General features: G+C 42.6%; 2 protein-coding genes across 3 annotated transcripts; one reads left to right on the forward strand and one right to left on the reverse strand.

Annotated features, from left to right (window-relative positions):
- The first annotated feature begins 23298 nt into the window (after positions 1–23298).
- On the forward strand, positions 23299–29695 carry ccnh (cyclin H). The gene is made up of 10 exons (XM_071527218.1): positions 23299–23453; positions 23579–23703; positions 24123–24245; positions 24343–24416; positions 24982–25195; positions 25671–25834; positions 26447–26517; positions 26663–26768; positions 29208–29271; positions 29438–29695. The coding sequence occupies exons 2-10, from the start codon at positions 23587–23589 to the stop codon at positions 29462–29464; spliced, it is 960 nt and encodes a 319-aa protein (XP_071383319.1). The 5' UTR covers positions 23299–23453; positions 23579–23586; the 3' UTR covers positions 29465–29695.
- Positions 28718–59968, reverse strand: rasa1a (RAS p21 protein activator (GTPase activating protein) 1a). Of its 2 annotated transcripts, XM_071527216.1 has the most exons (26): positions 58783–59968; positions 42770–42922; positions 40729–40864; positions 40126–40196; positions 38983–39100; positions 38435–38466; positions 37621–37673; positions 37266–37416; positions 37050–37128; positions 36434–36557; positions 36099–36255; positions 35842–35929; positions 35663–35743; positions 34736–34893; positions 34462–34538; positions 34115–34287; positions 33676–33835; positions 33291–33433; positions 32509–32624; positions 32305–32391; positions 32011–32078; positions 31819–31907; positions 31513–31590; positions 31248–31382; positions 30826–30905; positions 28718–28766 (listed from the first exon to the last, which is right to left on the reverse strand). In XM_071527216.1, exons 1-26 carry the CDS (start codon positions 59307–59309, stop codon positions 28718–28720), a joined length of 3183 nt encoding a protein of 1060 aa, XP_071383317.1. In that variant the 5' UTR covers positions 59310–59968. The 2 variants fall into 2 exon arrangements, with proteins under 2 accessions (XP_071383317.1, XP_071383318.1); XM_071527217.1 differs by lacking the exon at positions 28718–28766 and having other exon boundaries at positions 29866–30905.
- Between the last annotated feature and the right edge of the window lie 12121 nt (positions 59969–72089).

Here is a 72089-nt window from a genome sequence, read left to right on the forward strand (position 1 = left end):
AATAATTTTGGATGTGGGTGTGAATACCTCCAACTGGTACGAGATGTCACCCTGTTCTTCCATTTCTTCCAATATGACGTGAACGTGGCATCAGATAAACAGGAAGAGGACTGCCTCACTTTGAATGAACCGCATGAAGCTACAACATTGAACACTGCTCCCAACAGCTACCGTCTTTAATAAAGTGCTTAAAGCAGCCTTTGACGGACGCAAAAAGAGTGAAGCAGAATGACAAAGCCCAGGGGGAAGACCAGATGAACCTCGGCTGGACTTCACTACTATACCAATTACAGTCAGGGTAGTGGAGATCTTGGAAGTAAGGCATGAACAATGTTGAATGTAAACAATGTAATAGTACTAGCCAGTGGCGTGCTAATGGAGTTCAGGTGTCTATGTAAATTAACCATCAATACTCATGCATGTGTATGCGTGAGTGTGTGTGTGTGTGTGCGTGCGTGCGTGCGTGCGTGCGTGCGTGCGTGCGTGCGTGCGTGCGTGCGTGCGTGCGTGCGTGCGTGCGTACGCGTCTATAAATGTGCTTCAATGCGTCTTTGTGTTCCTGGCTTTGGAAAAGGAACTAAATTGGAGCAATCTGGTTATTGAGGTCTATGCTGTAGTAGGCAAGGAACATAAAAAAAATATTTTGATGGTAACATCCTTGCCTAAATCTCCTGGTGTTCCATTACCCAGTGATAGAAATCCTAGTGGGGAACTACAGCCAACTTGAATGCCCCCCTCCAGCATACAACAAAGCATCTTGGACTAGAGAAATACTGCTGGAAACCTTTGAGGTTGGATTGAATGAATGAAAAAAGAGAAAATGTCACCAATTCCATCTTCGAAGATTTCAGATAGAGAGTCTGACAATGAAAGTACATCAAAGGGAAATGCAGACCCCACAGTCTTCAAAAGGCACAGTGAGCAGCACATTCAGGGTTATTAAATAGATGAATATTGACAGGGTTTTTCCTATTTGAGGTGAACGGCAGCTCAGCTATCTCCACAGATCCAACGGGGCCAGAGAGATGGCAAGCACAGCCTGACGCCTTCTGCCTCCCAGCCATTCACAGCAGCCTTAATTGACAGGCAAAACTCAAGAACGGCTCTTTTTCCCCCCTCTCACCTCCTCTCTTCTAACTTTGCCCACTGGACCGAGCTGTTGCTGAGCCAATCAGGGGAGGTTTTGTTTGCTGAACTCCGATACGTCCTTCAGCACTTTGGCCCCATTCATCTCACCAAACAATCCCCCTAAGAATTTAACTGGTGGGCAAACACACAGCACATGGGTAATGGTGGGGGCACCTTGGCTGTCTGTGTGAATATTTACCCTGTCATCAAAGGAGGGGCATGCATATAAATCTATGCCTGCGCTCACAAGTTCAGGTTCAGGCTTTGGGAGCGGAGGAGGCAAGGAGAGAAAAACAGCAAGATGCAGGCTGGGAGGGCAATGGCACAGAGTGAATACTGTAGTGAGCGCAGGGCGGTCGATGCCCCAGCTATAGAAATGAGGGGATGGCGCTAAATTTCATCTAACAGCTAATTACATGTACGTGAATGGCCCTCAAAGCTAACAACCTATGGAATTTGATGGAGCCTAGGACCTATGGAATGTGATAGAAAATTAGCTTGCTTTGTAACTCTGCTGAATAGCAGAGGTTGTTCAAAATGTCAGATCCATGAATAAATACATTTGAAAATAAAATGGCACCCTCCCACGCATCAGGGCTATTCGAGGAAAGGAAGATATGTGTGGAAATGCTATGGTGCATCCAAAGCACCCAGGTTTTGTGCCCTCTTCCTGCAATGAAATTGAAACAAAGTTTGGTTTCGAGTTTTGTAAAAAGTTGTGACCTTTTCGCGATATTCTATTCTGTTGTTTAACACCTGATAAACCATTTCTATTCCATTGTTCAAAACCTGATAAACTCAATTCGTAAGGGCCAGGGCACAATTCTGCTGAAGAGAGAGCCAAGAAAATAGCTGCAATCAACCACTAGATTGCAATGTTTTGTCTGCGATTTGGAAGAGTGGAAAGATTCTATCAGGCCAGTTCTTGTGGCTGATATGCTACTGGTAATACGTTCAGCCCAGGTAAACTTACTATGGAGTGAATAGGCATTTTATTGAAACTTTTATATAGAGCACTCAGGGACTAGCATGGTCTATTGGAGACAAACAAACCATGTTTCTCCATTTTTTTTCCAACTGAGAAAATTCCCCATCTCCTGCTGCTTTTTTTTCTCTCTCTAACCCTCGAGTTGATTGTAGTAGCTTTATAATCACTTTGCTTCAAGGAGAAAAACAATCTGTAATTACAAAGGTAGTATGAACACAATTAGATGTAGTTACTGAATAAGAATTGATGATAAACAGGAATATAACAATAACTTTTTAGAGAAAAGAGAACAAAGCAAAATGCATGGTGCATTTATTTGTATATATGATATTCCTGTGGGACAACCTCAAAGAATTTAAAGATGTGAGGGGATACAGTGAATCTTTAATGCATAAAAACAAAATGGCTGCCATTCGTCACCACAGATGCACGCTGCACCAAGAGGAGAGAAATGGCATAGATCCTTTCTTTGCACACACACGGGAGACCGTTTCTCCCTCAAGATCTCTGCTGCTTCTATCCCTTGCTCTCCACAGGAATGGGGCGGAGGGGTGTGTGGGGGTGGGGTGGGGGGGGGGGGTTCTACCATCATCTCTCCAAGCTAGCGAGTGTGCTCTCCTCTCAGATCAACAAAGCCCCAGTCACACATTACTGTACACGTCGATTCTGCTGCGAACCTCAGACTCCTGAAAGCCTGTCAGAGACCCCGAAGATACGAGCAGGCTAACATTAAAAAAGGATGACCTTATTATAAGTAGGAAAAGCGGGTTATTTTTTTTCTGGCATGTAGACAGAGAAAAAGGTGATAATGGCAGGATGATATGTTTTATTTATTCATTTTGCTGATGTCTATTTATTATTCAATAGCTCACTGTGTTAGCTTCAAATGATGTCCTACGACTACAAGAGGCAAAATGTAAATGCACATCTACTTAGTGAGGAAAGGAGTAAGGAAGAAGGAATTTGCGCTGTTAATATTGCAAGATCGTGCTCTGATAAAAATAAACATACTGTATATTTACATAAATGCAACTAAAACAAATATTCTAGAACTGTAAATGAATTATAATCTGAGTATTTGTACAGCCAAAGTCTGTAAAATGCTTTGTCTTAGGTTTCATGCTTGATGACTTGATGGAATGCAAACAAGGAAAACAAATGACCATCTGTGCAATTTACAGTATAATGTTTTATCATCTGAATGATAGAAACAGGAGTGATCTGGGACTCTATGCAACTAGTGTGATTAAGTCAGTCATTCAACTCATGTCTCAATAAAGAATTTACCTTCTATATTATTAATATTCTATATCACAATGTAAATATTTTATCCTGTGAAATGTAAAATCAATAGACAGATACAGGTAGTAATAATCAAAATTCATAATTCAAGACATTCTAATTCTTACTGTTACTGTTTTTTATTATTATTTTATTTGCATACTTTTAATATTCATTTAAAATGTATCTGATAACAGCATAATTTTACCAGTAATTGCACCAATCCAATCCTGATCCCAGCTTGTTAACAGTAGAGCCACCATCATTGCTGAATTTTATTTGATTGATTTGATTTTATTTTTATCTTCAAGTTTTTTTTACAACCTTGCACTGGTTGCTACTCTTTCCCTGCTCAAATAAGGCCAACTTTCACCTGCCACTGCATCATGCAGCTGTCTTACCCATCTTCACAATTAGTTATTGATAAAATCACACAGACACAAATTTATCGCATGTAAAATAATCCTCCTGGTACTCACACAAACTCACAACCTGCTTAGGCCTGTATGTGCACTCAGTCACACACACACACACACACACACACACACACACACATAGACAAAGCCTTTTGTGCCGTCTTCCACACCAGCACTCCTCCGGGGGCCAATACTGGGCTCCAGAGCCCTTTAGAGGGGCAGCAAGCCGGAAAATGACCCCATGCTGTCCCCGCTCGGCTCGGCCCCGCCTGGTTACGCCCGTTTCCCAGGGACCCGCTGAGGGGCCAATGCCCCTAGGCCTCCCTCTCACGCCACACTACCTCCCAGGGCCAAACGTTAACGGGGGCTCCTCGCCGTGGACAATGGGGGCCGGGAAACGTGGGAAAGAAATGTCACAAGGCTCTCTGACAACCAAGGTCCGACCCCCTGACCCCCAGGGCCGGTCCCACTGGGCCTCTTTATGTAAACACAGGTTGTCCAAACAAAAGGAAACCCTGTGTTAATCAGATTCATAACCCATGTGAGGAGATGTATAGAAGTTGAGGTGTGGAAGCTATAGGTACAGGCTGGTGACCACTTATTCACTAGGCTGAGACAGAGAAAGGCATTACCGACCCACAAAACAATTTAAGAGAAAATTAAGAAAAAAAAAACATGAATTATGGGATTTCTGATATTTCATATTAATATACGTACGTTTCCTCTTAACTGAAAACTATATATTGATTGAGTTTAGATCATTTGAGCCAATTATTTTAATGCTTTTAAGGATAATAGTGGCAATACTCTGCCAATAGTCTTTAATGGAGTCATTAACAAAGGCTGAGGACAAAGGCTGTACAAGCGTCTGCTGTTTGAAATCCCCATCTCCTTGTAAACAGTCCTGGTCATTTAACCTCTGACCTCCTGGCAGTGTCCCTCCTGAATCAGTCCACTGCCCTCTCCATATGGGAGATGCAGGTCAAATGAGGATATGGTCAGCCACGCCAGTCTCAGAGGGGTTAGGGGGGGCAATGGGTGGACACAGGGAGGGTGGTTACTGAGGAGTTAGGGTGGATGGCAGGGGGGCAATTTGTTGATGGAAGGGAGGGGGGGTAATTGAGGGAGGTTTGAGAAGTGAGTGTGTGTGTGTAAGTGGGGGGTATGTAGAACCTATAGCGTGTTTAACCAGCGCATGAAGAAACGGATGGACACTAAGCAACACTTAACCCCAGACTCCTTGACCTTGACTCTTTTTGCTGGGATAAATGTGTGATTGGTGAAAGTCATTTGTTACAGTGGCCAGACTAATTTAACGTTGTTCCACGGGGTATATTAAATTATTGAAAAGTGTAAAATGTTCGACATCCTCACATTTGTAGGATACTAGAATTCAGACTTGCCCTTAAAAAATGGTGAAATATGTCTGATTTAGTCTCTGTGCTCTTTGATAAAATCAGTTATGTAAGCTATGCATTAAAAGTGGTGTTATAATAGCCAGAAAAAAAAGGTATATTCACCAAATTAGAAATGCATCTTATGCAATGATTACCTTTAAGTGAGTACCATTACCACTAGTGCCGCTACTGTAGCTCCCAATAAGCTGGGCCTTGTGTCAGCTCTCTGGGTTCACGGGTCAGATAATTATAGTGATGGGCAGTGTGGCAGCTGGCCATCCTATTTACAAACAATGGGCTTAATCTGTTTGCTCAAGGCCCTTGACAAGGTCCCACTGGTGACCTCATCTGTACAAGGGCACATGTGCGGGTCAGACCGCTGTGGTGGCTGGAGGTCAAAGGTCGTGAACCATCCGCCATGACCTCATTCCCAGGAGACTCATTCTGATGGACTCCCATGCTAGTTAGTGGACATCATTAAGGACTTAGGCTGGACAAGTGAAAGAGCCGTGACCCTAGACATAACTGATGAGCTGCTACATTTATTTTGGTCATACATACAGTAACTTTTGTAGACTTTGGTCAGAATAATGCAAGTTTATATGCTGACAAACAAGCATTAGCAATTTTAATAGAAAAGAATTAAGAGGTGATAGCTTTAAATCTCTTATATCTCTTGCCCGCATTCAACATCCCTATGCAACAACAATATCACGAGTTGCCCATGGCCATCGTCAATGTCAGTAGCAACTACAACATGGCTTACAAAAGACAGACCTTGATATAATGTGGTGCTGTAGGCAAATACCTTGAGTCTTAATGCAGATGATGAATAAGACCTTATAATGACTATCCGTTGCCATTCCCAGTACAACGGCTATTTGCGTACAACATTATCATGATAGCAAGCATTTTAGTGAGAGGAGGAGGGAAAAAAATATGCATGGAAAGTCATTAACAATGCAGAAACAATAATTAACTCTCTAGATGGGGTCTTTAGAGGGATAGTCTTTGAGGATTGCATTTGCCAGTGTTGATCTCAAGGTTAACTATTCTGCATGGAAATAGGGGGCCAGAGGTACAACGTTTCCTGACCACAAGCTACATCCAGGATTAGCATGTTAATATGCGTTTTGTGTCGATATGAGCATTTGCATGGTGGTTTTCATATGAATTAACAGGGACTTGGTTGAATCAAGTTCCATTCTCCATCCATGTAGACAAAAACATCATCACCACAACCTCTTGCATAATGGCTTACTCACTGTCCTCCTCCACCTTCTCCCATTCTTAAACCTCTTTCTTCTCATCCTCCTCCTCCTCATCATCATCATCATCATCATCATCATCATCATCATCACTACCATGACCACATACAAACCTCAAACTTACATGCCCTGTCCCATTTATATGAGAATATAGATGAGATGCTGCATTGTCCCGTGTCTCCTTGTAACCCCCATGATCATAAATCTGCCTCCATGGCCTGTGATCGTTTATGAGCACTTTACATGAAGATCACTCTCACAAACAACGCCCTTCAGCCAGTAATGAAAGCCAAGCATCAAAGTTGAAGATCAATGTCAGGTTATGAGATTCGTGACAAGGCCTGCTTGTATGTATGTGACCCTATATGTGAAGTTGATCTCCCAGTGATCTGGCTAGAGAACAATGTGAGGTACAGTGTAATCCGTTATGATGGGTGACATTTTGCTCTATCACCCACTAAAAGAATAGCACATTAGCACCTTGTTTAACTGAACTTTAGACATTTAAACTCACCTGCCCATCAAATAGGCATAATAAAGGAAAATTTGAGGAGTTTCATGCCAAAATTAGATATCCACAATTTGAAAAATTAGACACTCTTACAAAGTGATTGGTACCGGGAAAACTAAATTCTCTATGGAATATAACTTTAGCTATGAGCTATTGTGAGTCCCTTGCTTACAAAAGAGTGACATCTGAGATAATACAGTCATCTGCATTTTTATTTTATTATTTATTGAGCAATACACATCAAGTACCATTTTTCTTCCAAATGATTATATTGTGTTTTAATCCCTTGCTTTATTCTATTGGTTGTGCAAGAATTGTTGACTATGCATGGAAGAAGCAGGGCTGTTCATTTTGATCAGTTATTTATAGTACCTGACATAGCAGATGTAATGTTCATTTTTCATAGCAATCTTCAGAATCTACAGATCTAGAGCAAACGTGTGGGTCCAGAACCTAATATTGATAAATCTCTTTGAAGCCACAGGCCAATTGAAATAAACTGAAGCCCCAGATTGGGACATGCTTTCAGCCCGTAGCCGAGGTCAAGGGTTAAATGACTGAGGTCAGGGAGTCTTGAACCTCTGTCTAGGGACCTCTCAGATCAATGAAAGGGTGTTGAACATGTGTACTCATAATAGGGGATTGATTGGTCAGATGGGGTGATTGGTCTCTGGTCAGTGTTACTGAGAACAGTTATATTAACCTACTCGTATATGAAATTTAAAATAAATTAATTATGTAAACAAACATATAATAATAAAAAGCATACTGACTGCACTTTTTTGTCAAAATTTCCAAGATGTGCATAGATTTACATGAATGGTAATTTTTCGTTGAGGAATCAAAGTATATTAGTGCAAAACACTAGAAATAAATGATGCAAAATGTAATAAAGCAGTTCCTGTTCTCCCCACTTCTTCTGCATCCTTCAAACCTGGACGGCCTGGTGTTGAGCTGATGCTGTGGCCAGATTTGGCCCTGGCTGTGCCCAGGCAGGTACCAGCGCAGATCAGTTGCCCACTCTGTGGCATGGGCCACAGATTAAAACACGTCTTCCCGTTGCCCACTTTTATCTACGGCCAACTCTCCAGCCAAGCATGCCCTATTCCTTCTCACCCCGGTCTCCTTATCCTCTTCCTCCTGCCTCTACTTTCTCTCTCATAGAGGGGGCCGAGAGCGGCGTGCAGGGACAAACATGAGACCTTGAAAAAAAAAGAAAACAGGAGGGGAAGGACATCGAGGGGTGGGGATGGTGAGGAAGAAAGGAGGCAAGGAGAAAAAGAGAAACGCACATTGTACTTTTCAAATGGATGGGAAATGATTCGCTGGGATTTGCTGACAATTATACGGTGGGGTTTAATCAATTCGGACCATTCACAGCGTGGAGAGGGCTGATCCCCCAGTACAAAGGGCCAGACCGTGGGAGGGCGGTACCTGAGAAAGCGCCGGCCTGGTGTAAGTAGCATGGGGCAACACTCCCCTCCCCACACATTGCACCGGAGCATATGGCCCCTCTCTGAACTTATTAGCTGGCGGATTAAGGCCAATCGCAGAGACCCAAGGGCCACTGGCCGTCTCCATCTCACCCTCCCTCACCCCTCCTCACCCTCAGGAATGGGGCTGACTGACAAGGGGCATTGTGTTGGGCACCTAGATTGCCACACCCCTCACTTACCCTGTCACGCGGTGCAGTTTGATGAGGTTATTTGGTGGGGAGAGGAGCTTCTGACCATTAACCTTAAAGTCACGGAGCACACTGTACTCACAGGAATTATAGCCTTGGGTTATATCACTTCAAAAATGTCTAAATCATAATATTTCATAATATAATTTTCCCCTTTTCCCCTGACCACTATGGTAATATTACCTGAGAATTAGCTAGCTGCTCCGCTATGGAGTGGATTAAAAGCACCTGAATGTGAACACACAGATTAGCCCTGTAGATATGAAGTCTAATTAGCATCTCATTGCAACTCGACATGCGAGCTCAACATGAGTGCAGACACACTGAGAGAAAAGGCTCCATTGGCCAGGGGTTGATTATAGGTCCATTATGCATCACAGTACTTAGTGACGGGCTGAGAGTAGGAATTAAGAGCTTGATGGCTACTGCGAGGGGACCTGGGCTGAAGTACGGGGGTGTTAGCACTCAACAGGGTCTTGGGTCTATGGGAGGCCGAGACTGGGGGAGGTCATACTGTAGTCTCTGGCCTTCCTGAGTATTCATGGAGAGAGATTTGACAAGAGAGGAGCCCCCTATTTAAGCCCTCATTTGATCTGGAAAGTGGCAGGTGATCCTCTGGCTCTTTTTGTGTTGGACCGCAGGGGTTCGACGACCCCGTGTGACCCGTCTTACCTGGCGCCCTTCAGGACACCTCATTTACAGGGGAAAAGAGGAGCTAATTCAGTCCTGGGTCTCCACCCGTCACGGAGCTCCACCTGGCCTCATAGGGAGCAGGGTCGGCAGGTCAGCGCCACACTGCGACAGTGGGGATGCTCGAGGCCTACTTTGCTAATCCCCTCACATACTGGGAGGTGTTGGAGGACCCGGAGGTCAGAGAAGGAGCCGAGAAGGCCATCTTCCTGGTTCTTTTAGACAGGATTAGAGGCACAGCAGGGGTGGGTCTTCGGGAGCGAGGCCTCACGCCTGGAGGCCACAAAGACACCATAGAGGCATTTCTGAGAGGAGCAGAAGAAGGCCCAGACGAGCTCAGCTTTGGTTCCATTCTCTCTTGAGACCACCTGTGACCTATGACCTCGCGGACACAGCACCCATCAACAACCTATGCCCACAAGAACGACAGTTGCAAGGAGATTTCTGTACTGAGTTGACTATGTGCTATTGCCTGTTGTAGAATATCTTTCCTCTGTTTTATGGTTCCCTCCAAGTGAGTGCTTGTTTGTTTGTTTGCTTTCAAGAAGGAGGGCTCGTTAGGCGAGAGCTGAGCAGTTGATCTTTAATGAGAGGGGAATTCCTCTCCCCCTTCGCACTGCAGGATGGCTCTCTATACCTTATCTTGAAACCCCCCTTGCCAGCTTTCATGTGCGTCTCGTCATTCTGGGGTGAGTGACTGCTCCTCAGAGAGACTGTGTCTTTGAGAGCCACTGATTAATGCTCTTTGAGGATTGGGGTGGGGTGGGGGGGAGCAACAACACCTCACCTTCTTTACATACAAAGCAAAAGCCCCTGTTTTTTCCTACACAAACAGTGGTGCCACAGAGAAAATGTTGAGAGGAGAAATACACAGGCTGGCACTTCATATTCATAGATATAAATGGCCATCCTAATAGTCGAGTGTTTTTCTCCCCAGATCTCCAGATCCACCCACCTAGGCCCAATCAACGCTTCTGCACTTTGCATCTCACCATTTCTGACACTCTCTCACCTCTGAAAACACCCCAGAAGCCCAGTTTCCCCTCATCAAAAGCTTTTCTCGCAGCAAAATTAGCCACAGTATGGGCGAGGAGAAACTATTTCAAGAGTGAATACAGCCAGAGCTAAACAAATAGGGGAATAGAGATGAATATAGACATTGAGTGGGACCAAGAAAACAAACCACCAAACAAAAAAACATTTAAACATAAATGCATTTAAAACAAACTCTTGCTTTCAGTGAATGCCAATAAAAATATTGAGTCAGTGAGATTCTGGCAGAACACACAGCAGCTTTGGATGTGCTTCACAATGGTCACCAGACTAAATGCTTGTCATCCTCAAGAGCATTTAGCAGAGGCTATTAGATAATTATAATGATAAACCCTGGAATAACATGAATGTAAGGGCAACTGTTAATATTTCAGATTATCCCAATGTTGAACCTTTGGGTTCGTTTGGCTGCATTTGCGTCCATTATCGACTGAATAAGCAGATCTGGCTGGCAGAGATCCATTTCTCTCCACACACTGTAGCACTCTGATGCCTCTATCTCTGTCTGAGCCCACTCAAATCATGTTAGGCAGTCAAATCAGGTTAGCTCCTCTTTAGCGTCAACCGCACTTTTAATTCTGAGCATCACTTCATCGACACCAGACGTGTTGGCATGCCAGCGCAGAGTTGTCAGTGCCTCTGCACTGATCCACATCCACCGGGGTCAGACAGATCAGGATATTGAGCCGGTGTGTTTGTGTGTGTGTGTATGGGGGGTGGGGTGGGGGTGGGGGGGGTGGGGGGGTGGACTATGAGACGTGGATATTTTAGGGCTGAATGAGAAGAGTTACTGACAATCTGGCAGTCCTTCACACTGACATGTGTGTTTGATGGTCCACACAGCCTGTTGTCGGCCTCCATGACCCACTGCTGTCACAGGGGGTCGAGTGTGTGACAACGTGCTGCTGTTTGTGCTGCTGAAGACCACGTTTTGTCGAGGGTGGGCCGGTGGGGGAGAGGGCTAGGGTGGGGGTTGGAGCGAGGGGTGGGTGGGGGACAGGGGTTTTGTCAAGGCTGCCAGTCTCTCCAGCTTTTGTTGGGCATGGAAATACGGCACCAGTGTGTTATCTGAACTGCACCCTAATTTTCCACCTTGGTACTCAGAAAACACATCCTCTTCCCACTGCAATATGACTAGAAATAAATCAACATAATGTGATAATTTGTGTTCATAGATGTCTCCATATTTTTTATTATATTGTCAGAGACACAGATTTTTTTTTCTTAAAGAGAAAAAAAAACATTATGTCAAAGCTTATGATATTTGAAATAGAGACTATATCGCCATTTCCCTGTCACATTTCTTTGGACAGTTAAGAGGAGCCTCATCATAAATGACAGTTCTCATCCATATGTCACTCATCATGTGTACTTTATGATTCTTATGGTCATTCATTTCTGACCTACTACAAATTCACCCGAAAGGCGGACATGTAGGCAGAAAGTAACACTATGTCATATCTATAATGAATCGGCAGGGTGAATGCGGAACAGCAGTAGTGCACAGAAACAGTATTTCATAGCTTTCCACTCTGAGGGCTACAGGGCAGACATTGTTAAAGTCCGACTACAAACCAGGCGGGATTTATCAACAGCACCTCTGCTCTTATCCCACTTGCCGCCTGCCAGGTACAGTTAATGTCCATTTCTATTGGAGAAAAGGTGCCAAAGAGTGAGAGATGTACAAGGAGCATCAAATGAAAGAGAGATAGGCCTTCTGTCAGAAGTCGATTTTTCTCTTTTCAGTTGCCCAAGGCACCTCAAGTAGGACTAAATAAGACTCTCTGACCATATTAACACAAATAAAAAAAACACAAAACGTGGGGCTTAGACTGATGACAACTTAAAACTTCTGTAACTACATTCCAAAGCATATTGTACTGCTCTTTCACACAACTGAAGATATGAGATAGCTGCATTATTATGTGATCCCCACAAAACCTCTAATGATTTCGCCGTCTTACACGTTTTACTAATATCTCACTAATGTCTTTCTCCCATATACCTTTTCTCTGATTCTGCAGCGGCAATTTGAGGCACGCTATACACATGGAACAATTATGCTCTTGAAAATAAACTGAGACTGCAGGTCTGACTCATATACATGCAGGGAGGTGGAGTCAGGTGGTCTGATTGTCTGAGGCTAATAACAGAAGAGTGGGAGGAAAAGGAGCACAGAGGAGAAGTTACCGAGTCAAAGAGGCTATAAGGCTTACTGTGGGTGTAGGCGGATGTCTGGGCCTAAGTGTGTGTGTGTGTGTGCGTGTGTGTGTGTGCGTGTGTGTGTGTGTGCGTGTGTGTGTGTGTGTGTGTGTGTGTGTGAGGGCGCGGTGTAAGTGTAGGCGTATAGAGTGGTATGCTAACCCTATTCTGATAAATGTGTGGGATGTGAGAATCATTCTTGAGCCCCTGAGCCATTCTGCCCAGGACCTTCCTGTAGCCTGAGGGCCGACTTCCTCTGGCTCTACCTGTCTGTGTCTCTCTGTCTCTCTCCTGCTATGCAAACACTTCAATATTGTCTGAATAAAAAGGCAACTATTTCCAACAATGTATGTTTTTTGTTGTTTTTGTTTTTTTCTTATTTCTGGGAATTCCGCAGCTTAACATGCAATATTGCTGAACAAAATTGTTTCGGAAAATGGGACTGACTTTAAATATGACTCAATAAATAAATGAATAAAGATATTTTTTCAGACCATGCAACATTGCGTGGCCTCTATAATTTGCCTTGTTTAATTACAGGCAAAATGTAATTCTTTAAATCAAATGTCACACCTAGCCGATAATACGTGCTATGCAGCGATGAAAACACAGCCAACAATCATGTAAGTATTACAAACCCATTTTTGAGATGACTTTTCATATCCATTATTTCCATTACTTTGCTGACAAGCCTGTCGCTATAGGTGGGCCACATTAAGCCAAATGCACAATGCCCTCCTCTGTTGAGACGGTGAATTAGCTGCTTCGTTACAGTGCAGACAGAGACCGTATCAGAAACAATCACACTGCAGCAACACTGTAATAACTCTACCGTGCATCAACACAAATAGACATTACAAAAATGCATGAAATATAGATGACACAAACACTTTGTAAATGTAATTTTTGCATTTGAACTGATGAGTGGTGCAATATACAGAGCTAGAATCAAATAAAGATAGTGCGAAGGGAAGATAGCGATGCAGAATCAGAGTGTGATGGAGCTGAGCAGCAGACAGAATAAGGTGGTTTTGATCAGGAGTTTCTCTGGGATAATTGTCAGGATCTGCTGTTTGGAAGATGACTGACAAAAGAAAAAATATGACAGTGGAATTTGTTGAGGAAACATGAAAATGTGTCAAACATCCGTCAAACAAAGAAATGCAATATTTATGGATTCTTGAAGAATCTTTCTCTCTAGACACGCACGCACGCACGTGCGCACACACACACACACACACATTCGTATTGTGAAAGTCTTCCCACTGTCTTCTCTACCCACAAATCATTTCCCATGTCGTCATGCATCCCGCTAATGTTCTCTCATAAAAGGATTAACATGCAAAAAAGGCTGTTTACATAACAATGACAAGAGTGTTTAAAAATCCCCACTTCAAAACATGATTATGATAACCATGGGAAAGTTTCAGCAGACCTCAAGCGTATGTGGAAGAAGATCCTTATTCTGTTACTAATCGAGGCAAAAAAAAAAAAAAAAAAAAAATCCACATTCTCACACTAATGGTAGTGAAGATAAAAAAGACTGAAAGGAGAGTACAGTACAATGCGCTGGCCATTTGAATCAAAGCTCAGGACTTAGAGAAATGGAGTCAAAGGAATTTTACACACACTTATGGGTCTCCTAAAATTCAACAGTACACTTTAGTCTCGTATTTCAATACACTTGGTAATTCTTGGTAATTCTTTTGCAGTTCCTTTTTTTTTCTTTATTGTTAGTAGCCTAATTGCCAAGCTCAAAGTGTATAAAAATTAAGCAAAAAAATAGGAAGAAAATACAATTCACTAGCTAGCTATATATTTAATATGTAACTATACATCAATTTAATACATTTAATATGTAACTAATAATTTTATATTTAACGTAACATCTTTATATTTAAAAGCTCATTAATTTAGGCAGAGGCCATCGACAACCCAGCGCCATGATGCCTGCTGGTCCTGAGCTCTTTGGGAAATACATCACAGTTTAAACACATAACACACAAACACGCATACACACACACACAAACACACACTGTCATTAACACTGCTAGCAGAAATGCAAATGAAAGAAACAAAAAAAGGCAGGAAAGAAGGAAAGAAAGAAAGAAAGAAAGAAAGAAAGAAAGAAAGAAAAGAAAGGCACTTTTTTTTACTTGATTAATTAGAGCTATCCATCTGAAGACCTCCTGGTATGGGTAGACAGCCCCCCCCCCCTCTCTCTCTCTCTCTACCTCTCTCCCTCTCTCTCTCTCTCTCTCTCTCACACACATACACACACACACACACAAACACACTCACACACCTACACTCACACTAAGAAAACAAAACCCCACTAATCATTTGAAGCCTGTGCTTTGTAGGAGGGGCCCAGTTATTATCAGGCCTCAGCAGTGCAGGTTTTTGTTGGTTTTAGTTTTGCACCCTCAATCAATCGCTAACAGGAAGAGCTTTAATCAGGGTCTTAATGTGGCTGTACAAGAGGTGGGCCGGCCCATTGTCCGGGCCTGAAAGGCCGATCGGAGGGGAGTCCTCTCGCGTTTCTTTACATTCACCTGCTGGGCCCTATTGGGTCTCTTTCAGAAAGAAAAGGACAAGGGAAATGAATAAAGAACACAGGCAAAGTGTGGGTCCGTTCAACCAGCCTATGGGTTAATCAAGGGGCTACTTGTCATCTCCACAGAGCCTCACAGTACTGGCTGTTTGTAGGACTATTAAAGCTTCCCCTTCTCTTTCCCATGGCAATTCAGACCCACTGAGGGCCTGGGACAGGACGAACAACAGCGGGCCATAACACAACCATGAGCTAATGATATGCTGCTCTAAATTGGATGTATGAAGCAAGGTGGGGGGGTGAGTTGGGAAAGAAAGAACCAGAGAGAAAGAGGAGAGAGAGAGAGAGAGAGAGAGAGAGAGAGAGAGAGAGAGAGAGAGAGAAACACCATTTAGAGAGTTAGAATACACTGAAAAAGACCAAAATGAAAATAAATATCAAATCCAAAACATATTCAAAAATGTCATACTGTAAGAAAATGTTAATGTGTATTCCGAAGTTAATAATGTTTTTTTTTTGTTTTTTTTTAATACAAGCACTAGTTACATACAAACATAAAGTGGAAAAGTGGGAAACTCCGCAGTGCTGCACATTCAGCAATCCAGACTCCTCACAAACTAGTGCAACATACACACACACACACACACACACACACACACACTGCACATCTATCAGGGTTTTTTTGTTTATTGTTCTTTTTGATTTTTCTCTGTATTTGGTCACTTTGGCAATATTGCTCACACATCAGTCATGCAAATAAGCCATCCAGACAAGAGAAACATGCAAACACTTCCTTATGAGCATTAATGTAGGCTATGTTAAGACTTGCAAAGGTGAAGTCACAGACAGTACAGGCCTCTTTGATTTGACCTAACTATTAGTACAGCATGAAATCCAAAGTATTTCTCACAGAGCTTTGAGAACAATTTGATCATGAAATTGTTGTTTGCAAATGTGCAGTGGGAATACATTTTCTCAATTTACAAGCCTATTAAATGATGCTCTTGCCCCATCTAGTGAAAAGAAACGGTAATGCACATCAACCACAAAAGTGACTTGCTCTGCCAATGTGTGTGTGAGTGTGTGTGTGTGAGTGTGTGTGTGCATTCTTAAATGAACCTCAAAACAAGGTTTGATCTTGAGGCTTCTCTTGAAAGAGATTATAGCAAGAAAACTGACAAACCGTTAATATATTCAAATGTGATATATAAGCAGTACATTTGTAGATTAGGTAAAAGGAACATATTTAAAAATGGTAACGTATTTAAAAAATATTAATTAAGTGATGTGCTTCCCCTTAATAGTCCTCATACAAAGACCACAAGAGGGCAATATTTAATCAGAGCATTGTCGATGAATCTATTGGATGGTACAGGAAATAATTTGCAAAGCTACAACAAAGATGCAGCTTTCTTCCTTCATTTTTCCTCTTTAAAGACCCAAATGCATCATGTGCTTCGACGAGCATAGATGAGAACTGGAAATGTTGCCAAATAATGATTTAAAAAGAATTTGTTCCTTAAAATAACAGTTAGCTTTTTTGATAGAAATGCTGTGAAAGGGCAAATTGTTTTCAGTCCTATTGTTTTTATTATTGTTATTATTATTGCATTTTTTCTTTGAACTTACATTTACCAACTTAATGTATTTCAGAATTACTCAAATACAATAACTTTGTAAATGCATTTCATAAAACACTAAAATGAGCTGAATGATTCTGATTCTCAAACACTGAGTGTTATAATATATAATTAGAATTTAGAATATGATAATAATAGTCATCATCATTAATAATGAAATCATTTTAGCTCTTTCCATTCATTTGATCAAATGTTCCATGTATTGTTCCAGGTTCAAATCAACATTTTGTATCAACATTTTTTTTTTTCTTTAAAAAGTTCAAGCTCACGTTTTATGACATTTCCAGGATAAAATGCATGCAATTTGTGGGGCACAAAGAGTGCTTTGAAATTATGCGTGTACTTTAAACGTCAGATTTGTCAGGGGGAATGTAGACTGGTGACTAATGGCTAATCCACCTGACAGGACTTTTTGTTGAAGTCCACAGGAAGCCTTCAGTGCTCTCCAGCAGGGATTGATGCACTTAGAAGAATGCTCTCTAACAAAGGGGATGGCAGCAATTAGGAAAACAAAAGGAGGGAGGGTGCCAGTGATTATCGCAGGAGCACTCCAACAACCAACACCCAGCTTTCACATTGTCAATCAGGGAAACCATGAAGAGTGGCAGAAATATCCCCTTTACTGGTTAATATTTGAGAAATATCTTTCAATAAACCTGTGTGATTACACTTACGGAAAATATGAGTAAAAACATAATTCATTTAAATATATATTTGTGTATGATTATTGCATTGCAATTGATGTTATTTTCATGTGAGAAACTGAAAGGCACGTATTTTGGCATTTTCCCTTTGCCTGCCGTTATATTTCATTACAGCCCTATTTCCTGGAATAAATGAGGCGTGCAAACTGTGAAACTATCTGAGGAGAAAATTGAAAATGAACATTGAGTATTTAATTTGTAATTACTGAATTTAGGCTCACTTAAGTATGTTTAATTAACTAAATTCAAAAATGGGAAAAAGATATTCATATGCCTGCTTCATTTTTTTTCACTTAAATTTTTACAAACATTTAACGCTTAATATTTTACTGATTTGCAATGTTTGAGTCTGCAGCATGGCAGCAAATTCAGCAATTCACCTCAGACAGTAAGTCTAATTTTTGTTGTCCTTCAGGTGCAGCCTGCCAGCCTCCTTTGCATTTGCACAGATATGCAAAGAGCCTGATTATTAAATCTTAGAGGCTTTCTGTTTGAAAGAAATGTTTCGGGTTGCTGAGCAACATGACTTGATCAAACAGGGTTTCCCTCCCCCATTTGGAAGCTCATAGTTCTTAGTCTATATCCAGGCATCTATTTTGTAATTAGATTAAGATGCATATCCTCCGCCCCCAACATACTCACATTGACGCACGCTTCACACACACATAATATATAGTCCCTTGGCTTTACTGATCTACACACACAGAAGATGTAGCAACGAGGGCCAAAACAGTGATTTTTTTTTGTGATGGTTGTCCAATTTCTAATGTTATTAATCAGCTACGAATAAACAACATACAACTCTCACATGATTATTTTAGGTATCATCAAGCAATACTCAAACATTTATTTTTTACCAAAACATCACTTATACACAAGATTTTTTGTGCAATCCAATGTGACACCAAGGAATACTTAGAAGTATTATAACTTCAACTGCACATATCACTGTTAGCCATTCAATTCTGATATAAATGTTTTTTCCGGAAACAATTTAACAAAAGGATTCTATATTAATTGATCACCAATTGATGTACAGCATATGCATTGACACAGAGACATACAGAAGAAATATTAACACACACACACACACACACCAGGTCTTAGGTAAGAAATAGCGAGCAGTGCCAAGACAGGCCATACATTACTCAGCCAGCAGCGTACATGCACCCATCTCACCAAAACGGCCCGGCTATTTGGAAAGGTGAGGACATTGCACATTGATATAAAGGGTCATTTGGAGGACTTTGTTGGGGCTGTGCACTGTGAAGGATTGGATTCTCACTAGAACAGCTACACTTTCATATCTCTCTATCTATCCTTCTCTCCATTTCACTCCAAACTGAGGTGCTCTGAATGATAGAATAGAGCACAGTGTGTGCTTTCACTACCAAGTCTAAGTCCACACAGAAGTACATGCAGACAGCCATTTCAACCCTGGCAACCATTTACCATTGAGCGTGAGTTACTTTGTTTTCTAAATAAAACATTTCCATCTAAACTTCCTGAGGGAATATAAAACACGGGAACATCTCTACATTGTTTGCATTTGTCTTCAAGGTAAAACTTAAAATGGGTCATCAAATTTCATCCAATTCTCACTGGTCTTACAGTGAGTTGTATGCATATAGCAAACCAAGGACAGCTGGATTTGTCATAAAGAGCATGCCATTTTTACTCACCCTAGAGCTAGGACTTTGATTGAATCCTGAATTGAGTTGAAATGTCACAAATCCTGCCAATATGTTAGAAATGAAAATTGGCCTTGGGGTTTTAAGGTTCCCATTAAGGATGTGCTTAACACATTCTGTGAAGTGTGGTTGGAGTGCGTCGAAAATACAACATAATTCTGTGTGCACTCAAGCAAACATCCCTAACACTCTTTAATGTTGGGCAGGTCTCTCTTGTCAAAACCCGCCCGGTGAAGCGCAAGACAACCCAAGACCCAGCCTAGATGAGTCTGAGGCAGGAGCGAGGCCGAGGGGCGGCTGGGTCCAAATCAAACTTGGCAAGTTTTTAGAGAAATGTGATTATCGTTTGAGACCGGTGCCAGAAAACTGGGGAAATATTGTATTTTCCTGCAGAATAGAAGAACACATTCTCCAAATATTGAGAGAGTACATCTTAGATTATTTGCCTTGAACCTTGAGCAGAATTACACCTTTCGAAAAAAAAATATGAGATCGAGATCAAACTTGAGTCCCATAGCCCTGATGTTTGGATACTGTATAGAGGATAATGTGTATGTGATTCTGGCTTGCATTACCAACTTTATTTGTATCACACCATATCTGGCTAGTTTTATGTCAAATTAGAGACCATGATACCTTTTGCCATATTTTCTCTTATAAAACAGTAAACATTGAAAGTAAATTTTAAAAAATGCTCCCCACTTCTATGTCAACATTTGTTTTCAAACTGGTAATGCCTGGATCTTCGGGAGGTGACTGCACTGATTTGTCGCTGCCATCTTCCTTCCTCTCTGCCCCCTCATCTCTCAGGTAGCTGTGTGCTCAGGAAAGAGGAGAAGGACTCTCCTCGCTGCTTAGTATTCACAGCACGTAAAGTGGGTCTGTGTTCCTCATTTAGTCCTATACTGTACAGCTGGGGAGCTGTCCGGCGCGCGGCGGCAGTATGCAAATGAAGGTGGATTTGAATGGAGATGGAGCTAGACACAAAGCTCAATTAGAGAGAGAGAGAGCTGGTGGGGGAGCGCTGAGGGTCTGGAGGGGAGGGGGGAGGTGGGGGGGGAGGGGAGAGAGCCTCGGCTGTTTAATGCCAACCTGAGGAAACCGATGTACGGACACATTCAAACACAAAGGCGATACACAGTCATGAATACACTTAAATAGCCAGACACGTTTCCAAATTCTGCAGACAGGCGGCCTGATCTCTGCGGGGCTCAGACAGCTCAGTTGTGTGATGGGTTTCGGTCACACCAATCACACGTCGGATATCCCACATCATCCGTATCACCCACATCATCAAAACAAAAGGTGTTTTGGAATCGGTGAAGCACAGCTACCCTTCCTCTCCTGCTTAATCTCAAAGAGAGACTAACCAAATACTAGAAGGGATGGCGGCCATTTTGTTCTCGGGCGTTAGTTGATGGCCAGCAGCAGTACATATCACCTGACCCAGCTGCCTGCAGAAGTGTCCTTGGAGGAGTCTCTGACATCAGCGCTGCCACCACCCGGTCGCCGTGGCAACCACGGTGCAATAGGGGGTGGGGCTTTCGTACGGGATGGAGGGCAGAATAATTAATATTCACATATAGGGAATTTGAATCAGGGGTTTAATTGCATTTGTTGGTGTGTGAAGCCGAAATGGATTGACTGCCGCAACAAGGCATACGACAAAAAAAAGGTGAATATCAAAGAGAGGAAAAGAGATTAAGCAAGCTCATTGGTCAGCAAAATAATTTGCATCGTTTTCAAGGTTGTTTCCAAATTATTTCTTTCATACAAGAGGGAAACTTTTTAGATGAGATGGTGGGGAGGTGGGCCATGGGGTGGGGATTATCCTCCTCCTCCTCTTCCTCCTCCTCCTCCTCCTCATGAATAGTTTACAAAGCTGTGTACAGCCGAGGTGATGCTTCACGCAGCATCAATCTATCGGTAGACAGTCAAATTTCAGCTGACTTTGTGTCCATGAATTGACCGACTGCGCCTACAAAGGTTTTCCTATGCGGCTGAAATGCACCGACTTCATCATGCTGAAGAGAACGGACAAGAGCGCAGACTTGATTTGGGCTGGAAGAGACTAACTTGATCAGGGAGGCACAAAGATCGTTCAGCTGATCTGGTAATGCCACAAAATTGCTCAAGTTTGATTTCCCATAAAACACTGCCTGTCAGAATACATAGACACAGCCTTTCGTCACAAAGACACATACACATTACCTAACACTTCTGCTATGAAAATGATCTCCCTCTCTCTCTCTCTCTCTCAAACCACCCCAAAACTCTCTCTCTAACACAGGCACACACACACACACACACACACCATTTTACTCGCTGTCACATCAGAAACAGTCTCAGTATCACCAACTAATGAATCACAGCTGACACCATGGCATCTTCAGAATCAGATGGTCAATATGAATCAAATCCAAGTATTTTTTTCCCCATTCTGTCCCACTGGACACGTTTTGACCACATTTAAAATTATGGAGTAAAACGAGAGTAGCCATAGCCGTTTAAAACAAGGCTGCACGGGCTAATTCTCATTATTTCTAGAATAACATTGAGTAAGGGCTAGTATGTATCCAAAAATGAAAGAGAGAAAATTCAGCACCAAATGCCAATTTTGCATCAAATGTTAAACTAATACACCGACTCAAATGATGTTTCAAAATCAGGAATGCTGATTTTTTTTTTTTTTTAAGATAATCTAAGACAACATAAAGTGCAGCCCCTGTAAAATAATGTATAGGCAGATTAGTCTCTACATCTTACTGCGGAATTATGAGAAATACAAGTAAAGGCTTTTGGTTAGATTGACAAGACACACATACATACAGACAGACACACACACACACACACGAACTGACGCACGCACACACGCAAGCATTATACGCGCTATCAATGCACTCGAGTGCGCGCACACACGAGCGCACATACAGTAAACGTTGCAATGGTCTCATCAATAATGCATCGGCACTTCACGTGTATGCAATTTACAGGGCAAGACCGAGCGATGGATACTGTAGATATAAGCCTCTTGCCCATACAACCTATAGCGTTACAAGCCTATCACAGAAAGAGCTCAAACGTAAAAGTTAAAATATTTTCCGCCCGTAAAGAGATCAAGATAAAAAAAAAAAAAAAAAAAAAGTCCCCAGCACATACCTGTTATATCATTACTTCTTTGATTCTGGTTTATGCAGGCTTGAAGGGCTTCATGATAACACCGCACTAAGGAAATAAAACTGTAGCTGTGGTGATATGCAAATTAACGGCTCCCGCTGAATGCAAGGGCATTTATTATTCATAAATTACTCATGTTTATGCAAATTAGGGTATACGGAAAGGCTGGTGGGGGTTGGGTGGCTCTGTCTAAACATACAGTGTGATTCCATTGCTGTTATGTGTTCCTCCGTCTCAACAGCAAAATGACAGACTTTAGCGGACTCTAAGCATTTGACCAGCATGGTCCCGGTCCAACATGGATCCATCTGAACTGTCAGCACGGGCAATTAACTGAGGGCGGGGCGTTTAAGGAACTGGAAGAAATTGTGCAAATCAGCTAACGTGGGCTAGCTAGTTTGCAGCGGGTAAATGGGAAAATACACCCCTAAAACTGTTTTGAATATCATGTACAGTAGCCTTGCGGGCCTAAGTGTGGATACATTGTGATTTGTGATGGCTAACCTTTAGGCCTGTGTATTTTAAAGTGTAGTCAAAGCTCAGTTCCACTCAAGAGCTTCAAATATAGGTTAGCAAGATACTTCTCCTTCCTCCCTCAAGAGGAGAGTTCTGCATGTTCTGTTAATGGGTTAAAAGAAACCCTAAGGAGCTGGGGTTTGCTTCAAAATGGGGCTAAACGTTAATGAATTGAGATTTGAGACATGCTCTAATATTGTGTTTTTTTTGTATTTTCATTAGGCCCAGAGCAACAAAACAAACCTCAAATCTCTCTCTCTCTCTCTCTCTCTCTCTCTCTCTCTCTCACACACACACACACACACAATCGCATTCCTCTTGCGCGCTCTATCAGAGATTACGGTAGAGCAAGCTCGTCATCAACGGCGGACGATGTTGACGTAAGAGTTGCGACGCGCATCATTTGATACTGTTGATGCTGTCGACTTCGTATTTTTAATTTAAGACAGAATTAAGTTTAAAGTCAGAAAGGCTTCTTTTTACATCTCTACTACATTACGATCCTCATTCTTCTAGTTTCGGACTGGCTAGCGTGTGTGCGTTCATAAATAAAGTAAGTTAATTTATGCTAATTTACCGCACACCAGTCATAGTTTGAGAGCAAGCTAACTTTACTCTGTCAGCTGGAGCCAGTTGTTTGACCCGTTGGGCTGTTTTGAATCTTTGTTTTTTTGGCAGAGGCAGTCATGTTCCACAACAGCTCACACAGAAAGTACTGGATTTTTGACACTGAAGACAACGTGGATCTGTTAAGGTGCGAGGCCAACCAGAAGGCCCGCGGCAAAATGACAGCAAGTGGGAAGGTAAGTGCTGTAGAAGATATTGGTGTCGTGGTGAGAAAAATCCAGTTTATTGCAACACTAAATAACCCTAATATCACTTTTCCATTCCTGGTAACGTGCAAGGACAAAAACTGACACCTCTCTCTCTCACTCTCACTCTCACTCTCTCACTCTCACTCTCACTCACTCTCTCTCTCTCTCTCTCTCTCTCTCTCTCTCTCTCTCTCTCTCTCTCTCTCTCTCTCTCTCTCTCTCTCTCTCTCTCTCATTCAAATCAGCTTTATTGGCACGAAAGAAAAGAGACCTATATAGTACAGTATAGTGCTTCAATTGCAGTAACTTTGCAAACATTAACAAATAGTTTTCAGTACATAACCAATAATATATGAATATCAACTCTCTCTCTCTCTCTTTGTTTGTTTGTTTGTTTGTTTACCAAGCCTGGGGTTAGTGAGTCCTTGTTCCTGCAGCGTCATGAGGAAGACGTCTTGTTCAGACACTATGAGAAGAGGCTGCTGGACTTCTGCAATGCGTTCAAGCCTGTGATGCCCAAGTCTGTAGTGGTACGTACTACCTGCTCATCTACTCAGAGTTATAATATGTATAACCTTTAGTGGTGTCATGACATCTAAGCCATGCCTGTTTACCTATTTACCCCAGGGCACAGCCATCATGTACTTCAGAAGATTCTACCTGAATAACTCGCTCATGGAGTACCACCCCAGGATTATAATGTGAGTAGTTATGATCATGGTAAAAAACGAGCAGTGAGGACTGCATGTATTGGAATCAGGGAAAACTCAAAAAAATAAAATGTAATCTGTTACACCCAGTAGAAATACAATAATCATACTTTTGAGAAAATTAATACTTCTCGGATTACTCTATGATAAATATGTTTGAAGGGACAAGGGCCTTTTGATCAGGAGATTACAAAAACAAACATAATTTTCCATAGCTTGAAAGAATAGTTAACTCTGGTTGTTGATGATGAGGTAGACTAAATCAAATTAGTCTCTAAACTTGAATTCATTCTTTGCTTCTTATTCTGTAGATGTTGGAGGCAACATAATTCAGAGTAACTAAAAGCAATTGCATTAGGTCACTAATTGAACCTATCACACTAATTAAAAGGTTTATCTCAGTGATTTCAGTTTTTATCAGCTAATCGGTGGTTTGTAATGGACTACATACGACATGCACTGTGTTGTGTACATGCAGTGTAACAGTTCCATGTATTTGATCAAATCTCCTTCTCAGCCAGTCTATCCAAACCAGTCTTTCCACCCTCTGTTTCAGGCTGACCTGTGCATACTTGTCCTGTAAGGTGGATGAGTTCAACGTCTCCAGCACCCAGTTTGTGGGTAACCTCCTGCAGGAGACCCCGGCAGGGCAGGAGAGGGTCCTGGAGCAGATCCTGGAGTACGAGCTCCTGCTCATCCAGCAGCTCAACTTCCACCTGGTGGTCCACAACCCCTACAGACCCATGGAGGGCCTGCTCATTGACCTGAAGGTGGGTGGACTCCCGGAGAGCTTTGAACGTCAGACTTGTATTCGTAAAGCTTCGCAGAGCAGAAGGAATGATCTAGATCACTTGAGTGCTGCTTTATATCTCGTTTAGGGAAGGGACAATATTGAAATTCAGGATATGGCAATACAAAATTGTGATAATACATATCGAGGGGCAGAAAAATTAATCGCGATGTTAGGTACATTTTATTCTGCTGTAGTAATCACAAATGAGATGGTTTGTCCATCACGATTTCACAAACTCTCAATCGAAATTATATTATTTGCACTTTGTAAAGACATTTTTAAAGTGTTGTTTACATTTTAGCAAGCCAATGCCGTTGGTAGAAAGATTTGTGGCTCAGAAATAAACATAATTCTGTCATACTTTGTCGGCATTGAACTTTAATTCATCACATCGTATCGTGAGATAAGCATATCGTCCCATCCCCACTCCTCCTGATATATTCTGCCCTCAGACGAGGTATCCTCTGCTGGAGAACCCCGAGTCACTGAGGAAGAGTGCTGATGACTTTCTGACACGGGCAACCATGACGGATGCAGGGCTGCTGTTCCCCCCTTCTCAGATCGCCCTAACAGCTATTCTGAACAGCGCGTCACGGGCCGGACTCAGCATGGAGAGGTGGGTCAGCAACAAGGACCAGAGCTCAGTGTCAGCTCAGTTTGAATAAAAAAAAAATGGGTTTCAAAAGTATTTTTGAAAAATAAATATTATTTTCTTCCTTAAATTATCTACTTAGAATGTAAAGCTTACTTCACTTTGGTCGAATATTTTCCATTTTTGGCCCTCATGAGTTCAGAAGCTGTCAACATCGAGCATTAGTTGCCACCAGCATTTAGGCTTTTTTCCCTTGGATCTCAATATCATTGCAAAGAGGCATAATTCAAACAAGCTGCTAATTAAGAGGTAGGACCCTCAACACAGAATAAGATATCACTTACATGTTTTAAATATATTTTTTCAGCTAATGTTTTGAAAAGAAAATTGTGTGTGCCAATGATTGGTCATGAGTGACCTGGTTTACTGTTCATGAATTCAAGTAGAGATGTGTGGACTAAAAGGGAAAATGTTATACCAAAGTAAAAAATCACTTCATATAGACATTGCAATTTGACTGAATTGAACACAATCCTGGGGTGATATTCTTACACCAGAAAAAAATGCAATTGTTTTTTTTCCCCCTAGAGTGTTATAATGGAACAAATGCTACCTGTGTTTATTTCATGTGCCTAGTTACCTGGCAGAATGCTTGGGACTGAAGGATGAAAAGGAGACCCTCTCAAAGATGTATGAATCAATGAGACGTGAGTAAATTGCACCTACAGTTTGCTATCACAAGATGGTGATATTGAGCTGTCTTTTCAGCTTTAGTGTACAGTGGTTTACCAAATGTAACAGTCTTATCTGAGCAAAATGTGCCTAAAAACACTGGATCCTCTACTCATCCAGGGATGAAAAACCTCATAAAGAAGTATGAACTTCCCAAATCGGAGGAGGTGAATGTTTACAAACAGAAGTTGGAGAGGATCCATGCTGAATTTACCACAAGCTCAAAGTAAGGAGATGGTGCTGGGGCCTGCTCGTGTTTAAATTGGACACAATTACTAATAGTAAGTAATATGTAAATGTATTGTCACACAATATACTGTGATATTAAAGTCACAATATGTGACTTTATTGTGCAGCGGAAAAAACGTTATCAGATATAATCATAAATGAATGAACAGCCTACCTTTATTAATAGGCAACTTTTTAGTTTCAACTTGATATTTGATAATGTGACAATATTAATTGTACTGTATTTAAATTAATATTGTCCAGTGAGTGCATCGTTACAGCCGGTCTGTGTAGGCCTTTGTAATTGTAGCTGCGGTTTGTATCCCCCACCCCCAATTAAGCAACTCCAAACTTGTCTTGTCATACGTACTAACAGCTTTATTTCAGCCAGGTTGTTGTATCTAAGATGCAAAAGGTTCAAGGTTCAGTATCAGGTAGAAAAATAAAAAAGGAACACATCATCGGCTATATGAAATACAGAAAGGAAGTACAACAGCACACCACATTCCTACCTACATCATCCATGCCACGTAGCACAGCTGATATTGGTACCGCTGATGAGGAGACTTAGGCTTATATATCATTCTTAATTCTCTCCATCTGATGCCAGTTATCGGTTAACACTTGGTGAGGTTGGTGAGGTCCGTGGTATCTTAAGTGCATCTACAGTAAACTGTTTGGTAAAACGCTTGAGCTATGACAGGCACAGATTCACAAAGATTATGCCAAGGCCAACCCATATGACTCGGAACTTGATAAATCTGTGCATGGCATGACTTCTCAGGATGAATCTATATGAACACGGTCAGTGCAGAGGTGTACTACAACACCAATGACAGTAGGATAGCGAGAGAGACTGCAAAATACATGAAAGCTTTTGTTCACATCCCCAGGCTTAAAGGGAGCATTTGTGACGTTTCTTAGAGCAGCATATATGTAGGCCCACACACTATAGCAGTTTCCATTTAGGGTTAACACATGCACAGGACAGGTTACAGATATCCTCTACAAACTCCGTTAGATTATCATACAAAGTCCGCTATCATTCAGCTCTGTTCAGCTATCATATACAAACACCTTTACTTCCATACAAGCCTAAGTGTATAATATCAACAAGCAAAGCAGCATATAAAAAAACATATATAACAAGTGTTTCCAGTGCTATGTGGTAGTTAATACACAAAGACAGTGAAAGTTGTAAGTGGTGATGGTTTGAAGGAAGAGCTTGTGTCGTAAAATCAAGTGGAGTAGGCTAGAGGTTGGTGTGTAGAAAGGGAGTTAAGGCTTGCGTTGTCTTAGAGAGAGGTGCTACGTTAAAATTCCCTGATGATGGCAGATAACGCTACTTCAATGCTTTGGATCGCCTCTCCTCTCACTGACGCAGGAAGTCTTGTCCAAAGTTCCACTGTTGACAAGGGAGAGGAGGGGCTTCAACAATCTCAAGCCAATGTTCCTCCAGATCAGGGTGCCCCATTCGCCTGGCTCCATGTCAATCACTGACAGTAACCAATCAAACATCTGAGCCAGTGGCAGCCACACCAGAATAAAGGAAGTCAAGGTCAAGTTCAGAGATTTGTGTGGCTGCCTCTAGCTAAGTAATCGACTGCGTCTCAGGTCCATCTTCATTGAAGTCATCTCTTCTTATCTGACCATGTCCCTTGTTGAAGTTTGATCATAATTCAAGTCAACACATTGTCAGTGTCTGAAGCATTTTGGGAAAGGGCTTTGGAAGGACGGTTTTCAGATCTGCAGCAGTAGTATCCCAAAGAGAACAAAGTCTCCCCAGCCATATTGCGTTTGAACTGCCAGATATCTAGGCTACATGCTCAGAAAAACAAATTCACTTAAGTCTTCGGTCCTGGGCTTCATACCAGGATGAGGCCTGGCTTTGGCTGGCTGGCTGTGTGGTCGACTGCTCTTTGAATCTCGGTTGGCGCACAGTATAATTCACATTACCTGGATGGCAGCAGCCAGTGACATGATGGTGCACTCGGTCCTGAAAGATAAAGCGGACATGTTTGTAAAAGGCACGTGCTGATGAGTTTTAATGTGCATAGAAATACTATTCATGTGTATTGGTGTGAACAACTAGCCTACATGAAGTTACAACACATTGAACATGACGATGCTAATGAAACTACAACTACTTATGGTGTTGATCATGAAGGTGTAGAGGAAACTAAATGTCACATACTGTACCTAGATGACTGTTGACAATGGACTTGAAGGGAGGGGTTGGTTATGCAAGGAGAGAATATGTGGAACAGAGTTCACCAACAATTACAGCTTGCAAAGACAACTTCTGATTCACAGATCTCAAAGCTGTTACAAAACCAATTTGAATCTAAACATACCGTTCTGTCCTTGACACCTACAAGTTACATATGCTGATGATTCACTTAATTGCTCATAGTAAAAATATTGATCTCTATTACAGCAAAAGAAAAAGAGGATATGAGGATGACGGCCATGTGGCAAAGGAACCTCGTATAACAGAAGAGGTGAGACAATATTCTGCAATAAAAGCTGACATTCTGGCAATACTGAGTAAGATAAATTAGATTTTGTCTTAAATTAGGCTATGTCAATCTTGTATGAATGTGTTTCTCCTGTCAGCAAATAGCAGTTGTTGGTGCTAGTCAATTAACTAAACTTGTTTCATTCCAGGAGTGGACTGACGAAGACTTGCTATGAGCATTTACACCTATATGGTTTTGAATCCAAACAAAGTTGTAACTTATTACACAGTATAACAATAAATATACACCTGTCAGGGTTAATGACACACAGAGGAGGTTTCATAGAAAATACTGAGTGTGTCAAAGACTTTGCCATTTACAGGTGTTCAGGTCAGATATTTACTTTTCCACATAATATTGAGATCAAACATCCTTTGCTATCTTGGTTTCCCTTTCTGTAAAAAGAATAAAGATATTTTTTCTACATATTTTATTGTGTCTTTCTGCAGCTTAAGAAGAGAATAGTTCTCAGTATGTTCTAATACAGGATCTGTATGTAAAGTAGATATATCGAAGGATCAAACAAAGCCACCATGGTATTGTGTGCACAAATTTCTCCATTTTTGTCTAGGGACAATGAACGACGCCATTATCTACTTTAAAAAAAAACGGTTTAATAAGTGCATGCATGTCTGATACAATCTGTACTATTCCAAAATTTTACTGCTGTAAACACTTTCATTAACTTGGTTTCTCTGATTACGTGTCTTGTCTGGCATTGAGAAGTTTCAAGAAAGACTGAACCAAACAATCAAAAAATAGCTGATACAATTGGAGAAAAAAATTCAGCTCATCTCAATTATATACTCATGATTCCAGCAAGAGAATTTATTCTTGATATAAAATAACCATACTTTCTGAAAGATTTTTTTCCAATCTAGAAAACAAAGGAAGAAAAAGAACAAATAGACAGAAATGCTAGTTTCAGCACTTTGCGGATATTGTCACAACCATAAAATAAATCAGTCACTAATTACAGTATAAAAAGCATTATCGCTCATAATCCAGTTATAAGAAAAGGGGACAGGGAGAACTAGCTTCTTCATGTCAGTTAACTTTCCTCATATTGAGCAGGGAGAGGGGATACACTTTGGCAACCTGTGCTGTCAAAACACATTGTGGGTACAAAGAAGCTTCTTTTTGAAATCTTAATATTTGGCCCTCGTGATGAAGGGAATGAAATGTACCCAAGTCATAGAATCATGAACACAGTTTATGAGTGGGGAAAAAGAAAATTTTTCCTGTGCATACAGCTGTCAGTCACTGGTGCAAGTTTTTTGTGTGTATAAGTACTGCGTCGGTGGTTGTATTCGTCTGCTGTTGTTGCATAGCTCTCTTGTGGCGAACGGGACAAGATGGCAGGTGGGTGGGGATGGGCGGGACTATCGGAGGAGGAGATGATGGAGGGTGGTGGAGGAGGGGTTGCCATGGTGATGAGGGTAGAGCATGCTAGGTCCCCTCTGTGTGCTGCACTCCGGAGGAGGAGACTTGACGGAAGGATGGAAGGAGAGGAGGAGGGGAGGTGTGCAGTACTACCTGTTGCTGTTGGACATGGCATAGTGAACCTGCTTCTGCTGGAGGAGCTCTGTGATGGCCAGCAGCTTTTTCAACACATGCTATGGAGAGAGAGAGAGAGAAGCATCACGACATTAGATGAAACAGTCGAAATTCAATTATATAAATTCCACTGAGGAACAGGCCAACTGAAGAAGGTAGAGCTGAGATGAAAGCCAGACGAATATAAAAATATATTCATTTTATAGGGTGATACTGAATAAGGAGGCAGAGAGACGAGCCACATCAGAGGCAGTACCGAGGAAAAAGACAAAATGCCACAAACAAACAGGAGTCACTGAAACCCCATTAAGAGAGAAATACAAGTGAGATAAATCTCTTGGAGCAGAGTAGGACATAAATCCTCCAGAGTTTGCCTGGCTGCGATATCATCAGTCTCTGACCTGCTGTGCTCCCCTCTCGTTGCTCAGGGTGCGGAGCTCATCTGAGTGTGTGGCACAGAGCTCGTGCAGCGCAGCCAGGTCCCGGGACAGGTCCGTCCTAAAGTGCTCTGTGGCTTCAGGGAGGTCGGGGACGTTCTGGAAACACGCACGTAAAACAGTTGAGGATCCTTTTGAACTTGTGCACAATGTCAGCATCCATGGTGTACATGACAGGATTTAGAAATAGACTAGAATTTGATGTCAATATGCAAAGAATGTGACTCACCCCCAACTCGTCCAGAAACATGATCATCCTATGTTTGTTGTTTTTGATGAAAGGGTTCACACCCTCCATGTAGGGCTCCTGTGTGAGGATAGAAAAATGTATCAACGTCTGATAAACAAGTCTAACTCACAGCTGACATGACAAATACACACAATGCGTTTCCAATCAAGACAGCCTGTCCTGAACACAGAATTATGATAAAAAATTAGAATAAAAAAAAGATTCTTCTGACAGATGTCCATAGCCAAAAAACAGTTTTACTGCACATTTCTGGGATCAAAACAGTTTCAGGTAGATAATCTGTACCTTGGCACCAAACTCTACCAGGTTGGCCAGGTTCTGGACAGACTTGGCGACCAGAGTGAGGGTCCTGCCTGCTGTTGAAGATGGAGGGTCTGTGCAGAAAGAGAGTGCAGCACAAAACTCACATCAATGATTTGTTACACTGGAAACAAGAGGACTGTGTGTGTGTGTGTGTGCTTTTGTGTGGACACTCACCAGCGATGATGTTGAACATTCTGGGGTTGAGGATGGCAGGACAGATGAGTCTTAGGAAGACAAAGCCACTGGAAGAGCCAAAGATATGTGAAGTTAGACTGCAGAACTCATTACTTAGTTACTTGTTACTTTGTTGCTTGCTTTGGTACTTACATTAATAACACAAAATCACATGTTAAAAATTAATTTTATGTTACTAATGAAAGTTAAATGAAGACAGCACAGATATGATTACTCCTTTTCAACAACAATCAAGTAGTATAGCCAAACGTTTTTATATTTTTGTGTGTTTACCTGACAACTCTGGTCCTCATGGTGGTGTTGGTGGGCCATTTCTGCTGCACTGACTTCTGTAGGCAGCCGTAGATGAACCTCAGTGTCCTGGATGGGTCAGCATAGAGAGACACCGAGGGGTTATTTGGAGGTGATTTTACCTCAATTGATTTATACTGATTTATACTGCGGGTGGCGTCACTGTCTGAGTGTGTTTGTTCTTACGGCGGTAGGATCTCAGCAGCCATGAAGATCTTCTCCACCAGTTCGGACAGGATGTTGAGGAGATGAGCCAGGTTCAGGTTCACGTCCTCATTTTTCTCCAGTTTGGAAGGGTTCAACTTAAGACAGGGAGCGAGAAAGAGAAAGAGAGGCAGAGAGAGAGATAGAGAGAGAGCGAGGGAAAAACAGACAGAGACAGACAAATGAGGATGAGTTAATCTGGATTCACAATGTATGATGGTGAACAATGAGATGAAAAAATAAATTTCACCTTTTACAACTACAACAGCAATTGATGCAATAGCACAGATAGCTGCAATTACATAATAGTATTGATACGTTGTGTGTTGGTTAGATACAGATCAACCATGGGAGGGGAATATATTTATAATATTTGCTATTATAAACATAAAGCGGCACTGGGGAGAAATTTAACAAATAACAACACTAATGAACTGCAAAACATAATGGCCTATTCAGTGCTACTATGGGCGTATGAACTCTATACATATTGCATAGCCTTTTGATATATTAATCGCAGCTGAAGCTCACACATTTAGCAGCCTTGAGACCCGAGCAATGTTGACGCTGTGTCATGGTGACATTTTTTTTTTCCACTGCGTCTAGATGGCATCCTTGTGGAGCCAAAATGCTGATATGATGTTACAAATGCCATGTACTCAGCCCTGTACCACAGATAAGTGCAAGGGAAAATAGCTTACTGAGAGGGAAAGGGAGAGAGAGACAGAGAGGGAGGGAGAGAGAGAGAGCACTCAGGTTTGTACCTCGCAGGACTGTTTGCTCTCCATGATCTTGAGGATGGTGTCTTTGAGAGCGTGGTGGACGAAGGGTGTGGCTGTGGCCTTCATATACTGCTCCATCAGTGTGCTGGCCAGCGTGGTCGCTCTGAACAACGTTGTCGCCTCGTCTGGCAACAGTGCAGGAACAGAGCAATTCATACCAGTGTATGGGTACATGCATTTATACACATGGATGTATACATTTATTTTCCCTACAAAATCCAAGTGAAAAGAGTTAACAATCTTGAGATAAAGGGTATACCATCCGCATAAATGTTTGCCATCCATCCATCCATCCATTCTTCTTTTTAAAACATGCTTTCTGTTTCTTTCTTTCTAGTTTTTCATGATTTCTGCTTGTATTTCTTACCCTCCATGTTAATCTCTCTGTCGTTGAGTGTCCTGAGTAAGGGGGCCTCGGCCTTCTCGTGTCTGAAGATCCGCAGCAGGAGGCTGGCCAGCAGGGTGCGGTCCTGCCCACACACATGGGCCAGGGCATAGATTACATGGAACTCCTTCTGCAGGATCATCTGCGGAGGAGGACACACACACACACACACACACACACACACACACACACACACACACACACACACACACACACACACACACACACACACACACACACACACACACACACACACACACACACACACACACACACACACACACACACACACACACACACACAGAAAGACAGAAAATGAGATCAGTGTCACTTTGAGCGAACAACTGAGCGGACCAGTTCGCGGACATTAAAAATCTTAATTCTCTCTCTCTCTCTTTTCCAAGCTCTTAGCGAATCAGACCTCTTTGAACTCGCTGTACTCCTCCTCAGGCATGATCTTCTCCATGGAGTAGCGGGCGCGCACACGCAAGGAGCCCGGCTCGATGCCCTTCAGAGGCACGTGGGAGCTGAGAGGAAACCACTCATCAATCATCTGGCCCCTCTGCAGACGGTTCAGCTGGCAGCGCATGAACACTGAGGGGGACAGAGAGATTGAGGTGTGGAGGGAGGCGGGGACAGCGGGAGAGAGGATTGATTGTGAGGAGAGTGAAAGACAGGAAAGGTGATTGCACACATGGGAAATGTGGAGTAGCATTTACTAGCTGACTTAAACTAATTATTTTGTTTTTAATTCAAAGATGTACTTACAGATGTCGCTTTCTTTGCTCTTTTTTGTCTTGTTGCTCAAGCTGATTTCAAATCTGTTGATTTCGCTCGACAAGTCACTGAAAGAAAAGATAAATACTTGTAGTTATACGGTAAACAAGTGGGCAAAATATAGCTAATTCTAGGTGAGAAGCATTGGTATATTGATAGGAAGGTGATAAACGAAGAGGAAGATAAAATGGAGATGGAGGAGGGAGAGTGGGAAAAGCAAAGCGAGGAAGATGAAGCAGAACAGGGAGAGGTGCGATGGACTCACTCAAAGATGAACTCCTCAGTGAAGACGGGGTTCTGGCCCTCCCTGGGGTGCGTCTTGGCCACCTGGACGCTGTTCAGGTAGATGTTACAGTAGGGGTTGGTGAAGTGCTTCACAGGCAGTTTGTGGGCCTCCTCCACATATAGCACCAGGCTGCTCACCTGGGAGAAGACAAATATAACATGGCTGCTGGTAAAGGAGTTCGGGACAGATAAAACGCACACGTACAGGGGAAATAGGGTCATTGTCAATAATAAAAAAATAATAATAATTGATAAGTTTCCCGTTGCTTTTCATTTATATTTAGAAAATGGCTGATGAATGCAGCAGTTCTGAGAATGACGAGTCCCCAAGCAAGTCTTCAAAACAATGACTTAAGTAGAGCCCTAATGCAGCCATAGAGTTGATAAACAGTTTTATATTTTAGGCACTTAACTGATGTTCTTAGGAGCTGTGTGTCTTGCTCAAGAACAAAGACACCTGGCTGTTGTGGGGATCGAACCTGACACCTTTCGATTACTAGACAGTCTCTCTAACAACTAGGCAACCCTGCTGCCGGACTGCTCACTCTTAGTCAATTTTCAATTTCTTTTTTTTTTTTTTTTAAGATTTATTTTCAGCATTTTATGCTTTATTGACAGAGAGACAGGAAGGTATGGGAGAGAGAGAGGGGAGGACATGCAGCAAATGACCGTGGGCTGGATTTGAACCCGGGTCGCTGCGGGAAGGACTGAGCTGAGCTGGTACGTGCTCTACTCGGTGATCCACCGGGGCGCCCCAGTCAATTTTCAATTTCAGCTTTTGAGTTTGCTATTATTCATTACTAGTGATCTTGCAGCTATGTGATCAACATTTTGTTTTACTGTTGTGGTACACTTTGTCTAAACTATTGTTTTGCCTCTTACAAGCATGGGCTTATGGTTTGTGTACCTGTCTAAGTCTCTTGTTGGAGGTGGGCTGGGTGGGTTTCCTTAGGTTACTGCAGAATGTTTGAAGGCATTTCATCCAATCCTGCAAAAAATGGAAAGCAGGGAGAGAATACTGGTAAAATACAGTTATTAGACGGCCAGTCAATGACAGAAGCAGGCGTACAGAGACCCTCCCATTACCTGTGCCTGCTCCGGGGCCTCCCCCGCAAAGTAGAATATGTACTGTTCCTCGCTAAAGTGCTGGACCACAATCTGGAAACAGTTTGGCCTGGAAAAAAACAGGAGAGCACACTCGACATTAATTTGTACCAGATGACACATCATCACAAGAGCTTCTTCAATGTGGCCTCTGGGTAGCGGACCATTCAGAGTTGAGAGACACCGCTTCCTGCCAACTTTACTAAATTAGACCAATCAAGAGTATTTTGGCGCCTCACCTGCCAAACAGACTGTCATGCACACCGTACACGGAGCACACACTTAGGTCGATCAGCCCTTTGGGTTTGGTGGCTCTCTTCTCACTCTCAAAGTAGATGAGCTGGGCATCGTTACCCTCCAGGATGAAGTAAAGGTTCTTCCATCGCTTGCCTTTGCCTGGAGGCGAGAGGAACCAGAGAAAAGCTCATCATTGGGACGAGACCCAAAAAAACAGGACACAGATCATATTATTCAGATTTCAAAATTGAAGCTTCAAGAGGCTATTGAAAGCCTTTATCAACAATACTATACAACATGTACCTTAAATCATTTGTGAGTAAGTGAAAAATTATACCTTTGTTGAATAGGAGGTAGCCTTTCTTGACAATGTTTTTGTAGAAAGCATCTTTTGTTTTCCGTCTGATAGTGTTATAAATTTCCTTTCCGTCCACTATGTCGCTGAGGACTTGTTCCTGGTGCTGAAGTAAATTTGAAAAGAAATCAAAACATCATACAACCACAAAGGTGAAATCAATTCCATTCTCAAAGGACGAGTTTACATTACAAGTTATTTTTCTTTTTTAAATGAAGTGACATATTTGTGACAGCAACCAGGAAAACTTCTGATGTGAGATTTTCTCTTCAATACCCAAATTTGCATAACGATGGACCAAGTGCATAAATATGGTCGTCATTCAGTCCTCCCAGTCCAGTGCAGTTTGCACCCAGCACTTGCACCATCTTTTCCTCTTTGTCCAAACAGGTAAGAGCTGATGCCGACATTTAGACGCTTTGTAAGACAGTGTGGGTATGAGCAATGTGAAGATGGCAGAACAGGAGGCTGCCATGTATATCTACCTGGCTCTTTTGGGGTTAAATGTGATTAAAACCTTCAATTGCCTTTCACCCCTTATCAGGTCAAAAGGTGGCCTAAAATTGACACAGTAATGCTAGCAGGGAGTTGGACCTACCTGCACTGAAACGGCTTCTTTCAGGTTGTAGCCCTCAACAATCTGCTCTTTCTTGTAATGGTCGATGATGTCATCAACACTGTCAGAGAGACAGATGAAGCATATCAGTTATTGCATTACATTATGTTGTCGTGAGGCAACAAGCATTATTTTCTTTTCCTAGACTACTACACAACTATTCTGTTGTAACAAAAATAATAATATGGCCACACATACCTGTTGTAGTACCTCCCCCCCATCATGTACTGATTGTTGGGGGTAGGGCAAATCTTAAACCTTTGGATGTTTTCATTGGTGCGAAAAAAGAGGGAGTAGTCCCCAGGCGTGTTGTCTGACGGCCGGACTAGGAAACTGCACACCTGGCCAACTATGAGACACATGGAGTGAGAGAGCGAGAGAGAAATAGGAAGATAAGGAAAAAGAGAAAGGTTTTAGTGCGTGCTCAGCATTACATTATGATAAATGGATTTTGATGTTCAAAACTAATTCATAATTTTGACAGAAGGAATGTGTGATAACTTCACAAGTGATTAATAACTCCGGCCTAATGAAAGGAAGAGAGGAATGGTACCTGTCATCAGCAGGTTGTAGGCCTCTTGCTTGCTGATCTTTCCGTGATACCAGCTGTACAGGAGACCCAGGAAGAGCATTAGAAGAAAGAGAGGCACACAATAGAATTAGCTCAATCAACAAAATGCAGATGTTCAGAGGTGCCCATTCCAACACCGCCATCTCTCAACACAGAAGTATTTAATTGCTGACATCTCGGTCGGGGACATTCATCAGACAAAATTACACTGTTTCCAAAAATGATTCCCTAGTGCCTTCAAACATATCATGTGCAGATGTAATCACTGTTACGTTGGTGCTAAAAGAAAGAAGGGCTTAAATGTAAGCATAATGTAAATTTCTGAACTCCTTGTCACACAGGCCTGTAGGCACGTGGCATCAGTAAGTTGTTTGACTTGGAGTCACTGACTAAATCAGTCTTTAAGATCTGCAGAGATGAGCAATAAAATATGTCAGGGAGTCAGTAATGACTCATACTGTATACATTGTGCCGTTATGCTCCTCTGCGTCCTAAAACAGAAGATAAAAACGTCATTTATAGCTGGAGGACATGGCAAACATTGGTTGCGTGCGCGGAGGCAACCAAAGAGGCTGAACTAACAGGGATGTAATGAGCCTCTAAATGATAGGTTGCCTAAAAATATAAACTAAGCAGCCGCTTTCACAAAATAAAGCCGAGGAAGTCACTGCTCCGTAGACAATCGTAAGTAATTAGAAAAGTATGGATGTCATAGGCTTACATACTGCTACGGATTTTACACATTGATCAGCTATTGGTCACTAAGAAAACAAGTTTGACTGTGCTTATAACTTACACTTTGCCCTCATGTGGATCCTCCTCCCGCCCCTGAAAAACATCAGAAACAGAAATGTTCAAGTGGCCAAGTCTAATGGACCAACGGCTACGGTCAAGTGATACAAAACTGGCGAGGACCACCATCATCTCTACATTTTATCAACCCTGGGTGCTGTACTGAGAAAACTTGGGTGTATTACCTGGGTGTACAGATGCCACTACTGAGTACTGGCATGCACCCTGCACTGAGTTAACTTTTAATTATTGAGATGCACCCAGCCAAATGAACTGTGCAGATATCACTATTAAGTACTCAGATGCACCCTGACTTGAATGTACTGAATAGATCTCCCAATAGTTTTGAGATGCATGCTACTTTGTGTGCTGGGGTGGAAGTTACTACTTAGTAATGAGATGCACTTTACAGAGCGTACTGAAACGGCTTCTGCTCAGGGTGTTTCACTTGACCTGAGAGAATTTTCTTTTAAGTATTGATCCACATCTTACTTATACAGAAGTCACTACTGAACAATGAGATGCATCCTGCCCTCGCTGTGCTGTACTCACCACCTCCTCTACCAGATCCTCCACAATGAGGCCCTGCTCCTCTGTGCGAACGTTGGTCACCCACATCCAGCCATCATCCAGTTCATTGTGAACGATAAACATGTCCCCTTTCAGGAAGCTGGAGATACATGGAGTTAAAGAGGATATTATGAGTAACAGATTTAATCTTTCATTGACACAGTTTTTCTGATAGCCTTGCACCTACGTGATGTGCGTATAACTACTCCTTCAACTAAGAGATTTAATCTGTCATACAACAATGCACAGATTGACCCTAACAAAAATGGCACAAATGTGAGCATATACAAATTTCATGCTACATTTTTTAACCTTGTATTTTTTTTCTCTTATGTAGTATTTTTACTTCAACAAATTTTCCTTTGGATGTGTTTTCTATTTCTATCTCCTCCTTATATATTGTGATATTCTTGTTTGTGTGCCTTCCTGTAAACCACATTATGCTTTTATACTAGTGTTATATAAAGTCTATTTTTACAGTAAAGTTTAAACGACAACTTCAACAATAGTGGCTCTATAGCTTAAATTTGCCAGCCGAAGAAATTGGACAAATGTCTGCCTGGTATTTGGTTTTAGACTGTAGTACCGCGGCACTACCAGCAGGGGTCTCCTCTGAGACACACAACATTTTATATAAAGATTGCATGTCTATCCATCCAGTTAAGCCTGTGACTGGTTGGCAGACACAGGGTCATGTTTCAGGATGAGGTTGACTTCAGACAGATGTTTATCAGATTTGGGAAATCAGGGATAGCTGGGATCATCAGTAAGTGTGCCTACTGCAGCTAAATGACAGGGAGAGGACTGTTTTTTCATTAGGAAGTCAGATGATGGGCTTTCCAGTGAGTGTGCTGTGAGGGGAATAGCAGGCCAGGGTGAATACTTTACATGCCTGTTTCATGTCAACAAATTAAAGAAAAACTAGGTTGCTTTCTGGGAGCAATACAATCTCATTCAATATTTCTGGGCTCAGGAGAACAACACTGCTTGTTTGTAGCTCAAATGTTTAGGGTCATATTGATGATGCTACTTTCAAACAGCAACTGGTTGGATACGCAAATGTCTTCCTACAAGTGTTAGACCATAAAAACAGCCACTTCCCCATTAATATACACAGGGACTCACCTGATCTCATCAGTTTCTGGCACTTTGGTGTATGGAAGTATGGCCCTGACTCTCCTCCGGTCCTCTACAGGCTGTGGAAACACGCACGCAAAGAATAACAATCTCATCCTTAGCCTTGACCTTCCAAACACACATCCATGCTAAACCCCCCAATTATCCCACAAAATCAAGTATTCTACTAAAACTCCCTCTGGGAGATTTCACACTCCTCTAAAACAGGTAATTAGCATTAGTCTGAGCCTTGCCTTAAACAGTTCTGAATATTGCCTGAAGGCAAAAGATGAGGGGAAAAGGAAGACATGGGAAAAATAATCTCTTGTACGCCGAGTAGTCAGCGGCTGAAAAAAGGAATCAGGGCTGCCTTCAAGTTAACTCAAAAAAGGTCCATTTTTTCCATCCATCTTTCAGCTCACAGACATTTCATCAGGGTAAGGTAAAAGTTTCATGAAACATTTCATTAAGATGAAAGTTTGTCCCTCAGAAATAGTTTACGCTTAAAGCTGGTGTACTGAAATGAACTGATGGCAAAAGAAGAAGACATGTCTGGACAATCTGAATGTTCTAGACTCCGGGCCAGTCAGTCAATCAGTCAGTCAGTCTCACCTCTGGGGGCGCCACTGGCGATAGCAGCTTTTCTCCTTTCAGCAGGCAAGACACATAGCTGTAGTAACCAATCAGGTCGGACAGAGAGGAGAACCGCCGCCCGCCAATGTAATAGTCTCCACACATGGCGATTATCCTGTTGAGAGAACACACAACAATGACAGAAGACAGTGAGGTTATTGTTAAAACAGGCTAATAGCTGCACAGTGAAGACGAGACAGAAAATGTTCCACACTCATCCGTTAACTAAAAACTAAACTAAAATGAACTATCTTGACTGTTTCAACATTCGTCTTTCAACATTGCCCCCTACATTTACAGACAGTGATAAATGACTCATTAAAAAATACAGCACGGATATACAGTATATACACACACAGTATATATATATATATATATATATATATATATATAGATAGAGAGAGAGAGAGAGAGAGAGAGAGAGAGAGAGAGAGAGAGAGAAGAAAAAGAAAGAAAGAACGAGAGAGAGAAAGAGAGAGAGAGAGAGAAAGAGAGAGAGAGCAAAGCTGCCTCGCTAAATTAAACTATCATGACTCAGATAATTGTCATTTGTAGCTCAGATAAGAGCCTGGAAATTGCTCCAGTGAATGATGACAATGGCGTGGTAAAAGTACCGCACTGTGCCATCTCCCAGTGGGGAGCCAGTAATCCTAATTCTCTGCTCATCTGTTGAGTGGATCTCTGATTGCAGGTTAATAATAAACACACTTGCGTATTGCTCATTTGTTTACAGCCACAATCCAAGGACATCAACCTATTGAGGTGTAAGGCCATGCTATTAACCTTGTGTTCATAATTCCCTTACAGAAGGGCTCCTTCCTCCCAGCATCGATGACATCATGTCTCTACATTGGGCTGATGAGCACGAGCGAGATGATGATGTCATCGCTGTTTAATTAGCAACAGCTTGATGAACAAACCCTGTGAGCTGAGGAGGATACACTGGCAAGGTACAGACAGAGTAACTTGAGATATACTCCCAATAATGCGCTGATGTTAAAAGTATGTTATCAGTCTGAGCAAGCGGTAGACAAAACAGCCAACACTGTCTAGCACGATCCCTCAACTCTGAGAGAGAGAGAGAGAGAGAGAGAGAGAGAGAGAGAGAGAGAGAGAGAGAGAGAGAGAGAGAGAGAGAGAGAGAGAGAGAGAGAGAGAGAGAGAGAGAGCCCTCTCAGGTGTTATGAGTGAGCAGTGTGTTACATGGGGCTAATGTATCCTGATACTGGATATAATACATTCAGTGAGGGGGTGGACAGTTGTAAAGCCTAACTTGTCTTGTCTGACTGACTGTAGGGTTATAAGATACTCCAAGGTATTGTTGCCAGTCAAGTGCGCTGTCCTCTCTCTTTCACTTCAGGTCCACCCACACACCTTCCATCAAAGAAAAGTCTTCTTCATCACACACACACACACACACACACACACACACAGGTTCCAGCAGACAACTATGTGTGCCAGTTGATGTAGGCTACATGTTAAAAATATTTGGTTCAACTTTGCAATCTTTAGTCTATGTGCGAATTGGTGACGACGCACACAGGCTCAAATATTCTGCACAGACATGACAGGCCACCGGAAACCACCTGTCAAACTTACGTCTGCTGTGACATTTTCTGACTCAACCACCATCAGCCAAGCGCTCTGTGAGGTCGATACCCTTTCAGCACAGTGTCTGTGGCTTTCGGTCCTTTCGTTTAGCAGGTGATGACAAACCTCTATAGTTCCCCTGTCTTTATCTTCTATTTTATGCTGGTATGCTTTCTACTTGGTGTGAGCTCGCCATGTCATTTGTTACCATTTGTGCGAAATCTACAGTCACAGCTGTGTACTCCATATGCTGTGTATGTGTTTGGGTCTATATTTCTGCATGGGAGAGAGAGTTTTGTGTGGTATGTTAATTATTTTCTGAGGCCAGTAAAGGTTGTGGGATTACATAGCAGCTTCTATCCGAACTAGGTTTGTCTGTATGTGTGTGTGTGTGTGTGTGTGTGTGCCGTGTGCTTGTGTTCTGGCTGACCTGAAGTGGTTGACCACGCTGGTCATGCTGAGGAAGGATAGGACGAAAGAACCGGGCCGGCGGTCGCTCTCCCTGATGAGGTAGCTGCCAGGGGTGCGGGCCTGGCGCAGCCGCTCCTCAGCGATGGTCCGGTCCAGCTTGCCATGGTACCACCTGAGACAGACAAGGGGGAAGTGGGGGGGGATTGATGGTGAGAGAGGAGGACAAAAGAGAGAGTAAGGGTTATTCCAATGTGAGACTAATTTGTGAGAGTACTTCCCGAAACTATTTATCAGTACACTGCTTTGAGGCGATTCTTTTTAGATCGTCCGGGCCTTAGGCACTGTGCACACACAAATAGCCTCTTAATCTAGGCCATGAAATGATGAGGACCAGCTTTTTCAAAATGCTGCTGAGACAAATTCAAAATATGATGACATTTGGAAGGAACACTGCTCTCAGTGTTGCTAAAGCAATCAGCCTAATAAGCAGTGAATTGCACAATTGCTTTGTGCAATAAGCACAGCATGAATAATAAAATTGCTTGATTAATTAATGAATCAATGTACTGTGGTGTCATTCATAAATTCTTGGCTTTGCATCGTTCACTCCACACACAGGGCTGTACAGTGCGACATATATGTCGCACGTGCTACGAAAAAATCGGTCTGTGCGATGAATGAATTTACCGCAGTAGCATCCATGCGATACAGTTTTGGGTGTGTGGAGCCGCTTGTTTGTGTGAAGTGAGGGTTTGTGTGCTTGTGTGTGAGGTGAATTGATGGCGCATCGCTATTCTACTTGGTAATTGTAGTCTACCGTGCGAGACCGCTGCGTAGAGGGGGACTGCCCATTGTTCCGACGGCCCATTATTCCGAAACCCCAATAGTCCGAAAAATGTCCCAAAGGACCGAAAGCCCATTTGTCCGACAGCCTGTTATCCCGAAAACAAACGCCCATTGCTCCGAAAATACACACTCTCGCTGCAGTTAGAAAGATTCATGGCCTGCAATCAGTCGGCCCTGCCTCCTAATGTTTCACACCCTCTTTCCCCCGGTTGATTGGGAGCATCTGTGTATATATACTGTATATGGCTGTCGGAACTGACGTCCGGTAACTTACCAACTAGGCTACACCACTCGGCTGCTCCAAACACCAGACCGTGTGCGTCCATGAAGAAAACGTGAGTAGCTTGTTCTTCTTAGGGGATTAAGCCCTCACTACCATCATAATATCACTGCTGCATGGAACGCGGCATATTTCCAATTCAGGGAAGAATGACTGTTAGAGTAATATCCAACCGCGAGGTCTGACAGCCAGCTTCCTCCATTGCACCCGGGAAGGTCCGATGACGTCATTCTGCATAATAATTAGCCATGTGCTTCTGTTTGTTTGAGAAACGATGGAAGATTTAGTGTGAACAATGGACAGATAAAGAAAGATAAATGTACCTCAGAGTAGATTCATTTCATTATAATTATTATTTGGAATGTTTGTTTAAATTATAGTTAACCTAATTTGTTAACTTGTTAATATTGCCATTTATTTACAATTCATTCCGATGTGCTGGAGATAAACAGAAAAAGTAAATGAATAATAAGGAAATATCCTAAACAAATAAAATGAAATAAATCACATCCTTTGTCCTCAGATCATAACAACAAGTTAACAAATTAGGTTAACTATAATTTAAACAAACATTCCAAATAATAATTATAATGAAATGAAAGGCAAATGTATCATTCTTTATCTGTCCATTGTTCACACTAAATCTTCCATTCGGAATCAAATTGAATCGTGAGATTCCCATAGATTCACACCCCTAATTTGAAGCGTAATATATTGATGTTTTATATACCACTGTTACGTCCCTGCAATTTACCATTATGGGCAAATAAAGAAAATGTTTGTCTGAAAACATTTCTTGTTAAGGTTTGGACTTTGTGTGCCCTGTATGCAACATTAATGTCCTCTGTCACATACCTGTTTAAGTGATGAACTGCACTACTTGTGGTTGTTTTTAGAGATGGTAACAGACGTTTTATACGTGTGCTACAATTTTGTGGCCTGTGCTACAAAACTATCAACCTCTGTGCAAAAAAAGTTAAAGGAATAGTTCACCCAAAAATGAAAATTCTGTCATCTACTCACCCTCATGCCAAATGAAACACAGGTGAAATTTGTTAGTCCATATAACACACAGGGAGGTTGCCAGCACAACTTCATAGCAGCCTTCTCTAAAACAACTGAAGTCAATGGGGACCTGTTCTTTAGAGTTCCAAAACAAAAGTAGTTGTAGTTAAGATTTGCACTAAATTATGGTGTAAATATACTGTGGGTCTTTTTGGAACTCTGAAGAACTGGTCCCCACTGATTTCAGTTGTTTTGGAGAAGGCTGCTATGGAGTTGTGCTGGCAACCTCCCTGTGTGTTATATGGACAAACTTCACCTGTGTTTCAACTGGCATGACGGTGAGTAGATGATGACAGAATTTTCATTTTTGGGTGAACTGTTCCTTTAATGTACAGCCCTGACACACAATTTCTTGTTGGCTTGGCATATCATTCAATCAATGTATTGTCCCACTCAAGGTCACATTACACATTAAATCTTGGACTAGGATGATCTCTGGTTTTCTCAATCAACCATTCATGTACATTAAGCTCTAGTTTGTTCATTCAATCATGACTATTCACAATATGCAGGCTATGGGTGAACAATTCAAGATAAACACAATCACAAGCCACAAACTAACAGGAGGATACTGCACTGAACTTGGCACTGGCAATCTTAGTATACCAGACATAGTAAACGGTCTTGCACTTGGACTCACTTTAATGTGTCTGTCTGCGAGGAGCATAGTTAGACACACAAATGCCTGAAGCAGAGAATGACTGGTGCCTAATTACAACAAGCCTTATTGAAACCACAATACTCTCTAAGATTTTACCACCGACCTGGAAACAGACAAAACAGACTGAGAGTCACTTGTTCTGAAACAAATGGAAAGAGGAAGGCACCTAAAAGCGTAAAAGCCAAAAGCTTTTCGAGCTTCCACCACACCATTAAAGTCTCGCTGCTTTCTGAATTAAACAGAAGCTTTAAGGTCAACACTGGTTAAAATTTCAGCGGGTGGGGCTGAACTTGACAGGGCCTTTCGAGATGGGGGAAAAAAATTAACACGCTTTTCCAAATTTAGGCCAACGGTGCCTCTCAGAACAGGGGGCCGTGAGTGGAAAAACATCCAGCGGTGAGAAGATGAATGAGTTGCTGCAGTAGCTCTTTTCACAGGAGACTTGAAGGACTCCCATCTGGTTTAGGTGAGCAGAGGCGTCCACTTGTAAAGTAAAAAAAAGTGATGAAGTCTGCTAACATGAAGTAAGCTGGAGGAAGGCTTGCTGAGAGGAGGAGGATGAGGAGGAGCGGAGGGAGAGTTAAGGGTCTGTGATGGGGCTTAGGGACTGGCAGAAGGATTTGTGTGATGAGAGAGTATTGAAGAGGACAGACATGAGAAGTGAGTGTGTGATTGAGAGGAGGTGGAGAGTGGGGCCAAGCAGCCGAGGGACCGAGGAAGCTGGGGGGAATAACGCTGAAGAGGGAAAGACAGATGAGAGTGAAAGAAGAGTGGCAGAGGGGAGAGTGGCGCTCCCTATCCTATATCACAAGCTAGTTAGGTTCTAATTATTACAGCTTAATATGACTTAACTAAATTAGGCTACAGTAGTGAAATAGGGCATCATCAGTGGTTTGAAACTATGCCAGTTAAGGTCTCTATTGCTTTAAGCTATCCTAAACAGCCAAACAGAGTGAGCAGCCAACATCAGGCCTGCAACCGACAACTGGGAGACAAATCTCAAGGCACAAACCAGTGTTTCCCACACATAGACTTTACTTGGGCGGGCCAGCCAGGTATATTAACGGCCGCCAAAGTATATTTGGCAACCCATTAAAGCATTTTTTATTTTTATTTTTTTATCCATCCGAACGACGAGAACGACGCCATCCGCGATGGATTAACTAGTGGACAATCTCCTCTCGCTCTACCCCTCCAGGGTTTCCCACACAAAACTTTGTGGCGGGCCGCCACAATATCAGCACTGACCGCCACAAATGTTCTTTTTTTTTCACTATTTAATCGTAGAACTGCGTGTAGCGCATTGATTCGCTCAGCCCCTAATTGCTCCACGTGATCTCTCTCTAACAGAAGAACTAACAGTCGGAATACAGCTGAGTTTCCGAGATTAGCACGCTGTATAGCCTAGCTGCTAGTAACGTTAATATTAACTTTTTAACTCTGACTCTGAATGTTTGCTCCCTCAATCCAGATTAATATTGAAAAATATTTTCAAAGAAGGAAAAGGATAAGGAGCAGGGACTGTCTGGACCAGAGGAGCTGGAGGAGCCACAAAACCACAAATACATTCGAACTCTGTGGGAAACACTGCAAACAGTACAGATCATGATTGACAAGAAGATGCTGGGATGTAACGAGGACCTCTCCCCTCCTGCTCCTCTCTGTCCTGGTTTCCCATCTGCTCTGTTTACAAACTCCTCCATGACCCAAAACCTCTTCCTCATGTACTAGCACCAATTGAAGACATTTCCTTCAGATGGGGTGTCTGGTGTATTTGACAGGCTGATGTACATCCTGGAATCACCATTCAGCATTCATGCCAAAGGTGAAAAACACATGCAAACACATGCAAACCAAACACTCACCCACCCATCCACCCACCCACACCCCCCATGACAGTTTTGTTAATTACGCTGAGCTGGACATTCAGCTCAGTAGCTATCATGCAGACCTTTGTACCCAGTCTTACTGTTTGTGCAAATGGCACTGTGAGTGATTCCCTCCACCTCTATCTGCCAATCAACAGCAGCATGTTCCATAACTTTCAAGGGGCTCAGATTGAGTCTCATTAGTGAGGTATGGCCTAGTAGAGGAGGGTGCATTCAATGTATTCTCCTGTCATATAGGTTTGCTGACTCAATGCCTTTACAACACTTTCTGAATACTACCAATTAGGTCTACAGTTCTTTTTGAGTAGCATCCTCTGTCTCAAACTAGGCTGCTGTAAACAACTAGGTCTATTTACTAGCAACGGAAAATATGTCATCTTAAAACCTTTAAAAAACTTGCTGTTATACGTCTGAAGACAACATACAATGAGTGCCAAAAACTGACTTTGAACTACACCATCATCCAGAAAAATTGATTTGAATTTATTCAGCATGTCTGCATTACAAAAATAAAAAAATAATACAGAGAGTGTCATTTGGCTTGATTGTGTTTTGTTTATTCGCGGCAGGCTCATCGCCGAGATGTAAAAAAGTGTAACACCAAGCAGTGCACTGTCATTACCGTGGTTTCTCATTTGCTAATATGTTTTCCTTACATTGGCTCTCTGTCAGCTTTGTTGATAACAACTGGTATATTCTAATCACTTTGTGCCCATGCTATCACACAGACATTGACACCGGGACTGTGACTGTGTCTGTGCCAGTGAGTGACATCATCCACAAAAGAGGAATTATAATGAATCTGATTTTTCATGACATACTTCTATACTTTAGGGAGCTTCAAACTAATTTCAAACACAGAAAAGTGAAACGGCTACTCTCCAGGCTTGCTGATGGGCATTAGGCAGCCCAATCAAACCACAGACAGGGTTTAGGTCATAACCTCACTCCAGGAAGATTGGAGCCCGGTCCACTGTTACGACTGTAATAAACTTAAAACCTATATGACCAAACTTTAAGTTGTGCAGGTTTATGGAGGGAGAAATGCTAAGGCAGCACAACGCTGGTTCCAGTAGAGAAACTCCCTGAAGCTGTGTGTCTTCCTGGGCCGTGCTGCGAGACAGCCTGCTGCTGCGGGTTGGGCTGTACATGGTACAGATGTCCAGGAACTGCACCAGCTGGCCTATTCTGGGCTGTTTAGAGTTACAGGGGAATGTACAAGAATAGTAGTATGGTCCTTTTACTAGAAAACAAACAGTGCTATCCACGTTGTTGCTTATTAAATGGGGGACTGAGAAGGTCTAGCATCTGTGTCAACTCTGGTCAGAGTGGTACATAATGGTTGAGCGTCCAAGACTGGAAGGAACTAAACTGATGACAAGGCATCGGTGTGAAATTTCTTGTACCGTTGTTTTTGCGTCAACCCTGTCACTTCAGCAGTCATATCTGTTTTCTTTTTCTGGACATGGATGCTGTAACTACAAGTCATGAGTCTTCCTACCCAAGCTAGGCCTACATGTCTCCAAATGCAAATGTGCAAATGTTAATGAATTGTAGAGATGGTTAAAAAAAAAGCACTCTTTTTTCCACTACCGCCACTTGAAACATAGACTTTCATAAATATTCTACAAACCCCCGCAGAACATCCGTAACCAGTCTCTGGTTACTTAGCAAGCCTGAAGCTCTGCGTCACTTATCAAACGGTTATTTTTGAAACAAGAAATCATCAAGCTAGAGTCAAATGCGGTGTCATAAACAAAAATGACTCATAGCCTAGGGCCTCAGTTAAAAAATAGGAACAAGTAAACTGTAAAAATAACAACACAAATGTTAATCAAAGGTCACTGACATAAAGTCGTAAAACAGACCTGATTACTGCCCTATTATTACACCACTGACTTCATGTTAAGTGTGACCTGCAATATTCCATTCATGTACTATGCCATCTTAAGTAGTCATGGGATGGGGAGTGGGTACAGCAGGCAGGCAGGGCGTTGTGATAAATGGAATATGAACATAAGCCATGACAGCGGTGATAGGACACGCTGCTTTTATCAGCTTGAGGAATGCCCCGTCGTGTCGGTACATGAACAGAGAGCAGCACAGTGACTTCCTGGCTCTCTCCTCTACTGACACTACAACTGCCATAAAGGCATTCATCTCTTTGCATACAGTTCTTGATGGTCAACTGAAATAGCCTAACTAACACAAATTGAGTTTGAATAGATTAACTGTGCACCAGTCTTACTCCATGGCATTTTGGCTACTCACAAGCAGTGCAAATGATTGTGCTTTCTACACGAACCTAAGTCACAACTAGGTTAATGTTACCACACTAAAGTATGTTTCAAAGTGCTGAGGTAGGTAGTGCAAACCCTTATTCTAGCAGGAGATTTCACCTACACAGTGGCACCCCCCACCCCCACCCTTCTCACAGTTTGAACCTCACTTTCACACAGGAAACCCAGGTAGTCACCTCACCATGGGGGAAAAGGCAATCCTTTCAACTCCTTAGCATAAAAGGCAGCGCCATCCATTTCAAGTGGGCTGTTATGACAACATAGACAACAGCATACAGACACAGAACCGACAGGATGATTTTAATCAAAGTGGAAAATGTACATGTGTCATGTTCTATAGATGGAGAGGAAGAGGAAGCCAAGTAGGTTAGGTTACATGCATAGCGTGGCTAGCTGTGGCAACTGTGCTGCACTGCACTGTTGTCGAGTACAATATATCTGTGCCCTGCTGAAATCAAACAAGCCCAAGCCCAAGTTGTCGGCCTGGGCAAGATGACAAGATATAGAGCTTAGGCTCCACCTAGCCCAGCAGTCTGATTTATTCTGTACACAAGCCTTGTGGCAATATTTGAAGGATGAATGCATTAGAAAATATTGCATCACAAGAAGGCAGAGAGGACAGGAGAGACATATGCAGACTATTCCCATGGTCTCAACCCTCATAACAGCAATTTTCTCACAATTCAGAGCTTTTTATTTGGAATGACAACCCGAAGCATTGTGATGCCACAGGAGGCATACAGACTGAGAAATACATTTCTCTGGAAAACAAAAAAGTCTATGATATATCCCCTTCCATCTGGGCCTGGAGACAGCTAAGCTATAGAATGAATCTACAACTGTAAGAACCTGCACACAGAGGGCCGTTATTTATCAGTGATTATTAAATTAAATCTGACAAGACCTATCGTGACAAACAGAAAAGCACTATGTAATTGGAATGGGCATTTTCTTTTTTTTCACCAATCCAATAGAGTAGATCCAATAGCTGAAATTAACATTTTTAGCCCCACGACAGCAGGGACTCTCAGGATCGCAATGTCAGTCGCTCTGTTCACCACTTTTGGTCTCGTGGGTGAAAGCGAGCCGCAGGGAGTTTGCAGACTGCAGTCTGCAGATTGCAGACTCTCAGTGAGGAGAACCGAGTTTGATTCCCAGCAGGGGCACTTCCACAAAATTCAGTGTCGCGGGGCTGTTAGACTCTTTTTATTAGACTTGTTTTATACATAGTCACACCAATTCTCGGATCCGATGTTGCCTTCAAACGCTCCTCATAAGCTCCCTCTTCCAACCTCAGAAGTCATAAATACGACTCGCAGCGCATTCAAATGCTTTTAAATAATAAAAAAAACTGACCCTGTAACGAGAGGAGTTTTTAAGTGGGTGTTATTTTATTTTAGACCTTAAGGACAGACTTTGTGTTGCTACGGCAGAATGAAGACAAGTAAGTGCACATCAGGCATGTAATTGATGTTTTAATTAATTAGGCAACAGCTGTTGCATACAGACATGTTTTTATACATTGTTTGTAGCAATATAAATAAACTCTAGGCTAGATACCATTTGATGCCCACTTTGTTGGGTCATTACTGTGCGCGCAACCGACAGCACTTAAAACTAATGAAAAAATCCCAACCTGCGTGTACTATATTTGAATCTCTTTCTTTGTGAGGGAAATAAAGCACATCTACATATTCTGGGGCGAGGCACATTGCCCCACGGTGGAAAACTCACTCAGTGGGTACGAAGGTGGCAAGAATGGCAAGGTACTATTTAGCAAAGATACCAAGGCTTTGGAAAAATACTTTTCCTTCGGAGTGGATTTTGGTTGGACAGGATGCATGGCTCATTCTGTCTCATTTTGCTCTGCAACCACTGTACAGCAGTCCTCCCCAAAAACAGTTGTCCCCCAAAAAGAGCTTACAGGTATTGCTACGGGTTTAGTTTAGTTTAATAGGATGAAGGTACTGGGCTACTCGTGTACTGGGCCATATTTTTTTTGTTTTAAAGGGGAACATTGTCCTGTGTATTTCAGGCAGGACTTTGCTTTTACTTAACTGAAGTTAATAAATAATTGAAATAGTTGTGCATTATCCATTCTTAAAAAAGCAAGTAAAGGAGAATTCAACTACTCGTGTTCACCCCTACTATATACCACTACACTAGAAAAATAAGACAATATCAAAGCCACACACTATAATCCCATTGTTCCCTATGCTAGGCTCCTCCTGAGATACACAGGGAGAAATTTGTGTATCGTTTCAGTATTCAAGAGGCAGGGCACAAATCTTGCGGCTAGTTTTGGGCAGATGGCGATGACGAGGCAGAGGCGGAAGGGACAGGTGGATGAGAAAAAAGAGGGACTGAGGGAGACAGTTTGTTGGGGCTAAGTCTCTATGGCTGAGAGGGCAGGCTAGTGCTGGGCGGTGCACCGAAAAATGACCGAACTCGGCGCTATGCATCTTTTACCGATATGTTCGGTAAATGCATTCCTTCACTGCAGTCCAGTACGTGAGTTATTTTAATTTAAAGCTGCTACCAGTAGAACTTGATGACTTTAGAGCCCCCCCCCCCCCCCCGCAGACTGCAGAGAGAAGACAAATATGTATACAGCTGAATAATGGAACTGGAATATACTTGTGTACGGAGACAAGTTATTATTATATACTATATGGTGATATGCATAGAGCAGAAACAGCTTGTTGTGACTAGATAGACTGAGTCTCTCAATCTCTCTCTCTCTCTCTCTCAGTCTTTCTCTCATTAAACTCTTCTGCGAGCGCTGTCTCCACTGTTTTTGTTTCTCCTCTTCACTTTCTTCTGTCTTGATGGATGCGGCTGTACTCAAACATCTCCACAGATGTACTGTCAGCCCATATCAGTATCAAAAAGTAATGAAACTACATTACTTTACATTAGCCATGCGCCTCAGTGGAGCTGCCGGCTGTCAGCAGGGGGGACTGAGTGAAACATGTTTTCTCCACACTAATGGAAATTCCTATCACTCGGTAAAGCCTGACATTTTCAAGTATGTTCTTCCAGTAAAAAAGAGAGACAATACTCTATGGACTGTTCTGTCATCACATTTTACCATACGGTGTGGTTAGACGTGTGATATGACTTTAGGCAACTTCCCCTTGTCACGTCTGAATTACACAAAATTAAGACATTATGCTATTAAATTATAAAAGCAAAGATATCATCTGCTGAACTGAGACAGTAATGGTGCGAAAAGTTATCAAGTGCAGTTAGCCTGAAGACTTTCGGCTCACAAAAAGAACTTTGTCTCCAGCATAATATTCAAAGAAGTCGAACAATACAAAATCAAAGCACAATCCCCCTCCCCCCTCAAAAAAATAGATTTTCCATGACAAAGCAAAAGATGTTTTTAACAATCCCATTAAAATTGTAACACTGAGAGAAAAAACTAACTGATAACCTATACAGAGATAAGTAGGAGCTGTCAGCATCTTCTGCCAGCCCGTCGTGGGAGGGGTTGATGCCCCACTTACGCCGAGTTCGCCCTGTGCTGCATCTCCTTCCTGTGTGTCCCGTGGTTTCACAAGGTGCGCCCACTCCACTGATACTGCTGCTGGCCGGGCAAATGCTGAGAGCTCCGATGTGGAAAGCAGAGCGACGACAACTCTAAATCCTTATGAGGCATGATGCTGTGACCCTGCTGCCGGCCTAACACACTCATCTCCCTTCGCTGGGGTCAGTGAGCAACATCCACGGAAAGGGAAAGAACAAGAGGGAAAGTGAGGTGCTGGGTGAAACCTCGCATACGTGCTAACTGATATCAGGCAAACTGGATGATCAGCTGTCTGGTCCTGTTATCCTCCCGCCGCTGCTCTGGGGGAAGAGACAGGTTGGTCTTTCGGGATGAGCAGGCTGAGTCAGACTGTAGCCTATCCTCCCACTCTGTCTTTCTCTGACTCTCTCTTACTCTCTCTCTCATAAAGCCACGCATCATGAGCATGCTGCCTATTGGTTTTTGAAGCAGTGGGACAGCGAGGGTAGGGAGTGGCATCCCTGCACACACATGGATGCATGTTCGCATACATACATTTATGTGCACGCACACGCACACAAATACACACATCATGGGTAGAAACAAACATGCAATCTTGTGACCTGTATTGGCCTCAGAGTAGTTTACATACACCTGGCTTCAGCCATGCTTAAAGATCAAAACACACTAACTGTGTTTTGAAGCCCGCTCACCCTGAAAAATTCCATACTGGTCACAAACCCCCCCCAGCATTCTTTTGGTAAATGAACAAACGCCAGGGCCTCTAATGTAAACACTGTATGGGTTTATGCACCAACCAACCAACCAACCAACTATTATGCAAATTGTGATCTCTAAACCATTTAGCTATATTTGTGTGCTCAAGTTTCCACAGTGGAAAGAAAAAAAACGTGGAGGACTGAGGAGGGCTGGCAGCAGCTGTGAAACGGTTCTGTTTTGCTTTACACATGATGGACTGCCACAGCTTGTTACCTCAGTCAGGGCAATAGAGTGACAGCACACAGGACAGGCTTGGCACGTACAGATGGAGAGATGGGAAAGGGCCATCCAAGCATCTTCAGCCTTGCTCAGCCTGAATGCTACCCTGCCATCACCATTTTATTGCCCAACCAGACACACAGGGACCAAAGCCGACATCTAGACTTTCCTGCTGTGAATCAGGCTCCCTGAAATAACATCATTACATCACTGATAATAGGCTTCACTATCATCATCATAGGATATTACCCCAGAGCTTTTGATTTCTACAAGCAGGGACGCCCGGGTAAGAACATTCTCTTCCTGCAGAATTAAAGCAATCATTTCTTGTCTGATCTAATTGAAAGTGGACTAATGAGAGAGAAGGGCCCTCAGGGTTGCCCTGTTCTGTAAACTTGCACTTGACAGCAAGTATATCTCAATATAATGGAAATGTGCAAAACTAGGCTTAGCTTATAAGGCTGCTCTTTTAGCAAGGTAACAATGCAGTAACAACACTGTACACAGTAACATTGTTATTATCCTAGTTGGACAGGAAATTATGCTTGTAGCACTATAGTACTCAAGCCTAACCTGGTGCTTCAACAGTTACAGACTAAATAAAGTAGCAAACTCATTATTCAATACACCAAAGCAATGTGAAAAATCTTTCAAATCCAAAACCTTGGGTATTGTCAAACTCAAGTGAAATGCTTCTGAGGATCCTGTAAAGGCCACAATGAGTGGCTCAGAAGTCTTGAAAACAGGATGCAGGAGAGAAAAGGCAGGGCAGTGTGGGTATTGGAGGGGCATGACAGGACATTGCGTAACACACTGAAAATGCATGGAAACCGTAGGCTATGCCTTATCAATGCACAGCACAGAGCCTACACTAATAAAAGTGTGACCGGTATTTCAATCAAAGGGTCTAGTCACTAACCACAACACCTCATACTACTATAAGATATGTAGCCTACAAAATAATATTTACTAGTAAGTGTGTGCATCCTTTGTCATTATGGGTGGGGGGTGTACGACAAGGTGAAAACACGGTTTCATAATACAGTAGTCTATATGGCTTTTCAGCTGAGAGTATTGCAGCAATTTCAAAGGCTTAGGCCAGGAAATTACAGGCCTAATTCTAATTGCTGGGCTCACCAGTCATCAAATCTGTGTAATGACTGAGCCAATCCCATTAATAAAACCCTGCATTGTTATAAAAGCGCTGTAACATTTGGCTAGTGGGAGCAGTCTCCGCCAGGGAATAACCTAGTTAGGCTATGTGACATGATCCTCGTGCCTTTTCAGAATACCACCATCTCTGCCACCACTCACAAAAGGCAATTAGGTAGTGTGGGTGCTCAATTAACACTTCAGCTAGAGAGATGTTTCCAGAACCAACCGCTAAGTCTGGCAAACTCATTCACACAGCCACTGGTCTTCAAATCCAAGTTATTTTCCTTTTTTTTCCCTCCCCCTACCGCCACCTCCTCAGGGAAACCATTTACGACTCAAAATCCTCTCTAATCTTCGTGGAAACTCAAAATCAACGACTCGTTTCCCAGCGTGCTGTTTGTTTAAGCTCAGGCACTGGGCCGGTGTTTTCTAAGTGCGGTGGAAACGAACACTGTTAAGGCCACCTGACGTCTTTGCTCTCTCCTCTTCGTTAAGCTATCGTTAGTGTGAAATACTTATCCCAGTACTGCAGCCATTGTTTATGAATGAGACACAACTGTACAGAGGTGTGAATGTGACTGCTGTTTGTCTCTCTCACTCACACACAAACACACACAGGCTGCATTCGCTCTATCGCATTCTGCAAATGTGCTAAGTTTAGCCTTGACAATCACACAATCACACTATGGAGCAGCGAGAAGGATCACTTCCAACACTGTGCAAGTTTTCCACCATCACTCTCCCAACCTGCACTTTGCAGCCTGCTAACACCTTGCTAACACGACACAGAGGAGTACAAGCTCAGTCTTGGAGCCCGATTACACAAGGCAAACACAGCTAGCAACACAGCTGAATGGACAGGGTGAGATTCAGAATCACTGAGTGGTAGTCGACTGTGAATGTAACACCCACAGCTGCCAATAGAAATCTCATACAGATATCACAAGAACAGTGAACAAATGTGTGAGAATCCATCACACATGAAAGTCATGTATGTTGGGCTTGCATTACACTCAGGTTTACATACATATTATGACAGAGTTGATATAACGGAAAAAAACGTGGGCATGAGGTTCACTGCACTGCCTCTTGGCCAACATGAGCTGTATGCACTCACTGATGCACAGACTGCAGCACATTTTGTTTTGCCTGAATGCCTGTATATCAGATTATGTATCATCTAAGGGACAGCACTACTGGTTGAGACAGTAACCTCGCAGACAGTCCAGTTAACAGCCCTGTGTATTAGAGTGCATCAGTGGGACATCCTGAAGGAGGGGGGAGACCCTCGCCTTAACTGGGTCACCATTACAAGGCAAGGGCGGTGTCCCTGTAACTTGTCTGTCCTCCAGAGGCGTCCACAGCACTGCCAGACAAGGGGATGAATGAAGGCAGTGTGTCCAGCTCTGAGAAAGCCTGTGCCTGGCCTTGCTGCTATTGCCAATGGCAGGTGTTCTCATGACAAGCACACACAAATACATACTAAGAATTTGGCTTAAGATCACCATCTCTTGTTCATCGGGACAAGGAACCTGAAGTTTGTTGGATACAGATCTCTGACAATGGTAACTCCAAAACCAAAAATATTTTTTTCCATTTGATATGACAGAATAGTACCCTTGCATCTCAACTAATTTTCCTAAAGGTGGAGAAAATGGCACATAGCTTAATCAGTATAGCCTTTATGTCAATATCCTCTTGTATACCTAGTGATTATATTCTTCACTTTGCTGTGGACCAACTGGAATGTCCGTAAGGGCAGACCCCATTTTGACAGCCACCAACACCTAACGAGACAGTGTAGGCTAATAATAAACAGAAACTTTGGAGAAATGTGGTCCAGCTTTCCGGTGCACTAGTCACCACCAGAACCAACTCACCAAAACCACAAACCCAATATAAAGGAAGAGCTAGTGTTGTAATGCACAACTCAGTTGCGTAAAGTATCCCAGAGTGAGTAGACTCATTTGACTCTCACCAGTGTGTAAGGTTACGTGTGATGGTGCATGTGGCAGATAAACATCTGACTACAAGTCTCTCATTGTGAAACAAGCAAGACCAAAGAAAATCAATGCCATTCATGCACAAGTGACAACTGTACCACTGCCTCACTGGCAACCCTGCAAGTAGAAAAACAGAAATGCAAATGCAACCAGTTAAGAACTCACTATTCCTTTGGCAAAACAACTATTTCTAAAGTGGTACTATATGCAAGTAGTCGGATTCCAGGGCGGCTAATTCCATTAGGGTTGTTCATTACCAGTAGAGGCAAGAATGGTGAAATGCCGGCCTTCCCCTTCCTCTGTAATCTGACAGGGAGATATAGGGTGGCTCCTAAAATAAGAGCTGAATCCACACTCCAGGCCCAGCCACTTCCATATCTCACAGTATGAGGGCCAGAAATGACAAAGCTCAGCACTTCTCTAATGAGACTGTAACAAATGGGAGGGCCTTATTTAGCCTACTACAAGAGGAGTACAGACACACACAGCTACACACACACAGGTTTGGACATGTGCTTGTGTGCACAATATCCTATATAGTATGTATTCCAAAAATGTCTATACAATTAGAGAAGTAATTTTCAAATATAGGATACGGTTAGCCTTTCCTTCACCACACAAAAAAGGCCTTGACCCTGATGTCTAGGCCAGTTCTATTTTAATAACAGAAAAACATAACAGTACAAAAACATAATATCCATAAATCAGAGGACTGTAGTTTGTCTATAAGCAAGCAGGTCCGCAGCAAAGGAGAAACAGTAGATTTTCCATTGAATCCATTTCCATTTCCCGTTTAACTTTTCACTGGAAATAGACAGTGAACATGGATAACTGTTGCAGTGACATACTGACAAGTGTTTTAATGGTGTGACACTGTACCTGTCACAACAAGTCAGCCAACAAAGCATTCTGTTTACCTTCACTGGAGATGCATCTCTGCTCAGTATAAGGCTCATGATGCCAATGTGAAACTGTCTCACTGGCTAGGGAGATGTTATTCAAAATTATTCAGAGAAAAGGGACTTGTTAAATGGTGATTCTTTTCATCAGGCTCTAGTCTAATGGTGTCAATTGTTTGCTTATTGGTTATGATAATCCATATTACTTGGATTAACAAATGTGGGCCGTGTGCCTGTTAAATTTAAGCCATAACTGCTGATAGCTGATGGTAGTGCATGCTTACTCTGTTGTAGACAACAAATTGAACAGAAATTCAGGCACAAGTGAATGACAGCAGGAAGGAAGTGAACCCACCAGACAGTACAGTTTCTAGGTGTCCATCAACAAGACACAATGGGGCATTTTCAGTGGTACTATACTCACTGGTTCGTGGGCGGTGCTGAGAGGGGGAACACCACCTCCTCTTCCTCGTATTCCGGTCCATCTTGCATGTCGCTTTCATCCACGGTGCCGAGTCCCCCATAGCCTGGAGGGGGAGGAGGAGGAGGTGGCAGTGGGGGGAAGCCGGTGGTCCCGTCCGGGCCTGTTGATGTGGGTGAAACCCGACTACCTGGACCCTCCGAGGTGGGAGAACAGCACATGCCGCCCACGGTCCCTGAGCTTGTTGCTTGGAAAACTGAGTGTCCACCTCCTCCTCCGCCACTCCCTGTTGCGGTCATTTCTGCCCCAGACACGGGATAGATCATGCTCATATCGGGGAGCGAGTCCGGAGAGGTGTTTGAATTTTGGCGGAGGTTTGGTGCTGTTCCTTGTCCCAAATCAGTGACTCGCACTCTGGTGGACTTGGGATAGTAGGGGAAATGGGCCGTCTCTGGGCCTCCTCCGCCTGCCACCCCTGTCCCTGTCGTGACCGAGCTCGTATCCTCACTGCTGACCTCCGCAGCCATCATATTAGGAAAATGCGTAGAGGGGGAAAAGTCCAGAGGGGAACCTGCCCTTCCCCTCTAGTCTTGCAGTACTCCTTCACTGTTTGAGTTACGGAAAAACAACGCCAAAAGTTTCTCAAAAACGCGTTTAGCTAGCCAGCTAACGTTAGCCGACAAGCTAACTTAGCTTATTTGGCTGCACTAGCAGGCGTTAGCTCTACCTCACACTCGCTAGCTGCAGGGTAGCCAAGCTAGCGGGATGGCTAGCAGCTTCGAGACACTTGATGAGTACTTGTTCGCTATGTCTTCATTGTTTCCTGAGTTTAAAGTTCATCTAGAAATTATATTTGGAAACGAACATTTATAACACCCAAATGGAGAAACAAATCACCGATAATTTCCCGTTTTCCCAGTTCGGTCTTCTCCTCCAGCACTAGGCAGTCCACTTGTCGAGGAGTGTTGTTTTATTGTCACTGTTGTGTGTAATCCCCGTCTTTTTTCCACTGTTGTTGTTTTGTTTCCTTTTGAGTTCCCGACCGCCTCAGGTAGTTTCCGCAAACGATCCAGCTTTATCACCTAAACCCCCGGAACGGTCCGTTGGTGTATGCGAACCACCATGTGATAAAAGCAAAGTATTTTTTTCTTGCGTATACAAGCTAAGTTCGCCTTTATTTCTGGGTTTCAGGGCTGGTGGCTTGCCCGCTGCTGTGCTGCTTTCTCCCCTCCCTCTCCCACTCCTCTCCAGTCACCAGCAGACCGAGCCAAGTGAACACCGAGCGAGCTAAGCGGCACTGGTTCAATCCATGAGATCTGCAATCAGTATTCCGGAGAGTGGGAATTGAAACCAAATTTTTCCTAGATCAATTAAAAGTGGAATTTAGACGTATTTTAAAAATCCTAACCCGTATGAATATGTGTCTACTATGGGCTGTTTTCTCTGTACACTGATAAGACTTCTGATGAGATGGTTTATTGACTGAAGGGAAATTTGCTTTTCACTTGCCCCCCTTCACAGGGGGGTCAGAGGTCAGGGTCAGCTGCAGAACAACACCCTGGAGCTGGCAGGGATTCAGTGCTTTGCTCAAGGACACTTTGGACAGTTCATCTAACACTCTGCTGTCCAAATTGATGATCAGGTTAATGTCTAAATTATCTAATGCTCAGTTTTCCCTTCTACCTTTAGCATTTGTGGCCACTAACCAAGCCATATTAAACAAGTTCAGACTATCATTTTCTGGAATTATAGGTGAGCAGAAACTGGGAACAAGAAAAAGATTAGGCTACACCACAACAGAATTGTTTTTTCCCATTTTCTATGATGCATCTCTTTTTGAGCACAGGGACAAGTTAAAACGTGCAGCAGCATAGAAGAAATTGTGGGAGTGGATGGTGCGTGAAGTCTGGAGAGAACGTCAGAAATAAACACATCTTTTATAAGCTAAGTAGCGTTCAAAAAATTTTCAAGCGTAGTGTTGTCAAGCATCGGGAGCGTTATCAGTGGACATTTACTGTCATAAATCAGTTGTTTGAACAAGACGTTGCATTTTAATTTGATTGATTATGCCCCATAGTCTGCTTCCTTACAAGGATTCTCCCTAATGGACAATGTACATAAAGCTTGTCAGTCTACTGGATTAACATCATTCAGTCTTCCTGGCCCATCTCATGTATTCATCATTCATTTCTGGTTCTAACAACTGAATGATGTCACTCCAGAAGGAAAAGGTTGCCATGCTTCATGCACATGGTCCACTGGGAGCTCTTAATTACCACTTTGACACAACTTGAGGATGTAGACCTGGCTATGCGACAACGAGTGACCAGTTCTGTGAATGATGGCTTGGTTGTGTATTTTGCTAACCTGTTTTTGGGATACATGCCAAACAAAATATATGGTCAACTTTAATTCATGTGGCCATAACACCCTGTTAGATAGACAGCATTGACTACACACCGAGTTCCTCCACCATCTTTATTTTACAACCGTCACTTCACAGTTCCCTTTGACTATAAGAGTGCAGCATAAGGCATGTCTTCCCTGCACTAATGACACCATAAATTTAATGTAGCCATGGGAACAGTGAGAAATTGCCTGTGTGTGCATGTGTGTGTCATCATTTCTCTCCATCCATGCTTTTGATCTGATAACACGTCACCCTCGAGTCATTTCACTAATGACCATGTCAATACACATTAGCTACATGTGTGACTACCATGTGGTTTAGGTCATGCACATCACTTAAGCCTGTGTGGACAGAAGAAAGAGGCTAACTGGGTATAGAATCAAGACACCCAAGCATGTGATATGAGAACATATAAGTACTTATTTTCATGACAAGCCATGTCACAAACAGGACCATGGAACTGCATTTAGCATTCATTAGTGTATAGCACTTGATGTGCCCAGTATTTCAGCTCAAACCACCCCTCACAGCACCTTCAAGCACATTTCCTTGACTCTTTCAATGACTTAACTTCTGTGCGCCAGTGTTTTTATGAGGTATAGATTGGCAGAGGCAAACAAAACCAGAAGTGTGGAAACTAGAGCAACTGTGCTCCAGTTCCCACACAACAAATCATAAAAATATTGAAGAAGTTGTACACACTTGGTTATGTCAGGTATAGTTTTTTTTATTTAATGCCCTATACATGAACTGCTGGAAGTGAAAATAAAACAAAAGGAAAACAACAAAACAAGAGGCACTCAGAGGCAACATAGGGTTTTTTTTTTATCAGGCAGAGTGGCACATTTCAAGGACTTCACCTGTCATTTTGAGTACTTCTCTTGTTCATATCCCAACTAAACAGATTTCCTCTACAGCACAATTGAATAAGAGCACCTAAAAATAAATGTATATGTGCACATCTGCCTCCAATTGATAATTCAGTTAAAGGAGGAGTAGACTACATTAGGATAAACTGAAGAACCATTGAACAACTCAGTAGGGCCAAATCAAGCCAATGCCACAGCTCCCTGGATGGAGAACGGTGAAGTTGCTCATATAAATTCTGATCTGGGTCAGTAAAATGACCCCACTAAACATTAAGATGCGGGTTGGAGGCTGGGAAGTTGATTTATAAGTCACAGTAAGTCAGCTAAGGGCTAACCTTGACCTGGTAGAGCTTATACTGCATTGAGTGGCTACAGCAGCGGGCCACCATGGCTCTCCACCCACCATCTCCTGTCATGCCCTCCAGGCAGCTGCCATTACCATTCCACCACTGATCCGTCTTAGAGCAACTGGCACTCAGACTGTAAAAAAGGTTGTCTGGATGTCACTTCTCCTCTCTGCCTACTTGAGTATTCTTGTTCTTTCTGTCTTAGTCATTTTCTCATTTTATGAACACTCGTCCTTCTGTCTTCTCTCACCCTTCTCTCTCTGTCTCTTTTTCTACTCTAATTTCACAGTCTTTTTCAATTTGCTTTCCACTTTCCTCTATAAGATGTGGCAAGGCTTGAGGAAATGTCAGACCTGTTTTTTTTTTCAACAATATGTTTAGTGAGTATTCAACATTTTATACAATTAAAAAAGAAAAAAAAAACATTATGTATGCATACTTACAAATATCCAATATTATAAAAATATAAACATATACATGATATATACATAGATACATACATATTAATGAACAAACAATATTAAAATGATTTAAAAAAATAAATAAATTCAGACCTGTTTTTTTATGTAATGATAATAACAATGTTCAGCTTTTAATTTGGATTGCTCCTCAGGAAACGGTTTCACATCTCAGGACGTGAGAAGGAGAGAGGATGACGAAGAAGAGACGCGCAAAGGCAGATCTAAACCTGAGCTGGCTGACATCTGCTGTCGCTCTCGATCTGTGTATCCAAACCTCTGTAGATTTGCACTAGTTCTCTGATCTAATGTGACTTCCAACCTATCTGCATCACTCTCCCCCTTTCACTCTCTCTGTCTCTCTCTCTCTTGTGAGTGCTCCTTTCACGGCAAATGGCTCCTGACACGGGCGATGACAGAGGTGGTTGGGCTTTGGTGTGAAAATCCGTACCGCCACTCAGGAGGAGGTGCACCTCGCCTTCCCATGGGTCTCTCAAGGAGCTGATCCCTGTGTTCTTGGGTAAAGCACTAGCTTCCCTTAAGTCCTGTGACACAGAAGGCCAGTGAACTGTAAAATCTGAAGGCTGACATTGACTTGACACATAACCATGTAAGAGCCACTCCACTTGAAACATACAAACGCACACACTGAGTCGTAAACACGGAAAAAAACAAAAAAAACATGCACAGATAGCCATAGTCACACACTTAAGCATGCTCATTAAGCATGTAGTGCACTCCAGTGTAAATGGATTCTTGAAGAGGCGATGCAGCCTGGTCTTTTTTTCATTAAGCTGTCATTCTCTCTGCGTTTATGTGGCGAAGGCCGCGCCTGAGGCTGCGGTGCTGCTAGGCCCAATAGTCCCCGGCCATCTCCATGTCGTTTGGCCTTATTTGGCGGTGTAATCTGAAGGAGTGGGATCATCCCATGTCTCTGGGCCTGTGTGGCTGTGTCCTGCGGAGCCTCCCAGCCTCAGGGTAATGAGATTGCAGACAGGATGTGGCTAATCGCCTTTCCCTGGAAGACAGGCTGAGTAAGAGGACCAGCAGACCTCGTACCTGCTGAGAGGTAGAGAAACCGCTCACTCCCAAGTCCAACCTCAGCCATCCGCCCTGGTGTGTGTGTGTGTGTGTGTATGTGTGTGTGTGTGTGTGTGTGTGTGTGTGTGTGTAAGACAGCGTTCGAGAGAGGACCAGCAGACTTCATACCTGCTGAGAGGGAGAGTAATCCACTCCAAAATCAAACACTCAGGCACTCAGCCTGTGTGCGTTTGTGCATTTGCCCTTGTATGTGTGTGTGTTTTTCTGTGATTTTGTGTGTCTCTATGTGTGTGCGCCTGTGTGTCTTTGTGCGCATCTTTGTATCTCTGTATGTGTGTGTGTGTGTTGGGGGAGGGGGCCGGCTCTGACAGACTGCCAAGGGGAGGAAAAGTGTGTGAAGGAGAGCGGGAGGGCAGCCTCGCTGTTCTGCTCTGTTTCACCATAACTGGGTTGTCAGAGATGAGGATGGGCACTGATTTGAGTGCCACAGGAGCCTGACTGGGTGCAGACTGAGGGCTCTCATCCATATTCATTGTCATATTATCATAACACTTCATTGTCCACAAAGACGGGGAAGATGTTTGAAGCCTTTGAAGACGATGACTTGATGATGTACATTTTAATGGCCTGTGATTCAAAGGGACAGTATCTATCTTGTTCAGTGTAAATTAAGCACAGCCACTCTTGTTAACATTACTTTTGAGAAGAAATTCCAATTTTGGAAAACAATTCCCCTAAATATGAATACATCATCTACTGCTTGTAGTCATTGGTCCTTGATTGTTTCAGATGTCAGATTTGTGTTTATTAAATGCAGTTTGTGACACGGTAAAGTGGGCTGATTGCTTCAACAAGCATTCAGTCAATCTGCTACACATGTGGCTAGAGTGTTAATCTCCTTTTATCCTGTGTGGTTTGGATACAGTATAAACCATAACATCTCAACTACCACGGTAGAGAGTGTGTGACAGATTACTTAGACTCTTCTTTTCTCTCGTTCTCCTTCTGTCAACCTCCCCACACAGGCAGAAAGACAGAGGAGACACACACAGACACACACTCACACACACAGCGGCATGCACAAACCTTATTTACCAGAATCTCTGTAATGTGTCTGAACCCACTAACCCTTTGACTGATGGCTGATGTCTGATTTAAGTGCTAAAGTGGGGAACATCTGAGGTGAAGTACACACATTTACACATATGACACAAGTCCCTGGACCAGCACCCAGATCCCTTCCCTTCTTCAACTGAATCAGGGGATACATGTAGTCACATCAGGACTTGCAGTGAATAATTCACTGGATTAACATAAAAGTTTAAAAGAGGGAGTGAGTGACACATGGATGGATAGCGTGAGGAAAGGTCCTTGGGAGTATGGGCTTGGTTTTCCAACATTACTTCCCTGGGATTTATAAAACCTTCCCATGCCATGTCCAATGTTAACCATATGCTTATAGATTAATGTTATATGTGAATTTTCAATGTGAAATTCAAGATGGGCCATGAAACTTTAAGGAGTCATCCAAAAAATAATTCAAACGAGCAAGTTTCTGGGAATATGTCTCAGATCGTGCAAGCATGGACTGTATAGTGTTTTCTGTTCATACATGTTCATTAGCCCGCTCTTGAATCTGTTTTGTGCATTAAAGCTGCACAGAATTATTCAGACAAACCCACAAAATACACTGCACTGATTATCAGTCATGTTTTGGAATATGTTTTGTATAATTTATCCATAGCATGTAAGCTTCATGTTACCAATGCATTATGATATTGTTGGCTTTGACTTTTTTGTTGTTTACTCCAAGGCAGTTTTTTCACCATAAAGATTTAAGATCTCAAGGCTTTGAACTTTTACATTTCCTCCAATCTATTTAATATACTACCAACCCACTGGGATACAGTTCCTCCCCTGCACAAGATGGTTCTCATGCTCTAAGAGAAGCAGCAGGTCCTTCTGTCGCTCACACCCCGCTGAACAGATCTGGGGTGTGTGTGTGTGTGTGTGAGGTGACAATTCATTGTGTGTTTGGGGTGTGTGTGAAACAAGAAGGCGAGAGGGAAGTGGAGGAACAGAGTGTGAAAGAGAGAGAAGTATGAGGCATGCTGCACATTTTGTGAATGTTTGTGTGGCACACACACTTGCATTTGTTTCCCTGCCTGCCCACTTGTCTTCTTTTATTCTAATTGGGGCTGGATGAGCCCTCTCCTGGCTTCGCCTCAGCGTGTGCCTGCCCTCTGTGCTTCAGTGACTTACTAATGTGTCGAGGAGTGTGTGGCACAGACTGCTGCTCCACACCTCCTTCAATCCCCTGAGGGAGTTGGGCCAAGCAGATGGGGAGACTACTATGGTGCTTTATTAGTGTATCACTGCAGGTTGTGCGTGTGTGTGTGTGTGTGTGTGTGTGTGTGTGTGTGCATGTGCATACAATTAATGCCTCTTCATAACTACCACACATCATGTGAAATAAAAAAAAATAAAAAATGAGACTTCCCTCTTTGCAGATGAAGACTGCAGAAGACAGAGCCCCATACAAATTACTTTTTCATACGACAATGGACACCAAAAGGCTTTTTCCCTTCCCATTTTCTTCCTGACATTGACAATGAGAGCCAGACACGGTCTGACTAGATAGACTCTCCCAATGAAGTGAACCCACTTTCACGGTGTGGAGGGCTGTTTTTCACTTTCTTTTTTCAGAGGGCAAGCGGGGGAGTTTGCAGCTGCCACTCGAAGGCACATATGGACAGAGTGGTGGTGAGATGGGGGTGGGGGGGGTGGGGGGGTGGGGGGGAGCACATGGCCCCCTCAGTCACACTTTAGAGAGGGATGGTGGAAGAAAATGGGCAGCTCTCTGCACACATGACTGCTATGTTATATGAGGACAACTTACACAAAAGAGATTGAATAAGAGGAGAGAAACAAGCCTGTGTGTTTTGTATGGCTTTTAAAAGGTAAATCCACTCTAAGCTGACATTTGTGATGTGATTAACACGACTTAAGTGTACCTTTACTACTGGAAAATCTGCCTTGGTACTGTTGCAGTGTTCACATCATTTTTCTTATATTCATTGACAATGCAGCAGCACCAAAAATGGCAAAAAAAAACAATACAAACAATATTTACAAACAACGTTTGGACATTAATGAAATAGTTTCTGTCCCCTGTTTTTTTGTATATTTGTTTAGTTGTGTAGTGGTACATGATTGAAATAAACCAATCAATCAATAAAGATACCACAACATGTCAGTGAGAGAGCTTTATTGCAGTTTTGAGTTATTGAGTTTTGTTGTTAATGCTTAGTGAAATATGTAGTGGCAGTATTCTTTCTGGCTGGAAAAATGTTGCAATTAACACCCTGGTACTTCTACAGAAGAACAGAGCAAATTTAGTCTTATGCTTGTCTCTTTCTCTCTCTCTCTCTGTGGCTTTCTTTTATTCACACAGGGACATTAAGAGAGAGTCAGAGAAACCATTTTTTCCCTATATTTGTCTTCTAATATGCCATGTGAATCCTTTTTAGAGAGCTGGAAGGGAAAACAATATAATCCAATTTGTCCCCACTGCCAGCCTCGTGCACATATTTATTTTCATGATGTTTATGAGAGTTGGAAAGAGAAAAAAAACAAGTTGAATCGGGAAATATCAAGGCCATGTTTTGGCAGAATTTGGAGATCATGAGTAGGCATTTATTTCATGTTTTTTCAATGAACTAACAATCATACTGTATGTCATTTGAGTGGTCATGTGAATGCATTGGCATGTCATTGCTACACAAAATGCAGTGAATGTGTTCCAATATAATTACAGGTGTAGATTTCAATTGAAATGATCATGTACATGTACAGCTCACATGATGTGTGCATCTACATTTTGCATTGTAGTGCTTTGTCATATCTTGTTTGAAAAGATGCTTGTCCAGATGGGCTCTGGTGGGAATTAAGAGCACTCAAGCACAAGTAGAATGACAACTGATACTCCACAGACAGACTACTATTACAACTAATGGACTGCATCAATAAGAGAAGAAGCTACATTCGGCTTGAGGTAAAAAAAACACCACCGATTTTACTGATTCAAGTTAATAAGCCTAATTTACTTGGCACCCATTCAGAGAGATATAATGCTCACAACTTCCCATTTTATATGACAAGCCAATTTCACTTGTTCTGCAGGATCGATATTGGCAGAAAAAAAGGCCCTAAATATAAAAGGGGAAAGTGAGGGATGAGGACCTTCCACTATATGAAAATGCACTGCGTGGCTCGGCGCCCGTGTTTGAGGTTGATGATCAGATGATATCACCCTGGCACCACCAGTCTGGGCGGTTCCTTTTCCCGTCTGGGCTTGCCATGAGAGATGGACAGCGGCTCTCCAGGGGCCAATGAGAGAGGTTGTCATTAGAGGCACTTCCTGTAAAAAGTTACTTACGAATATCAGCCTCATAAAACACGTTTAAGTGTTTGTGTGTGTGTGTGTGTGTGTATGCGTGCGTGTGCCTCTGTGTGTGTGAGAGAGAGAAAGAGAGAGAGAGAGAGAGAGAGAGAGAGAGAGAGAATGAGAGAGAGATAGGAGCATGGTGCAAAACAATGCCTGAAACTACAGTTTTTTAGTGGGTATCTTATACAACAAATAGCACTGTATTTAAGGCGTCCCACACCAGTAGGAACAGGAACATACAACATGTATAGCACAATGTCAAAACATGTATTACAAGGGAGTCCTTCATCATGCCTGAGTCCTTCATCATCCATAGCTGCTGTGTGTTGGTTGCTGCATCAGGTGGTGAGTCAGCGTGGTCGCAGCCTAAATGAGGTTATCCCATCCGTCTGGAGGGGCTGACACTGGAGGCTGAGCTACCTCACTGCCCAACCTATCTGAGCAACAGCTGAGGCATCACACTTCCCCCAACAGCCCGCTGAATGCATGATGTCATCTTCACTGCTATGTTTACATGCATCAACAAGAGATTAACTCTGACCATGTATAATTTCAGACTCCTGTTGCTCTTTTTGTCCTATTTCTCTCTTCTCTTTCTCTCTCTGTGTCATTAAAACCCAGCCTTTTTGCTATTACCGTCATTTTCTACTCTTCTCTCTCTCTCTCTCTCTCTGTCGCTTTCTCTCTCTCCATCTCCTCCAACAGAATCCCTCTTTCGCTGCTCTCTCATCTCATCTCATCTCTTTCTGTCCTGCTACACCTCCCTTCCTCGCTGCCTCGCCTCCCTCCGGCCCCGCGGGCCGCGGTGGCATGTGCGTTGCAATCTGCAGCCCCCGGCGCTCCCCTGTCTCCCCAGGCCTCCCCATCACCCTGAACCCTCCCCCTTGTGCTTTTAGGCCCTTTTGTTTTATTCATGAGCTTCCTGTGGCTCCTGTCATGTCTCATCGGGGCCACAGGAAGGCACAGTGTAAATAATGGAGCATCCCCAAAGACGTGTTCAATGCTGACTGTCACAGCAGCGCACCATGCGCTCCTGTGGAGAGGACAGAAGAAGAGTCTGTGTTTCTTTGCCTCTGCAACACATATGCCATGCTCGTAACGCTATTCATACGCATATGGTGAATACAAAACGTAGTTACAGGCATGAACATACTGTATTCATGTGCCATGTTTTGTTTCTCAGACGCTTTGCTCGAGTACTACAAAAATGCGCTAAATAACATACAGTATAGATTTTTTTTATTTTATTTTAAGTAACACTCACCGTTTACTTTTTGTGTATTCACACAACACTATTATTTCCTAGTTATTTCCTTAGTTATCTCAACACATGACAACCAAGACTATGTTCCTTGCCATAAACAAGCCGAAGTTAATTTATCAAACAAGTGTAACATTCTCCCATTGCTGGAATCTTTACCATTGATCACCTCTGGGCGTTTTATTGGCATGATCCACAGCAGAGGTGGTTCGAGGCAACATCCCATCAATGATCTCATGTGGAATCCTTCCTTAAAGCCCATAATAGGATGCACAGATCAATATTGTTGTGAATGAGAAATCAGGGCAGTGGTGTAGGGAAGCAAGACCCTCACTTAATTCTCACAGGGCCTCCTTTAAAGGCAGGTCCTTAAGATGATCTGCTTGTAAAACACTGCAATGTAGTTCCTCAAACACAGCCAACACAGATCCTTTTTGTCTTACTAATATGCCCCTAGGATATTTGTTCTATGTACAACAATAAAGCATGGATCAGGGCAGGGTCGCGTCCTGGTTAGGAGCATAGTAAAGCTCTTTGAGCCAAAGATAGTGTCCTTGTAATTTGCCTTTTCTCTGCGACATCATCACTCACTCTGCAGGATTCCTCCGTTATCAATTTGCGGGGCATCAGGCATGTTTACGACTCACTATAAATTGGACAAACAAGCCGGTAATGTAAAGTGGGCTCAATGCTGCGATGTGCAGATAGAAGATAAGTCAGGCATGGAATGAAAATAAAGCCTTAATATTCTGCAGAAAGGGAGAGATTCCTGTGTGAACAGGGCTGAGAGTGGGGTTTGGTCACAGCTTATGTGCCCTATGAGGCTGTTATTTTTACCATCGCCCTCACGCTCTCTGTAGACCAGAGTAATGACACTATCTGAGGTAATGAATGTAATGGCAGCTGGCTTAATGCCTCCCCAAAGAGCTGAAATGAGCGCACATCAAAATTCTGTGTCATAACATTGTTTGTGTGTGTATGTATGTTTGTTTCCTTACGTGTTTGTTTGTGCTTGTGTGTGGGAGAGAGAGAGATGTAAATGTCACAGCAGTTTGATCAGATCAACATAGGAAATCTCTCGGGGGTAACAACCTGGCAACACACCATGTGCTTATTGATCTGCACTGCGCTTAGCAAATCCGCCACTTAGGCTGTCTGTGTTTTACAATCACCTGCGCAACCCCCCACTGTTCCACACTGAGTTATATGTTGTTTAATTCTGCTTGATCTGGCTCCCTGTGGCTGTACTGATCCAGCCCATTGGGTATGTACATTCTGGAGTGTGTGTGTGTGTGCGTGTGTGTGTGTGTGTATGTATGTGTGTGCGTGTGTGTGTGTGTGTGTGTGTGTGCGCCCGTGACACAAACCTCTCTATCTCTTTTCTTTTCTACTCACAATACACTGCTTCTGTATGGATGTGTTGCTTAGGGAGGTTGATATATTTAAGTGTTTGTCATGACATTTCATATATTTCCTGCTAATTTGGCACACTGTTGAAAACATTGTCTCATTAGCTGCGTCTGTCATTTAATTACAAACACTCGTCATTTGATAACTGACTCTTTGTCTCCTAAGGTCATTATGATGACAAAATGCTTACCAAATATCTTGGGAGTTAGATTCCTAAAGAATTATTGGCAAACAGGGTGAAGATGAGGAAAAGAGCCTGTGAAGAATAAACAACACGTAATGAATCAGGAAAGTGCAAAAATTATATTTAAATCACAGTCAGTTAAACTAATTCTAAAGGCATTTACCAAAACAGGATGCTTTGAGGTTTTGAATTAGTTTAGCATCAGTGGTTTCAATGATAGCGACACAACATCATTTTAGAAGATTATCACATGCTGGCATCGAGCTTTTTCTCTGAATCATTGCCTGTGAGTGAAAGAAAAATAAAACTTTTTTTTCTGAAACAGAGCTCATTCCCTGTGTTGTTATTTCATGGGGTTTTTGCCTCTTGCTCACCAGGCAGCAGCAGCAGCAGCAAATGATTCTGGAGGGCTGTGTGATCAAGAAACCTCTGCACACCAAGAGATGCAGTTTACACAGCTGGCTGTGACACTGTGACAGTGGCTTTTACTAAACTCAGACACTGAATCTCCAATCTGGCAGCAACATTTTTTTGTTTGATCAGTTCAGCTGTGGTAGCCTACAAAACAGCTTTATACTGTGTTTTCCATGTGAAGCTCATATCATTCAGCAGCTTGATAACAAGCAATTTATCCTTCTGAAAAAGTACATTCAAGCATGAATAATACAAAACAAATTTAGATTACAGCATAGATTGCATTATAAATCATCCTTGAGTGCTTGGAGGTAAGAGGTGAGTGTCTGGTATCTGTTTGGGATAATCTCCTCTCTGGAGTGGATGTGATAAAATGTGTGTTACTTACAATGTGATGAAGTTGTGTCTCGACAGAATAGCTCCCATGGGCTGCCTAGAGTAACACCGTAGGGGGTTTTGTTTTGTGTTA

Source organism: Centroberyx affinis, unplaced genomic scaffold, assembly GCF_046629955.1.
Source record: "Centroberyx affinis isolate AG114_WGS23_722 - 3 ecotype Tasmania unplaced genomic scaffold, CSIRO-AGI_Caff_v1 ptg001502l_1, whole genome shotgun sequence".
Taxonomy (NCBI): domain Eukaryota; kingdom Metazoa; phylum Chordata; class Actinopteri; order Beryciformes; family Berycidae; genus Centroberyx; species Centroberyx affinis.

Excerpts from the sequence above, each read along its gene's own strand:
- ccnh (XM_071527218.1), top strand. The coding sequence starts at position 23,587 with ATGTTCCACAACAGCTCACACAGAAAGTACTGGATTTTTGACACTGAA. Across the intron at positions 25,196-25,670 it reads GCCTGCTCATTGACCTGAAG|ACGAGGTATCCTCTGCTGGA; the intron begins GTGGGTGGACTC and ends TTCTGCCCTCAG. Across the intron at positions 26,518-26,662 it reads GATGTATGAATCAATGAGAC|GGATGAAAAACCTCATAAAG; the intron begins GTGAGTAAATTG and ends CTACTCATCCAG.
- rasa1a (XM_071527216.1), bottom strand. The coding sequence starts at position 59,309 with ATGATGGCTGCGGAGGTCAGCAGTGAGGATACGAGCTCGGTCACGACA. Across the intron at positions 37,417-37,620 it reads CTACAACCTGCTGATGACAG|TTGGCCAGGTGTGCAGTTTC; the intron begins GTACCATTCCTC and ends TGTGTCTCATAG. Across the intron at positions 37,129-37,265 it reads GGGGGGAGGTACTACAACAG|TGTTGATGACATCATCGACC; the intron begins GTATGTGTGGCC and ends TCTCTCTGACAG.